General features: G+C 34.2%; 2 protein-coding genes and 1 long non-coding RNA gene across 4 annotated transcripts; 2 read left to right on the top strand and 1 right to left on the bottom strand.

The window, feature by feature from the left end:
* The first annotated feature begins 4,540 nt into the window (after nt 1-4,540).
* LOC110105745 (THUMP domain-containing protein 1 homolog) lies at nt 4,541-13,499 on the top strand. The gene is made up of 7 exons (XM_020835356.2): nt 4,541-4,697; nt 4,788-4,904; nt 6,798-7,193; nt 9,160-9,299; nt 9,391-9,511; nt 10,449-10,589; nt 13,281-13,499. The coding sequence occupies exons 1-7, from the start codon at nt 4,626-4,628 to the stop codon at nt 13,362-13,364; spliced, it is 1,071 nt and encodes a 356-aa protein (XP_020691015.1). The 5' UTR covers nt 4,541-4,625; the 3' UTR covers nt 13,365-13,499.
* A 2,335-nt stretch (nt 13,500-15,834) lies between these two features.
* LOC110105744 (folylpolyglutamate synthase) lies at nt 15,835-50,931 on the bottom strand. Of its 2 annotated transcripts, XM_020835352.2 has the most exons (16): nt 50,723-50,930; nt 42,382-42,583; nt 41,155-41,220; nt 36,250-36,359; nt 34,321-34,381; nt 33,396-33,479; nt 32,989-33,045; nt 32,144-32,204; nt 27,418-27,464; nt 27,219-27,296; nt 26,623-26,778; nt 21,959-22,276; nt 21,745-21,823; nt 20,441-20,596; nt 16,872-17,068; nt 15,835-16,261 (listed from the first exon to the last, which is right to left on the bottom strand). In XM_020835352.2, exons 1-16 carry the CDS (start codon nt 50,887-50,889, stop codon nt 16,202-16,204), a joined length of 1,899 nt encoding a protein of 632 aa, XP_020691011.1. In that variant the 5' UTR covers nt 50,890-50,930; the 3' UTR covers nt 15,835-16,201. The 2 variants fall into 2 exon arrangements, with proteins under 2 accessions (XP_020691011.1, XP_020691014.1); XM_020835355.2 differs by lacking the exon at nt 15,835-16,261 and having other exon boundaries at nt 16,929-17,068; nt 21,734-21,823; nt 50,723-50,931.
* Nucleotides 32,188-33,045, top strand: LOC114580838. Its single transcript, XR_003702432.1, has 2 exons — nt 32,188-32,438; nt 32,713-33,045. It is a non-coding gene; the product is annotated as an uncharacterized LOC114580838 (long non-coding RNA).
* Nucleotides 50,932-51,756: the final 825 nt, after the last annotated feature.

Here is a 51,756-nt window from a genome sequence, read left to right as displayed (position 1 = left end):
TGTCATTGATCAAAATCTGGCCACCGCCATGTGTTCTACGATATCTCCTACCGTACTACCCTATGTCATCACTCTTGAATCTACGTCGGACATATGGACAACGTTACACACGCGGTTCCAATCGTCTAACCGATCCAAGGTTATACAGCTCAAGAATGAGCTCCACAATATTGCTATGCAATCTATGTCAATGACTCAGTATCTCACTGAAGTCAAAAAGATCGTGGACCAAATATCGTCCGCCGGTTCGTCTGTGGATTCCAAAGATGTAATGATCTACATTCTAAACGGATTGCCTCCTGAGTATCAGTCGTTTACTACAACCATTCGCACGATGCAGACCTCTCTTTCCCTCGACCAACTGTACGCGCTTCTTATGAGTGAGGAAATCCACCTCAAAGCAGCGACGCTAAAGCTTCCTAAGATATCAGATGCTCAAACAGCCCTCTACACATACAGAGGACGTGGAAGACGCGGTCGAGGCAGATCAACGACTGACAATGCTACTACCAACAAGTCTTCCCAAGCATCCAACATCACGTGTCAAATATGCAAAAAGAAAGGTCATCAAGCCGATGCGTGTTGGCATCGCCTCAATCCTAACTATGTACCGAATCAAACTTCTTCCAAAAATCAGTCTGCTCTGCTCGCCAATTACGACAACAACAACTCAACAGACTGGTATATCGATTCCGGGGCTTCCTCACATATGACTAATAACTTTAAAAATCTTGCAACCGCAAGTAACTACCTCGGCCAAGATTCTGTGACCATAGGGGATGGAAGGTCTATACCAATTGCTCACTCTGGAACGGGCATCCTTCCTACCCCGTCTAGTACGCTTCTTTTATCTCGACTTCTTCTTCTTCATGTTCCATCTTTATCATATAATTTACTTTTTATATCTAAACTTGTTAAAGATAATCCAATCTCAATTACATTTGACGCCAATGGTTTTGTCTTTAAGGATCGGATGACAGGTCTACCTATCCTCCAGGGACCGTGTAAAGAGGGTCTGTACACCGTCCCAGATCAGCTCAGCTCTCATACTAAAGCTCTCTCGGTGGATGTTCCGCCTCAACCGGACTGGCACCTTCGGCTTGGGCATCCTCATCAACAAGTCCCGCGGCTAATCTCTCATTCAAACCCCTCTCTTAACATTTCTTTTGCTAAGTCTTTTTGCAATTTTTGCGCTTCGTGTAAAGGTCATAAGCTGACATTTGAAAATTCTTTGAGCAAAACTTCTGCACCGTTAGATTTGATTCACTCGGATGTTTGGGGACCATCACCGGTCTCCTCTCACCAAGGTTTCAAATACTATGTAATATTCGTAGATGACTATTCTCGTTTTATATGGTTTTTCCCGCTCATGCTTAAATCCGAAGTTACTAGTACTTTTATTCAATTTGTTTCTTTAATTGAACGCCAAACAAATCGAAAATTGAAAGTCATTCGGACAGATTGTGGCGGTGAATTCCTCAACAATCAATTTAAGGATTTTACCCGCAAGGCTGGCATCATTCACCAAACTACATGCCCTTATACGCCCGAGCAGAACGGAATTGCGGAAAGAAAACATCGCCACATTATAACTACTACACGAACGCTTCTTCACACAGCAGGGCTACCGCTGTCGTACTGGCTTGATGCAGCAACTACCGCTACTTATCTCATCAATCGCCTTCCGTCTGCAACCACAGGCAATACATCTCCTTTTCAACGAATGTTTAACACTCCTCCGTCCTACAACGACATGCGTACGTTTGGATGTGAATGCTATCCTTTGTTACCACCCACTCAACGTACTAAACTCACAACAACATCCCCACAATGTGTATTTCTTGGATATGCAGATACAACGAAAGGTTACCGGTGTTTAAACACCCAAACTCATCAAATTATTATCTCTCGGAATGTCAAATTTCACGAATCTAATTTTCCGTTTAAGCACAGGTCCGAGCCAGCATCTCAACCCTCAGACTTCACACCACCGTCTCTACTTATACCTCATTCAATTTCCAATTCTACAAAACCCAGCAATAATTCGGTTCAGCTCCCAGCTCTCCAGCTGATGTCGTCTCAGCCTCAGATTTCTGGTTCACCAATACCCGAACCATCTGGAAATGATCACAATGTGGCACCAGTGAGGGCCCCTGCAACAGAACATACGCACCACATGATCACTCGCACTCGCACAGGTTCACTCAAGCCAGTAACTAAACTTAACTTATTACATGCTGAAATGAATAATACAGATCCCACGACGTTTACTGAAGCAAACAAACACTTCAAGTGGAGACGCGCAATGGCTGAAGAATTCTTCGCTCTACAAAAACAGGGTACGTGGGACTTGGTAGCGCCTCCGCCAAATAGCTCCATTCTGGGTTCAAAATGGACATACCAAACAAAACGTAACGCAGATGGTTCGGTTGCCCGTCACAAAGCAAGGCTTGTAGCCCAAGGAAATCAACAAGAATTTGGTCTCGACTACCAGGAAACATTTAGTCCGGTAGCCAAGCTACCAACCATTCGTATCCTGTTCACTATCGCACTTTTCTACAAATGGCCAATACAACAACTCGACGTGGCCAATGCCTTCTTACACGGTGACATCAACGAAATAGTTTATATGAAACAACCCAGAGGATTCGAAGATTCTTCCAATCCCGATCACGTCTGTTGTTTGAGGAAAGCAATCTATGGATTACGTCAGGCTCTTCGCCAGTGGTATACAACTTTTACGCCCTATTTTCTACAACTCGGCTTCAAACACAGCCAGGCCGATCCATCCCTGCTTAGTCTTCATCGCAAACATATTCACATTTACCTGCTAGTATATGTCGACGACATACTACTAACCGGCAACGATCCCACAGCCATAAAGACCCTGATAGCACAGCTTCAATCGAAATTTACAATGAAAAACTTGGGAAATGCGCATCACTTCCTCGGCATAAAGATCGACTCATCTCCAGATTACTTTCTATCTCAAACTATTTATGCCCAATCCATTCTAAAACTTGCCGAGCTGCAAAAATGCAACTCGGTAGCTAATCCCTTGTCAACAAAATTACCAGGTGTCTCTCCCACCGATCAATCGTGCTTCTCAGCCAGCTCCTACAGGCGTATCATTGGCTCCCTTCAATATCTTACCTTAACACGACCGGACATAGCTTATGCAGTTAACATGCTATCCCAACATATGCACAGTCCAGAAGTTCAACACACGGCTATGCTCAAGAAGCTGCTTCGCTATATACAAGGCACGTTGGCATTCGGTCTTCCCATCACCCGTTCAAACCTCACGCTCCGAACCTTCTCAGACGCAGACTGGGCGTCGGACCCGATCACGCGTAAATCCACAACTGGATTTTGTACTTTTCTTGGTGAAACACTGGTCTCCTGGACAGTTAAGAAGCAAGCAACTGTCTCCCGTTCATCAACAGAATCGGAGTACCGGGCGTTAGCTTCAGCAACAGCGGATACAATCTGGATCAAGAAACTACTTGCAGATTTTCTCATTGATCATTCTAATCCAGTTGATCTATTTTGTGACAATACCTCTACCATTGCATTAGCGAATAATCCTGTATTTCACGCTCGAACAAAGCATATCGAAATTGATCAACGCTTTGTTCGGGATCACATTCAAAACAAGATCATTCGTCTTCTGCCTATCAGTAGTGAAGATCAGCTTGCGGATATTCTCACAAAACCACTCTCTACACCCAGGTTCAAAATTCTTCGATCCAAACTGACAATTGGACCCAATTGTCAGTTTGAGGGGGAATGTTAGAATACTTAAGTCATGTATTACTTATTCTCTTCTTGTCCTCCAATAACTAGTGTACACGTGTAAAGCTTAACCATAGCTATTATATATAGTCATAGGCTCTGTAATGAAAAGCAAGATACAAGAAAATAAAGTTTCTCTTTACTGTTCTTCTTCATCATTCGTTCTCTGCTTTCTCCTCAAGAATTAGAGTATGAGTTTCTACAGCCTCATCATCTAAGGAAAGCTTTTTCTTGTCGTTATTTGTCATATTGTATTTGTATTACCTAGTAGCTGTATTCATTATATAATTATGTATATTTTTACAAAAATCTTAGGCTTCATTTGGGACGGCTTTTTCGTTCCTTCTTAAATTAACTTTTTAGCACAAAAATTAAGCATAAAAAAAGCCATCACAAACAAAACCTTACTATTTCTTTTTTTTTTTCTATTATATAAATATATTTTTTAAAGTATTCTCGTTATAGTTGTGTGGGATTAATGGACAATTTTGAACTTAAGACCTATGTGTAGAATTTAATAAAATCATTAAAAGAATAATATAAATATAAAGTAATTCATTTTATGATTAAGAAATGTATCTTATGATTAATTTTGTAATTAAAAGTAATTCTATAGAGGATTATATTTATTTAATTGAAAAGCAGGGTTTAAAACTCGTGCTTAATGTTCATCCTCATGCATATATTTTTAAATTAAATACCTTTGGAAAAAAAAAATTTTGGGGGGTAAACTTTAGCAAAAATAAACCGCAATGCCAACATACTTCACGTCAGTTTCTCTTATTTAGAAGTGATTTTCAGCAAGCCAGTAAGCGGTGGGATCGATAGCAATGGCGGCAGAAAACCAGCCCGGCTCCAACAACAACAACAAAGGCAAAAAGAGAAAATTTTTGCCTCACGGTGTAATGCTCTCTTTGTTTGTTTTCTTCGCAACTGCTATTCTTCATTCGAAGTAGAATTTTCTCAGTCAAATCTTACTTTGAATTCTACAGAAACCCGTTAAGAAGGGGTTGTATCCGCTTCGCCCAGGAGTGCAGGGTTTCTTCATCACTTGTGATGGCGGAAGGGAGCGGCAAGCCACAAACGAAGCCCTAAATCTCCTTGAATCGGTATAAAAGCTGAGATCTTTGAAGAGCTTTCTAATTTTCAAATTTCGAAAGTGACTCGCCTAGTTTTGTTATCTTTTACGTATTTTGCCTTTCTCTGCGAAAAGCTGAGATCTTTGAAGGGCTTTCTTTGTCGGGTTTTTATCCTTTGTTCCTTAATGTTTGATTTTGGTGCAAGAGTTGAACTCCGGCTAAGTTTTATAATTGGCGTTCTTGCTTTCGGTTCAAGGTGCAGCATTTGAGCAATTTTTATATTTTTCTCATTTGTTGATTCATAATCCGATCTTCATGTTTTTAATTTTTTTTTTTTTTTTTTTTTTAAGTTTTGTCTTTTTTTTTCCTTGAGATATCCATTGTTACTTGATTTTCTCTAGTACGATCAAGGGTCTGTTAGATAATCGGGAAGTGGTCAATACCTAGGAGGGGATGGGAAATGACTTGGCGTAAGGAGCTTAAGAACAGAAGGAAAAGGGAAGAGGAAAGAACCGGTAAAGAAAAAAAAAACTATACTAACATTTCATAAACCCATGATATGTTGTGATACAAATGAGGAGAGTCCCAAACTTATATATAAGTGATCTCCACAACTTTTATTATGCTCATTATATCTCCATAATATTTCCAAATCCCACTAGATGTGCATGAGTTAAAGATACTAAACTCTTCTAAACTTTACTAACATTTCATGAACACTAGATGTGTTGTTATACAAATAAGGAGAGTCTGACCCCTATTTATAGGAGATCTATAGTCCTTTTATTATGCTTAACATATCTCTAGAATATTCTCAAATGCCAGTATACATGCATGAGTTTTAAATACTAAAAACTACTAAGAGATAAAGTTTTATGCTTAGCTCATAGAATGTCCAAAACGAACACATTCTAAATCACTACAGAAAGTAAATTAGTCTTCAACACCTCCTCTTAATCACTTTCCTTTACAACTCTTATTAATTTTACTTTTGGCAATGCTTTTGTAAAATGTCAGTTAGTCCTTCTGTCTTTGACACATGCCTTAGGAAAATGTTGGCTTTTTCAATGGTTTCTCATATCATTACAATATGCTTGGTTCACTCATGATTGATTATATTGTTGCTTATTGCTATGATTGATTTATTGCCATATCATAATGCTATTCTGATACTCGTTGCCATTCAATATCCTTAAAAATGCTTCACAAACATATTGCCTCTGAAGTTGACTTTGCAACAACTATATGTTATTGTTCTATTGTAGATAATGTCGCAACACTTCCTATTAAGCCATAAGCAAATTCTCGTCAAAGCAAGAATGCATATCTTGATGCGCCCTACATTTCCTCAAGGCAACCAACCCAATTACTATAAGTTTCGCACCGTGTTGGAACTATGCGAATGGGTAGTTAATTTCAAGGTTCTTGAATTTATACCTTGCGCAAGGCGGCCGCAATGAGATGATGAGGTGGCTTGGTGCAAAAATATAAATTCTATAGAGAGTTGGCTCTCATTTCCTGGTTCTTGATAATCTACCATAATGAATAATCAGAACCCCTTACAACATTAGCATGGTTTGCGTTTTTATCTTCCAAAATTCATAATTATCTTCATTAAAATTTGAAAATTAGAATGTATGTAGGTTTATGTGGCATAAGTTGCCATATTTTGCATGGTGAAGGCACAAGTCGACCATATTTGATGTGAGACTTCATAAATGAATTTAGTCAATTTCCATATGGAATTAAAATAAAAATTGGAATGTTTGGAGTTTTATATTTAACTATATTTTTCAGGATAGCTGTTCTTTGTCATCCTTTAGCTTATTATTACTTTTTTAATTTTATAAACCTGCATAAATATATCTGATGCTTTTTATTTTTATTCTCTTACTTTCAAAAGTGGTTTAATATGTCATGCAGTTTTATGAGGAGCTTGTTCATGGGTCAGATTCTGGTTCCAAGTGCAAGGCAATTCCCACTAAACCAGTAAACAAGATAATTAAGTTTAAGGATTCTGATTCTTCTAGTGATGAAGATGAACCCCCCCTCGCAAAGAAGGAAGAAGTCCTGGAGCATGAAGAAGAGACTGAGAAACCCATAGAAAATAAAAAGGACAAAGTGGAGGATGAATCTCCTCATAGGGAGGATAGTCAAGCGGAGAAGCATGAACAAGAAAATGATTCAGCACCTGTGAAGAGGCAATGCCTGGGAAAAGATCCACCAGCACGTGAACCTGTAGGCTTGGTTGTTACAGAGAATAAGCCCATTGATGAGCTTATTGAAGATGAGCTTAGTGAGTTGGGTGATAGGAACAAGGTAAGCTTCATGAAATGAGTTGTGAAGGGACCATCTTTGTGCTGCATATTTGAATAATGAGAATTTATAATGGCAAATAAAAAAAATTTCCATATGAATTAACCATAATTTTTTTTTATCATGCTTTTTTTGTTTCTTGTACAATCTCATGGTAATTAATATTGTTCTTGAATCATGATCTCAGTTTCATTTTTCCTAAATTTTTCTTGCACGCTGGCTCATTTACTAGATGCATTGTCAATTTGAGATAGCTTCATGCATTCTGAGTGTGTCATTATTAAATTCTAAAGATATTAATTTATTCATTTGTTTTTGTTTGCTTATGGTTTATTAACACAACCTGATATTTTCATACTGACTACTATTTAAGACGCTAAATTTACAAATTTTGATGTCATATATTTAATATCATATTTTTTTACTTCACTTCTCTTGAGCACAACAGCTCAAGTGTCAAATGTTTTACTAACTAGCCACTGTTATTTTGTGATTAGAAAATAGCTTTTAAGCTGAGTTTTTTTTTAACGGAAGTAGCATGACAAAAATTTTGATTCAGTTTTATATTTGGAAAAGATGTATTGGTGATTGTTACTGATTTTTCTCAATAGTTAACTGTTGACCTTAGTGATGTGAAGACGATGATTTTATTGTTTGAATTGTAAATGCTATTGTTAATAAAACACTTTGGAAATTAGAAAAAAATGGAAGATTCACTGAACATCTTTGATCTGGAGTGGTAAAATATGGTTACTTTTTCATGGTTGTAGTTTGTAGAAGAAGGTCATGACATTTTACTATTGCATGAATAAAATATTCTAAAGCTTGCATGTTGCTATTTTAATGTGTTGCCTATCGCTTAGTTGGTTAAATTAGGTTTGATCGTTCCTGTGAAAATTGCTTGTGGGTGACAAAATGGAGGTTTTTAAAGCGGTTGGCTAGTATTTGCTTGGAAAAGTTAGCCTTCACTATATTTGTCACATATGCCAGCGAGAAGCTAGCCAGTTAAATTCCTGAGCCTTACATTGTTGCAGTAGGGCCCAGTAATTTTAGAGTTTGTTTTGGATTCTTGGTTTGATCTAATTGTTTGTGTTTGATGTTTTCTCCTAGGAAACTATCTTTTATTTACATGGGTTTACATTATCCCCGTGTAAACCTTTGCAGTAATTAGCCATAATAGAGGTCAGCTGGCCAATCACTAGGTAAATTGATAGGAAATACTTGAGTTCGCAAATAACCCTAATGGAAAATACTTGAGTTCGCAAGCAACTCTAACAATAATTGATAAAAACGTCAAGAAAAACTCAAGAACTTCGGAGAAAACAATCCAAAATAGTAGATTGTGAGTTGTGTTATAGGAATCAAATCAAAGCAAGTACAAAGCAAAGATACAATTGATCTTCAATTCGAAGGAGGATCTTTCTCTCCCAATCCCTAGACGATGAGTCTAGGGCCCAAGATACAAAAGAGAACTCTAAGAGAAACAATAATCAAGCATAACCCTAACCCTAATCTCCCCCCTCATACTTAAGGCATACAATTACAACAAGAAGCCAAATGATCTACTAGCCCTTGCCGCCCCCTCCTTTGGCTCCTAAATTTTAATTTGAATTCTAGTGGATCCCACCCAAACCCTCTCTCTCCTTATTGCCGCCGCCCCTTCTCTGATACACGTGAACCGGCCCCTTAGAAGGGGCCGGCTGGACTGGTCTGCTAAGGACCGGGCTAACATAAATATGAATCTATCTATAGGCATTCGTTTAAGTAGGACCTTTTTATTTTTGTTGCTTTACCATATATTGTTTTCTTAGTTCTCGCATTTATTGTCATAATCCATTTCTTGTAAGATTCTCAATAAATCTGCAAGAATTTTAAATGCTTTTTCTAAATTGTGCAATCTCTTTTTCTTTACTGTTGAAATTCAATGTTGATTAACTGACCTTTAACATATTTCCTGCTGTTGAAAAAGAGACATTTTGTCAGCCTTGATTCTGGTTGTAATGGCTGCATCTTCGTTCAAATGCATAGAAGGCCTGGAGATCCCAGTCCTGTTGCCGTAGCTAAGCAAATGATAAGTTCAGCTGCTTCAACAAAAAAACATATGTCGAGGTACATAATTCCTTGATTTCGCTTTGTGTTTATCTATGCCAGATTCTTATCTGATTCAGAATACTAAATTAAATGTGAAATTTTTATGCAGATTTATTTTGAGAGTTCTGCCAGCCGAAGTAACATGTTATGCGTCAGAAGAGGAAATTTCAAAGTCAATAAAACCATTAATTGAGCAATATTTTCCACTTGATACTTCTTCTCCCCTGAAGGTAAAGCTTCTTTGTTGTATTCTACTTCTGGGCTTCAATTCTTTTTGATATAGAATGATTTTTCTGGCATTTTTTATTTGTATATAGATGCATCCAGATGATGGCTATGATGATTGTTTCTAAGATTTTTGTAATTATTTTAACCTACTGACCAGTGATTTAAAAGCTACACAGCAAATGTTGTCTTCTTGACACGCCTTCAATTTTATTGGCTTCAAAATAACAAGGACATTTTACATGTTCCCGCATTTGCTGATCGTTTATTGTTCAGGGAACGCATGCAGAGTACAAGAATCTACTTAACCCATCAAAAACATCTAGTTTTTTATTTAAATTCTTTTGAAGTCTATGAAACAGATTAAATCCATAAATGATCTCTAGACTATTCGCATGTGGCCAATTTAGTCCCACCACAGTATCATATTTCTCTAATTCAGTCTATCGACTATAAAAAATTGATCCAAAATGATATTTAATGAAAAAATTGTGTGTAATTGATCTTAATTTAGTCCATTGACTACATAAAATTGATCTAATATTGTATCCGAGAGACCATTTTGGATCAATTTTGTTGGTTGGGGGACAAAACTAGAAAAAGCATTTTCTTTGTTTAGTTTTGGCTTTTATGCAACTTACTGCATAAACCGTAGAGTTCTTTCTTTGTACTTATTTATGCGATAATTTGTGCATGCTTATTTTATCCAATGTTCAGTATCCTGAAAATTTATACTTCACATTGAAATCATTTTCCTTTTTAAATAATACTACTTCAAAACCACTGCAGTTCCTACTTTTGTATAATTTTGCAATTATATGTGCTAATTTTTGTCTAGTAGTCAGTGTCTTGCAGTTTTTAAGTTTCCATCATGCTCTTTAGTGTGTAGAAATTAAGCATTTAGGTTGAAAATACTTGGTCTTATCCATTTGTTATCTGCAGTTTGCAGTATTATATGAAGCACGCTCAAATACGGGTATTGAGAGAATGGCCATCATAAATGCTGTTGCAAAATCTGTTCCTCAGCCTCATAAGGTGGATCTTAAAAACCCAGATAAGACCATTATAGTTCAAATTGCTAAGGTAAATTTTTTACTGTCATTGACTTCACATATTACTGGCCCTATAGTTTTGCTACCATGAAGTATATGTGAGTTGTACCTTCATTAGCTTTTTCTTCTTAAAGATCAGTACAGGTTTTCACTGCTTCTTTTTGAGTTTATTTGCATGGCCATGCTGGCACCCTATCGGTAATTGAACCTTCTGAATGCAATCTAAAATGCAAAATATGCCAGATAGCTCACCCTGAAAATTTAGTATATGTTTGTTGAGATTGTTGTCCCGATTTCTATGTATGTATTTCATTCATACTGATTTTTCTGTTATGATCTGAGATGAAATTTATTATCAATAGAGATAAAAATTTTCAATAGATTACTGTGGGCTCTGAAAATTCGTCCCTGGCCTGCGCTCGCTTTGCTTTTCTTTCTTTTCGGGGGAGTTTTAACAGATTAAGTTCCGTGGTAAATTTTGGGAATGCATATGAGTTTGTAGATAAGACACTACCCAGAGATTTTGCCCTCATTTTGCAAGGACTTCATGATCTGAGTTCTGGCTTCCTATAGGCGCAAGCCCCAATAGTTAATTACTCCTCGCGGTAACGAGAGAGAACTTTCGATTAAGGTTAGTCGTCAATCAGATACGTATAGATACGTGTTATCTGGCATATAGTAGCAACATGGGCATATGTATTTGAAAAGTTTGGATGTTTGAAAATTTGGGTTGAGATATTTCAGAAGTTTGATATTTAAAATAGAAATTTCACCATCTTGCACTTAAAGCGAATATTAGGGGAATGGATGATGGATCCGATCAAGATCTCATGGTTCCGTCGTCCTGGGCCATCATTGTCCCTGGTCTTCTTAGTCAGAGGAGGTAGTCGACCCAACCTGATAGAAGGATTCTTGTCGGCAGCTATGGGCTGCTTCGTCCAAGGATATCTTGTAGATATGGGATGGATATTTGTCTAAGGGGACAAATTTGAATCCAGCTTAGCTAACAGAGGGCTTTGTGCCCTATCGATTATATCATATTAATTCATATCTCAATAATTTGATGTCATTAAATAACGTATTGGCTCTGGCCATAACCGATATTTCATGGTGCCATTTGGCGGCAAATCACTCGGTTCAGAGGGCCCCGAGTCATAACCGTTTATCTTGCGGTGCCATTTGGCGGCAAAACTGCCGGTCAGAGGACACATACCACGTCCTTACTGGCAGAAGACTATTTGAAAATAAATAATAGTGATATTTTCGACTAGGCATTAGCTCTATGTGAGCTGAAGTAAATTTCAATTTGTCCATCCCGACAAACTATTGCGGAGGGTGGATGAATTTTGTTTTAAGTGATTTATGGTTGGATTTTAGTTTTAAATATCTTGGAGGTTTGAGATTTTGAGAATTTCTGTGGAATTTTGGAGTTCTAATGAGCATTTGGGTGGCATTTAGAAAATATTTGTGAACCCCTGTGGTTGAGATCTTCTTTCAACACGGCCATCATTGGGATGACTTTGAGGTCACTTGAAAAATATTTGAATTTTGTGGATATTTGAGGGCATTTTGAGTATTTGAAATTAACCCGTCCGGTTGAGATCTCTTGTTAACGCGGCCATCATCGGGGTGACTTTGAGGTCACTTGAAAAAAAATTGAATTGGGTGGATATTTGAGGGCATTTTGAAGTATTTGAAATTAACCCCTCCGATTGAAATCTTCTTTCAACGCGGCCATCATCGGGGTGATTTTGAAGTCACTTGAAAAATATTTGAATTTTGTGAATATTTGAGTGCATCTTGAAGTATTTGAAATTAACCCCTCCGGTTGAATTCTTCTGTCAACGCGGCTATCATATATTGTTCTAAGATCTCATCTACTTAAGAACTTAAGAAATCTAACTGATCAAAATTTTATTATTTTCAAATAAAACTCACCAATATAACTAATTTTAAATAATTTTGATACACATCATTGTAATTCAAATAGATGCTATATTGATGTTGATCTTTCATATAAATCTACTATGATTTGGAATTTTTGATTTACTAAAAAATTATTGCAAATACTGGTCATTACTTCCTAGCACATCTAAATTATCTTCAACACATTATTGATGCACACATTGTCTTCTTGATATCCATTAAATTCATTCTCGTGGTACTCGATCATATTTTTTAAAAGTTAAAAAAAATGCAGAGTCATCTTATTTTTTAGTTAGTAAACTTATTTAAAAAATTGCTTCATTTGTTAAATGCCAAAATGATTGTACTTCATGATTCGTTTCTCATGTACGGGGATAAAGGCTTGTTGTTGTTATATTCGTTTTCCAAATGTCATTCTTTTTATGTATATATTGTGAAGAAAATACAAATGAATTGACTGTATTTATTTTGCCTTTTTATATGATGCTGCAATCTTTTATATGACCAACCAAATTACCTTTGAATCAGTGGTGTAATCCATGAGGGGTTGAGAGCGACTCTTCCCCTTCAATATTTAAGAAAAAACTCTATGTTTATCCTTAAATTCTTCTGCAAAATGTATATCATAGAAGCTGTCCTTCTCCCTCTCTTGTTTAAGATCTAAATTTTGTCACAACTTGGAACAAATCTGTAGACATTTATTGGAGAATAAAGCATGCCAGACTTTGAGATTTTGGGCTGTTTCATTTTTTTAATTTTTTCATACTATAAATATCACCTTTTCCTTTCATTGCAGACTATCTGCTTGATTGGAGTCGTTGAGAAGTATAAAGAGTTCGCCAAGTACAACTTGAGGCAGCTAACATCACCAGAACAGTAAGTCTTTTTTGTCGTTATGAGGCTTTTACAGACCAATGAAGAACTCTCATCCTTCTGATCTTACTGTATTAAACTGTTTGGTATTTTAAGAGATTCTAGCATGATCGAAGGAGTTCCAGATGAGGTATTTCATAGATAACTTGATTGTTTTATAAAATTTAAAGTAGTAATCATAAAAAAGATACTATCATTGTTTAATAATCTAATCAAATACTGAAAAAATGTGAAATTTCATAGTGATATTTATGTAGTGAGAGGTCTTCCCTTTTGCCCAAAGTCTGATCTTGCCACAGCCAAGGTTGTGCATATCACTCCCTTATGAACAACCAGGCTATTAATGGCGACGTCATGAGTTCTAATTGATTTCAAGCTCTTGATTTTGGTGGCTGCCTATACCTTGAGGATCCTACCCTAGAGCCTGAGTAAATAATATTGTTACAAACACCAAGGCATGAGATAGTGTCATCATGCTCAATCCAAAGTTGCTTGTGATTTTGTCGATTTTGGGTGAAGCTTTTTCGGTGAATGAGTTTGATGACTAACAATAGGGAAAGTGATTATAAGGTGGAAAGCTCTTTTAGGGTGATGGGAGATTTTCTAGACGTGAATGTGATGATTTTTGTGAGTGGTAAAGATACGGTTGCTCGAGGCAATTTAGGCTTTGATAGAGCCGTTACGATGTCCGAAGCAGAAGAATAGGAGTTTGGGTTTTTGCCAAGCAATGGTGTCGTTGAGATGGAAGCGCTGAGGATGAACTCACTGGCGAGGGCGAGGGGGGAGATGGGGGTGGTGTGGCTGTAGAGGATTGCAAGGGGCTTGTAGTACAAGTCAAAGGTGTTGGTGAGAGAAGTGGAGAAGATGACCATTGATGATTGGGGAAAAGAGTGAGAAGTTAGGGGAGAAGAGAAGAGGATAGATAGTGGTATGCAAATTTGGAAACAGTTGGCCAGAAAGGGGGAGAGATTTGGTGGAAGAAAAGCTTTTTTGGTTGGATGGATGGGTGTTTTGGGGGCTTAGATTTTGGAGGCCTGTGATTTTGAATTTTTTTAAGGAGCGGGGCTGCCCAACGGCTACTTTGAAAACAAGCCACTTAGCGGTCAAGTATACTGATTAGTTCACAGTTCATACCCTAAATTTTGAATATTTCATGTTTAAACTCGAATTAAACATGAATTCTTCTAATTTTTTTTTTGTTTACCGCATACAATCTAATAAAATATTTGATAAAAAAGGATAAATTAATTTTGATTTAATTTTGAAATATTAATTGATGCAAAAATATTAGATGATTAATCCTCATATTTAGTATTTAATCTTTTTAGAGAAAAATAAATTTAATCATTAATAATTTGATATATTTAATCTAATTTTAATCTTCTTTCATCATTCTAATAATAGCACTTCTAATTTTATAAAATATAATATATGATAAAATTTAAGATGAATACAACATAGGTGAATTAATTTTATACTTTTTTAATTATATTATGATATATAATAGAAATAATATTGAGAGAAAATATTACTATAGTTTTTTTTTTTTTAATTATTGATACAAATTTTAAAATTACATTATAAGTTATGCTCTCCCTCTTTCATTCTTAGAAACACAAAAAATAAAAGATGGGAATTATAAAATGTAGAATGCTCAATTACGTCACAATTAATATAAGTTAAATTCATATATAAACTTATAAATTTAAATTTTTTAAATTTATATTATATGCTTAAATATAAATTTATGCTTATAGAACAAATATTAAATTCACAATAGAAAATTGCACTTATAAATAATTCATATTAGAACATTTATAATTACTAAATAAACTAAAAATTAAAACTTATTTAGTACATAAATAAATAATTGAAATAGATAAAATTTAAGTTGCTTAATAGGGTTTAAAATTGTCATTTTCGGTTAAATTCTATCAATATCTCAAACATATTCCATTGCAGGATCATCTATGATCATTAAAATAAAATTTTGCATCAAAATATTGAACTCAAAATCATTGCATATATTTTGATCTCAAAATCATTGCATTTATTGCGAGATAAATAAAATGTATAGTACATGTTCATAAAAAATGTTGACTTACAAGACATGAACATTCATATAAAATTACAAATGCAGCTATATATTCGAAGGCAACACTTCCAAAGAACTATTATGATCTTCATATCACAATCATAATTTTTATTTTATCTTTGATTTCAATACATTTTTATTGTAGAAAATCACTTTCTACAACAGCTTTCAAAAAAACTATTTTTTCCGTAAAAACATTACAATCAATTTTATAAAAAATTCTAGCCATCTCAAATAAATCTTTAATTTATCAAATTATTATGAAAAATTGCATTTGCCCAATGATTATTGATGTACTTTCTAGTAGTAATCATAAACATTAGAATAGAACCAAATGTGATTTGGATCATTCAAGAAACAAGATAAGTTAGTTCTATAAATATTGCCCAACTTCATAATATTTGATTTATGATATACATTTAGAACAATAAGCATAATAGAATGTATACAAATTGTTAATCAATCATAGAGAAATTTAAATCCTTTCAAATGAATGTTACTACATCCTCACAGAGTAAAAGAAATCATACTGAGTAGTGTGGGCATCATCTGATCCCTCTAAGAAATTGAGTCATACATTACAGAAAAATAAGAAGAATAATCATTTAATTTATTGGAACAAGCAATTAATTACCAATCTGCCATCCATGAACAGGTGCAGAATTACTCATGCTGTGATACTGAGAAATTTGGAAGGTGCCAACTTACATAAATGTTCAGAAGGGATAGCTTTAGGATGATCATTCCAATCATCTCTTCAGAAGCCTCAATACATCACCCACTAGATGCAAGGATCCAGTCACCAGAACCTGGATTTAGAACACAGACAGAAAAATATGAAATTTTAGAATAAATGTTGGTTCTATTTAGGGTCGAGATTTTATCTCGAAAACCGAAGAGAGAGAGAGAGAAGTATAAATGTCCATATATGCTTATTAAATATTTTTTTAAAATCTAACAACAACAAAATCGAGCCTTTGTCCTACTACGTGGAGTCAGGCTACATGAATCCTTTTTCTCTATTGTGTCATGTTAAAAGTCAAATTCTCGTTTAAATATAATAAAGAAATATCATTTCTAATATTTTATAATCAAGTATTTTTAGGTCTACCTCTATCTTTCTTAATATAAGTCAAATCTATCAAAAAGAAAAATAAATATTTTGAGCTGGCTCAAAATCAATTTGATTCAAGCCGAACATGTTCAAAATCAAATATGTTCAATCCACATGTTAACGTTTCAAGGGATGTTGAGTTGAGACAAAGATTAACTCGAAATCAAATCATTCTCATCTTTAGTTCTGCTTTTTTTTTCTTAGTAATGCCCATAGTTGGAGGGAGCCTCCTGCATTGGGTAATCCCAACAACAACAGGAAAGGATGATGCAATTCTAAATCTATTAATGATCATGTCATTTTACCTGAAGCTGAAGAGTAGGGTTTTCTCTCACACAATCCCTCAAAAATTTTAATGTCAACGGCAACGATGGAATGACTGCGCTGTTAGTGACCTTTTGATTTGCTGGATCAGATTTTTGAGAAGGATCTCCAGAAAGCAATCCCAAAGATGACAAGCTTGTCGATTTCTCAGAATTTAAGCAGCTATCAACAGTAGCATCTGAAAACAATTACTTGGGCCAATAAGCATTGCGTACCTTAAAGAAAATACAAAGGAGAAAATATAGTTGCCATTATTGTATAGAGAAAATGCACAGCGTTGACTGTTCTGTCCAACACCAATGCAATATTCTATTATCCCATCCATTTGATTCTAATCAATCTAATATTACTAATAGATTTGGAACACACAAGTGATGGTTTCAACTCTGATTGTCTGTGTAACAAGAATGAAAAAAGATTTAACCCTCGCATAAATTGAGGGAGTCAAACTTTTAGCTTCTCTTGTAGTTTTCTTGGAGAGACCAGCAACTGATAGCCCAAAATTTCTCTGTCTAACCAAATTATATATATAAAGCTAAAATGTATATAAAGCTTTATACCTCATAATCTTGAGTAGAGATAACAATAAATGAGCCGAACCAACAACCCGATGTGAACATGACACAAAATTCAAGTTTGGGTTGGCCCAATTAAATTCTGGGTCAGGTTCAGGCCTCAAATTTTAACCTGATTCAATTTCAGTTAATGTTTGGGTTGACCTGAAAACCTGAAATTGATTTGAAGCTGATCCAATTACTATTTGAGTTCAGGTTAAATGTATTATGTTTGAGTTAAAAGATTCATATTTCGGTTAAAGAGATCATGTTTGGATTAAACAGGATGAGTTGATCCATGTAATAAGGGATTAAATAGGTTTTATTCAGGCAAGTTGAGTTGGGTACAACAAATTGACCAATATAATAGATGGGTTGGATTCAGGTCAAGCATATTTGGGTCAGGTTAATTTTGAGTTAAATTCATATCCGACCCACAAACCCCAATTGACACTTCTAGTGTTTAATGTTTCAACATCATCATTAACTTTATCTCAATTTTTTGCATTGGCTTTATGTGTCCGCACTATTCATTTGCTCCTATCTAGTGTTGAATAAGGTGCTAACAATTTTACTAAATTTTTGTTTACACAACTATGCATGTTTATCTTTTATCTAGCCTAGACCAACCATTTCCAAACTCTTTGACATTAATTTTATTTATTAACCTTATAATGCATCTTCTACACTTTATTTTACATGATGCCCAAACAAGCCAAATATTTTTTTAATACTTAATATTCAATCAATTTTATTACTACAATCTCTCAAACATAATCACTTATCTGTATATCACTTATGATTTTTCTAAACAGCCATCTAACATCCTCATTTTTATCATAATAAATTTAGCTAATTATACCTTTTGTATTACCAACACATTCTCATATAACATAATCAACAGAATTACAATTTTGTATAATTTATTCACAAGTCTCCATGATATTTTCTTATCACAAATTACACCTGAGACAATTCTCCACTTCAATAAATCAGCCTTAACTTTAAAAATTATATCATCCTCTATTTTCTCATCCATCTTACTATTTAAAAAATAACCACAACACTTCATTTACTTGTTACATTTACTAAAATTGAATAACATATGCTCGGTCATTGTTTAGCTAATCGTAGGTCCTTAATCTTCTAAATAAATTTTCATTATTCTTTCTACTTATTTCAACAAAGGTCTCACTTATTAACTATATCATCACAAAACATACAAATTCTAGGATATCTCACTTGGGATACCTTTGTGAGCTTCTCCATATTAACAACCTATATAAAACGTTATATACTGGACAAATATCCTGATGTAACCGTATTGAGTTTGGAGTTCTTTGGTCACTCCACATCTACTACTAATATTAGTCAATATGCTATCATACATACCTTTAAGAATATACTTTTGACACTCATTTTTCTTCAGAGTACATCATATTAATTCTCATTGTACTTTATCCTATGCTTTCCTAAGATAAAAAACAAAATCTATTTACATCAAATCCCCTTTTTGTTCTCTATATTTTTCCATTGCTTACCAAACAAATAGCCTCCATAATGAAATGTTCTTCACATCAACCCAAAATGATTCTCTATTGACATTTATAAGTCTACATTTTTGCCACTCTCACCTATAATTTTATTATACAACTCAAATTTGATTATTTAACAATTACCAAAATTCTAAATATCTCATTTAGTCTTAATTACTTGTACCGTGATGTAGCTTCTCGTAGGAGTGTCAATATTTAGCACAACTCGATAATTTCAAATCCTGACCAGATTGCAAATTTGGGTTGGGTTTGGGTCAACCCAAAAACCTGAAATAAACCCGGAACTAACCAGTTTGTCACAGTTGCGTTCCATCCGCTTGTCCGTTTGTCGCAGTCGTCCTCGCCCTAGCTAGCTCTCACCTGCTCGCCCACATGCGCCCGGCCCGCTCGCAGTTTCACACTCATCCTCATAGTCGCGCTCAACCAGGTCAACGAGTTTGGTCGGGTCAACCCAAGTTAGGGGCGGGCGATTTATCTTAAAAGAGTAACAATTTCTCACTTTCAAATTCCATTATCTTATCCAAAGACTCTATTTCTTTTGATTTTTTTTACACTTGAGATGTATATCAATAAATACTATCCTATATTGTGTGAAAAAACCATCCTTCTGAAATTTATATACAATCTTTACAAGAAGAAATTATTTTACTTCTTATTTTCCTTCTAAACTAAGAATAATCAATTTAAGATTTAGTGACTCCACATTTGTAAGTAAATAAGTGCTCTACTGGCTTATTAAAGTGTTCACTATTTCAACAAGATCATATAATACTGCAAAATCCAATATATAGCTTCTATCATTTCATTTGTATCCCCTATTTAAAAACCAACTTGATCATCTCATAACCCATCCTATTAGGACTTACATAAAAATTTAAATCATTTCCAATAACTATGAATTCTTAACAAGTACACATTGTAGTAGTTCATCCATTTTTTTCACAAAATTTATGTTTTCAATTGTCTTCTAATCTAACTTGAGAAACACAAGCATTAACCATATTCATAATTTTCTCGCTCATAATTATCTTAATAGCAACCTCCTAATCAGTAACACTATTAATCTCAACAATTTTATCTTTCAAGTTTCTATCCATAACTAGCTCAACTACATTCCTACTGTTAACCTTTCCAACATATTTTCCTTTCTATTTAAGTTTCTTATATACAAGCAATATTTATTCTTCTTATTATTACAGTGTTTATCAATTCTCTGATCTTCACATTCATTATAATCGGGTTAATTTAAGGAAAATCACATAAGACTAACGTCCTAACCCAATGTAGCTTATTTTTCATCACAATCTAGTTAACTTTCGATGTACCACTAAGGTGATATCCAACCCACATGATTACATCCACGTATGACCTTTTCCATATTGAGCAAATTTCAAAGCTAAGGTAACACCAATGAAGATCTTAGAACTACAAAATATATACCTCTTTTTCCATAGATTAATTTCTCCCAGATTCTTTGAAGGTTGTATTGCCAAGACACATCCTGAGAAATATCAGATGAAATTGTTGATGCCCCAGAATCAACCTTGTGATATGTTGACATGCTAGGGACAAAAAGAGCTTTTGAAAAATGGACACCTGAGACAAATAAAGTCAAGAGTGGTCACAATGATATTAAAAAAAAAAGCAATGAAAGCATACTTTCGCATTAAGATGTTACATTTCCTAATAAAAGAGAATGCTGAAGCCCTCTATCTATCATACCAAAAACAACAACAAAGTCTTAAATAAATGAACCAACCGTAAAAGCCACTTCCATCATTTTGAACGATACAAAAATCTAAACAAAATAAGAATAGAATGAGTTGTCTAGGAATCTCAAAAACATTACTCGTAAGCATATTGTTTAGACATTTAATATGCTTTGCAGTAACACTAGAAAAACAAAAGTAATCAATCCAAACGGAAAAAAAAAAAAGCTAAAAAGAAACACCAACATTTTAATGGCAATTTTCTTCGGATAAAAAAGTATCAAGTCTCAATTCTTACTATACCGAAGAGAGAAGATGCTTGTTCTATCCGTTAGTGCTTAAAATCACTTGGGATCCCTAGCTTAACAAATATAGTTCTCTAAAAAAAATGTTCACATGGCAGTCCTTCAAACCCATAAATCCCCAGCTAGCCACCTAAACTGATGCCAATTGAATTGTACCTTTGCTGAAATTCCACGTGTCCAGTATCTTCATGAAATGAATTGAAGTTGTGAGCAGGAGACAGTACTATGTTGGCAACAAAAATTAAGACTTCGTTTGGGACGGCTTCCTTGCTGCTTCTAAAAGCAGCTTTCTAGTTCAATAATTAACATTTTTATACTAAAAAACTACTTTAAGAATAAGCAAAAAAGCCATCCCAAACCAAGCCTAAATTGTCCAAAATGGAACTTCAAAACATGTGGAATTCCAAAATGTATGGATATACGAACGTAAGAATTATTTGACATGTCTAACAAAGGCAACCACATATGTTTGTTAATTGTTTAGGTGGTTTTCATTGGCAAACTTATTTTTTACCGTAGCTTAAACTATTCTGGTAATATAAATTAAAAACAAAATCTCATAATTATCTAGTAAAAAAATACATGTCTGGGTTAGATCTGTGCACCTCTTTCTTCAAGTTGTCAAACAGAACATTCCTAAATTTGCAGTTAAAGAAGAAACGATACGTAGTCAAAATACTAAAAATCTCGCTACAGATGCAAGGAGAAAAAAATCTTACCATGTGCATACCTTTTGAAGCGCAAGTATTAATCAGCTGAGGAAATAGCAGATGGGGATCTCTTACTTCCATGCAGTTGAACAAAAGAATCTGCGGGAGTAATTAATAAGTACCAGGAACACTCAGTCTAAGCTAACTGAAGTGGACAAGATGAAAAGTCCCTCATAGCATAGGAATCTATTAAAGGTTTGCTGCAATGCAACATAAAAAAGATGCACATATTACCTTCTTTGAAACTTTGTCTGCTACATTGTAACAGTTCTCATTTGTCAAGTTCTTTTGGAAGTTTTTTCTCTCAATATGACCGTTTTCATGAGAAGAATGTCGAACATCACTTGCAACATTAGAAAACCATTTTGCACAAGCTTCCATGCTTTCTGGACTATGGGCACCATCCAAGTAAAAAATCAAATCACCAGAACTACTTTTAATTTCAGGCTCCTCAGAATCTAGTTCATCATGGAATATTTGAGCTCTTCCAGAAAGACGGGCAGCAGAAAGGCCTCTTAGAAATGGTTCTGGCAAACCCCCATCCCAGTTTTCCTAAGATGAAACTTCAATGGTTAGGAAAATAAAGATTAATAGATCTAGCAACAAAATCTGATAATAATTAGCACCAATTTTGTATAATAGGATAGGTCATTTTTCTTTATATAGAACGGCCATAGAAATCATTTTCATTCACTTTCAAACCCTTCTCTAAATCCTCTAGAGCCTCTAAACTAGGAATGACAAGCCCCAATAAATGCTCATATGTTTCTATGGGATCATCATCTAGGAGTGGGCATGACTACCTCTTTCTAAGGATAACGAGGATGCTTTCTTTCAATATATTGTTTTCAAAATTACTCCTTCTAGACTCCTCATCCAAGATGAAATCTATTTTTCTATCATGCCACTCTTTGCTTCAACCATCTCATTCCCTCAAGATAAACATCTAGCCCACAGAGCTCAAGGTAATCATCCGAATGACAACTCCACTAACACGAGGGTTTTTTACTCAGTTATGTTTATAAAATATTATATCATTCGTATGCATAGGCATCTTGGGATTCAGGAAATAATGGATTTTGATGTGGGATCCTGATGCAAGATGATTCATGGTTGGGATTTACTAATGCAACTAATATGATTTGTAAATTTATTTCATCCAAAGGAACTTGATCATTCACAAACATGCTTTCTTTAAATGCATAATATTAAAAACAAAAAATTGAACTCAAACTTCGTAATTATCAAATTAAAAAAAAAAAGTACGAAAAAGTTTCAAAGATCACAAAATCAGAGAGAAAATAAATTTAATTTACGAGTTAGATTTTCAATAAATAAATTTTTTTATCAGAGGCATTAAATAAGTCAATATATTTTATTTATAAAAAAACTGAACAAAGAATGAAAATATTAAAGTATAAAAATATATCCCACGCCTTCACAATATGACTTCCACTGGAATTAGGTAGATATACATGCATCGCACTTGAATGAATCACATATTCACTAGCACTCACAAGATAAAATTGAAAAGAAAATTCATTTAAGACAAGTTTGTAATTACATGTCTCAAGACATTCATTTATAAACTATTAATCCCATAGGCTAGTAGTTATCATTAGCATAGTATCAGTATAATCCAAGTTTAAATTAAATCCTAAAAGATAATAATTCATTTAGCTTTAAATTTAAATAAAAAAATTCATATCCCAAGTAGCCAACAATAAAAATCCGTATACACAACATTTAGTATAAGAACTGGTTTATTTAGGCTGGTTCCAATTAATAAACAGGTAGAGGCGGACGAATCCGCGAACAGAAGTGGATGCACGACCCAGGCGAAGCCGCCCGTGTGGGTACGTGACCCAGAAAAAGGCATTTTGCGATTTTGAACGAAGGATCGCGTCCATGGAGTAAATTAACTACGCGTGAGTTATATGTGCGTGTCCCTAGATCCTTTGGAAGAAAACAAACGGACATGACAGAGACCGAACGAGAGAGAGAAGGAGAAAAAGGTAGGCTTTCACATTTTAAGCATTTTTGTACATTTTCTTCTATAATTTAATCTTATGAAATGATTTATCACCTTAAAAGAAGGTAGAAGAAGGAATTGAGAGAGAGATAAAGAAATTGGGAAAGAAAAAAGAAGAAGAATTTGGGCTTTGGAATTCTTTTGTAAGGAAAAGTTAGTGACTTAGTTTGAGGTCATATGCTTTCATTTCTCATTTCTTTCGTTGAATAAATAATAAGAAATATATATTTTTATTTTATGTTGGAAGAATTCAAGTGATATAATTTTAGTTCGATGGTGGAGGAAGGAAGAGAAGATTCGGATAAATAAATTGTATAGGAAATGAGAAATATGGATTTTAATTGAAAATGCTAATTAGGAAATTAATTATATAAATAATGAATTGAATGGTTAGTGATAAATGATATATTAATAGAGAATGAATATCTTAAAATTTAATTCTAATTAGAATTAATTAAGTAATTAGAGAGAGAAAAGTGAATTTTATATTGTATAAAGAAATACAATAATAATGAAACAATATTTAATTATTAGATTTATAACAAATTTATGAGAGTAAAATTAATATTAAAATTAGAGAATATTTTGAATTGGAGATAAATGCAAAAAAAGGTATAATGTATTGTGCACCAATGTAGGTGTTAAGCTGACGTCATCAAAGTGATGATTAAAGTGAATTATCAAGGCATCTGATTAAGGTGAGTACTCATGCCTTTTAATTACAATTATTATATTTGTTTCTCTTACACATGAAACATCAAGTATTATTATTATCTAATTGCTCATTGTTAATGTTACATGATTTTTTTCTTTATTAAAAACAATTGATCATGTTAAACTAAAAGACTTGAAATGAAATAATATGGAGAAGATAAATGGTATGATTTATGTAGTATGCTTGTATGTGCATGTTAACTGATGGAGCACACTCCCCATTATAACACTAGCTGGGGACGCAATATACCCATGCACATTAATAAAAAATGTTACGAAAAAGGAAAATGAAATGAAAATGGAAAAGGAGTATCTTCATTGGTATTAAATTAGAAGGTGACTCATGTGACACTTGTATTATTTATGAGAAATTAAAAATGAGAAAGATATGAATACAAATATGATATATATATATATATATATATATATATATATCATGCATAACATTGAAAGTCTTGATGAAATGATATGATTAAATATATCTCATTTCTCATAAATAATACAACCGTTACAGGAATCATCATTTAAATTTAGTACCAATCAAGGTACTTCTTTTCTATTTTTTTCTTTTCCATAATCTTTTTCATTTACATGCACAGGTATATTGCATCCCCAGCCAGTACCATAAGGGGGTGTGCTCCATCAGTCAACATACACATGCAAGCATACTACATAAATCATTTCATTTAGCTTCTCCATATCATTTCATATTGAATTATATAATAACATCATGATATAGTATATATGGCATCACTATAATATAGAATTTAAGTCTTCCCTATTCAACATGATCAATTGAATTTATAAATTCCTATATGGTCTAAAAGATACAATCTGGCAATCTTTAGTACCTTTAGCAATCGATGATTATTCAATGTTAATGGAGATTGACTTCTAAATCATTCAGAAGAGAAGGACCAGCATAAAAAGAAGAGTGTTGAAGAAGATATCTAAAAAAATAAGATTGAAGGATCAAATGGGAAGAAGCCAATGCTTAGTCCTAGTGGAGTTAATAGTGTTGTTGTTAGTAAAGTCATGAAAGCTTGTGCTAAGTGTGGCAGATTACATAAGGGTGAATGTCTGATGGATTCCAACACTTGCTATTGGTATTGTCATCCTGGACACATAGAAAAATATTGCCCTACATTGGTTCAGAGAACTTCAGGAGAAATGAGATCAAGTGAAGCACCTTCCAAAGGAAGCTTTGGCAAACAAATAATGATAGAACCGTCAGTTTCAGCTTCTGCACAAAATCAATCAAGGCAGAATGTTCAACCCCGAGTTTATGCTTTGACTCAACAAGAGCCTAATGAATCTTTAAATGTTAATAAAGATGAATGAAAAGTCAAGTCTTTAATATAATAACTTGTTATGTTATATCAGATATTTTGGAGTTTATCGGGCTATATTTTTATGTTATATCAAATGTTTAGTTTTATTCAATTATGTATCCCATGTTGAAGTTTAAGTTGAATAAAATTGAAGATGTTATTTGCTTGTGCAACTAGATGAAAATGTTATTTGCTTATGTAACTAGAAGTTATACGTAAATTTTGATGACGAAATTTTTATAAGAAGGGGAGATTGTAAGAACAGATTTATTTATATAAGTGCTGACTTGAGAGCTAAAGGCTATGCCTGTATGCAAGTAGCCCTATAGTAGAGCACCAACGCTTTATTTTTTAGAATATAATATGAAAGAGCATTTCCAAGCAAGATCCGTTCCGAAAGTTGCAAGTCCTTACTAAGAGGATGTTAGTGAGACACAGTAGTAATCAATGATTTAATAATTCAATATACAATATTACCTTTCATCTATTAATTTTTCTTCCTAATTCATCCAAATTAATCCTATCTACTGTATTTATTGGTGCATCTTGAGCCTTCTGTAGCACATTTCCTGAGTCAGTTTTCTGAGCATGCACATTTTCTGGACATTTTACCACCATAAACAAATTTCACCAACAAAATAGCAAGCTAAACATGAAAAACCTATCCCTAAACTTTAAAAATGTAATTTTCAAGTTTAACTTTATTATGCAACCATAAAATCACCAGTTGGACGGATAAGAGGTCTTAAATGAACTCCCTTCTTAAATAAAGTCAATAATATATTTAGAAAGCATGAAGCAGGGCTTTAAGGTGTACTGACATTTAGAAAGGAACTAAGATGCCCTGTTCTTTTTAACCAACACCTACAAAGAGCAACTGCAAGACCAGCATTGGTGAACTGGTGATCTCCAGCCAATCCAAGATGTAGTCCATTTAATGTTTTTGAGCTTAGAGGTGGTGCCACGTCTAATGGAATCTGCAGTTGATAACAAGTATTAGTGATGGAACGGATAAATTTTATGATTTCTTTCAATTGAAGGGAAGTGAAGGAAATAAAATTAGCTACAAATAATCTATGAGACTATGACTGAATTATAACCATTGATTTAAAAATTTTAACCATTTTCTTTTTTCATTTGATTTTACTCAAATTTCTAGCATCCAAACATAGCTTTGGAGATTATAAGAAACCTATGGAAATTTAAGTTTAGATAACATTCTTGTTTATTATGGACAAGAGAAATAAAAACTTTGGTGGATTTAACTTTAAAAAAACGCTTATAATCAATGCATCACTGGAACTGAGTTTAAAGTCGTTAATTCATAAAACAATTTTGATATTTCAGAATCTCATATTACAAAATTAAATAACAAACCAATAAAGAAAAAAACAACAGTAGAGATAGACGAAGTTACCATTAATTTGGAGGCTCTGTCATGAAGAACTGACATTGCCTCGGATTTTTGGGGCACTGTGAATGCAGGAACGTGGGGCTTCAACATACACCAAATACGGGACTCCATTTAAGAATATTTTTTAAAAAGCACATGGAAAAGTAAAATAACTCAATGATAAATATTATTTTTCGAAGCATGCACAATGTTTATGTCATACCTTAAAAATCCCAGCCTTTTCGAAAGCAATTTTTTCAATAGTATCTCCTGTATGAACAAAAAAGCATACGTCAAAGAAATGCTTCTATCAGGTCTGTCTCCCGAAGGAGATGATACTACTTCAAAAGAGAAAAGGATATACCACAGAAGCTATCTAGAGTATGGAATTAAACTACAGGGAAAATAAAAATCTCTTACAGATTAGATTTTAGATTTAAATAAGAAGAGGATCAAAATGATCCCTTTATTCTTTATATGAATGATCAAAATGATACACAACTATATTAGAAGACAATGGGATATTATATCACAAAGGAAGGTATCTAGCAGTAGCAACATAACAAATTTACTTTGCCTTATAATACACAAAACCTTACAAATAGCACATCAAATTGATGGGCTATGATACACCGACACTTCTCCTCAAAGAGGCGTGCAATATCCGACACGATACGCGTCCGACACACCTCTGATACATGTCGGACACGTCAAAAACGTGCCCGATTAAAAAAATATTAAAAACAAATCGGATATGCATGTTCGATACTCATGTCTTAAATAGTTTATGATTTTTTTAATTATAATTTCTTGTATCTAAATTTTTTATTTATATAAAATAAAAAATTAAATTTCTTACACCAAATCAATCAACCGCACTTAGTACCCCATTCATCAAATATTCTCATTTTCATTTCTCTTTGACGGGCCACAACTTTAGTTTTACAACAATGTCCCATATCATCTCAACATCGACGTATGACATCGTTACAACATCGATATTTCAAAACCATCTCAACATCAAAGTCTGACATTATCTTGACATTAATAGTCGAAACTAACAATTTCTACACCCACAACTTGACAGCTCATCTTTGTCCGACATTTTCTTAACATCGACGACCAGCGCCCTCTCAACATCGACGACTAACGCCTGATATTGCATAAAATCGATGCTCGACTCTTGACAGGATTGTCATCTCCCCTCTCGATGCCTAATACATGGTATCAACGCTTAACATCCAAATGTTAATTATTTTAAGCACAAATTATAGTAAAATGGCTTATTATTTCTAAATTATTTTAATATTATATTTATTCACTTTTTATACAAGAAACAAACATAGGACACATCAATTATTGAAAATTTAAGATATAAACACGGGTTGAGAAAAGTAGAGGGTTGCGTTAGGTAGTCGACAATCAGTGTAAAACTTGTCGAATAATCATAATATGAATTATTTAATATATTGTGTTAATGCTAGGGCATTCCTTGAAAGCAATGTGCTGTATGACCTGAATACAACGACAAATGTATAAGGGCAACTGCATCGACATTCAGGTACAGTGTTAAATAGGCAAGGATTCCCACATCATGGACAAATGTGGGCTAAAAAGCTGTCCATGAAACTAAAATTAGAACAGGAACTTGGAATATAGGTTCATTTACAAGAAAATTATTGAAATAAATATCATGATTCATTGAAAGATAAATATTCTATGCATTCAGGAAACTAAATGGGTTGGAAAGAATGCAAAGGAGATTGATAGTTTATGATTAAAACAATGGTATTCTAGTAGCAGTCATACTAGAAATGGTGTATGTGTAATTGTAGATAAGAGTTTGAAGGATAAGGAAAGTATTACAATCAAACCTAATTTAAATTCATATGAATTTAAATTTGGAATCTTTTCCTAAATTAGTTATCTTATTTTAAGAAAGTATTCCAATCGCTAGGAAATTTGGAATCCTTTCCTAAATTAAGATTCTCCACTTGGCAGGCATTAAATCACCTAATTAAGAGGCCCATTAATGCTCTCCTAATTAAGCCTCCAATCCCACCAATTACTCTCATCTCTATGGCTAAATTAATTTCAGCATTTTGAATTTGATTCCCTCCTATTTCAAATTTAAAATTCTGAAATTGAATTTCCCTACCCACTCCTCCTAGCCGCTGGCTTTAGCCCCGCCCTTTTCCCTCCTAAATTTATTATTTCCTAAATTAAGTCGTTTTAATTTTGGTAAGTTTTTGAACTCAAATTTAAACGAATTTGAAATTTCAAATTCTTTCCTAAATTATTTAGTTTAATTTTGGAAAGTCTTCTCTCAATCAAGAAATGATTAAATCTGAAATTGATTGGGAGTCAATTCAAAATTCCTGCATTCATCGAACCTAGACACCTCTTCCTATATTCATCGAACCTAGACACCTCTTCCTACATTCATCGAACCTAGACATCTCTTCCTACATTCATCGAACCTAGACACCTCTTCCTATATTCATCGAACCTAGACACTTCTCTCCCCTCCTTTGGCCGGCTCCCATCTCTTTCTCTCCCTCCTAAATTAATTAATTCCCCAATTGGACATTCACTTAGGAAAATTAATTAACCAACCCCCACCACCGTTCTACATCAGGCTTTCTATACGTTCGATGGATTCACCATCCACCAATAATCCTTGGCAAATTGCATGTGTGGGGTCGCTATGGAGTACGAAGGAGAGGCTTTGTTAGGCATAGCGAAAGCTAAAAATATATCCTAAAATCCAAATTGAACAACAAAGTCAAATGAAAATACCCTTGCACAATAATTATGATCAAAATGGTTGCACTTAACTTGCAACAATTTTGTAAATAAAGTGTTCTAAAATGTAATTTTATCAAACTAAAATATAATAAAAAATTAAAAAAAAAACTTTAATTCTTATTTATTTGTATTTTATACCTAACCAACAACCCTTTATTAATAGGCATATGCTTTATCCAAGGTAGGATATCAAAATTTAGGAGAAGATATGCCTACTCACATAAGCTTCAAAGGGAAGGGAGAATGTGCTGATCTCCCTATAGTTGAGTTTACTGTTCATGGCCAAATGAGGTGTAAGAAGATGAAATTTGAATCCATGTGTAGATTGCAGAACCCTTCCCTAGATGAGGAATAAGGGAACCCTTAGATTGGATTCCCCCATGGTTGCATTTATTTACACCTCAAATTTTCCTTAGAACAAAAGTAGGGAAATAAAAGGGGAAAAGAAGATCGAAAACTTGGAAAAACAATGCAATCTAATATGTCGCACAAGTAGCGACTGATATTTTATCCATTTTTTGCTTTCACAAAGCGCATCTTTATATAAGTAGGAGATGAGGCTTATAAACAAGTAATTTGATTGTTCAAACTAAAAGTAGTTAGGTTATGGATGACTAATCAAATTGACTAACCTTAACAAACAAGGGAATAAGGAGAAGAGAGGCCATGGTGATTGTCCTCCTCTTTCTTAGATTGAATGAGTTGGTTTGATGACACGTCTTCCTTGATGATGTAGCATCTTTACTAATTATAACTCTTGTAGCCTGCATGAGGCTTACTTTTTGGATCTTCTCCATACAAGATTGAGTACAATTCCATGTGTGTTCATCTATGATGCACCGACACTTTTACTAAAAGAAACGTAAAGTATCTATCATGTATCCGACATGACATGCGTCCGACAAGCCTCCGACACGTGTCGAACAAGCCGAAAACATGTATGATTAAAAAAATATTAAATACAAATTGGACACGCATGTCTTAAATATTTTATGATTTTTTTAAAATAATCTTGTATTTAAAATTTTTTAAATATAATCTTGTATTTAAATTTTTATTTATTTAAATTATAAAAATTAAATTTCTTATTTCTTCCTCATAACACCAAATCAATCACTCGTACTCAATTCCCCATTCATCGAATATTTTCATTTCATTTCTCCTCGATAGCTCACGACTTTGGTTTCACACAATGCACAACGTCATCTAAACATCGACGTTTGATGTCGTTAAAACATAGACATTTCAAAACCATCTCAACATCAAAGTCTAACACTATCTTGACATTGATGCTTAGCGTTAGCAATTTATAAACCCATAACTTGATAGCTCATCCTTATTTGATGTCGTCTTAATACCAATGAACAATGCCCGCTCAACATCAATGACAGACGCCCTCTCAATATTGATGCAAGAATGCAAAATACTTTTCCATAACATCGATGCTTGACTTTTGACAGCATTTTCATCTCCTCTCTCGATATCTGATATACAACATCAACGCCCGACCCTCGACATCCTAACATTAATCATTTTAAACAAAAATTCTAGTTAAATGACTTATTATTTTCAAATTATTTTTAATATTATACTTATTCAATTTCTATACACTATTTTAAAATATAAAAATTATATACCATGCCCAACCCGTGTCTGTGTACTATATTTTTAATAATTGGCATGTCTCGTGTCCGAGTCCGTGTCGTATTTGTGTTAACGTGTATGTATTTGTGCATCATAGGTGTCCATGGAACTTTAATTAGCTTAACCCATTAACTGGATTAGCCTATATTAGCTTAATCTAATGATAGGGCCAAATGGGCATCCACGATCATTACTCTCTAACCATTGAATCCAAATTAAAAGAACCTCAAAGAATATTAGGCTTTCAACATTGAATCTAAATTAATCATCATCCTCTTCATCAAAAGAAAATAAAGCTTTTTACAAATGAACTCCACAGGAAAATAACAAAATTGCAAAATTATCAATGGAAAAAAAACTGGCATTTCTAAAAATTAATAAGAACTTATCATGTAATGAGATCAACATCTTCAAACATGGAAAAATGCAAAGATTAAAAATCCCAAATAAAGAAAATTGTTCATAAATACTCGATAAACTTTGCATGGATGGATTACCTAAGATCTCCATATGATCCATCCCCAGTGAGGTGATGCCAGTAACAACAGGCTCTTTAACCTGTTTTTTTGGTTTTTTTTTCAATCATCCATTTGCAACATAATTTGAAGAAGGTATTAATGAGCTGGATTTTTTTTTAAAAAACTTACTTGTAAATGTGAAAATATTGATCAACAAATTGGATTTGCACTAATGAATACTGAAAATTTGCAGAAAAGTCCAGGCTAACAAATGTGCTAAAGAAATTTAAATAAGCTATAGCTGCATAGAGCCAAAAAATCGAGAAATTATTACGTGCGGACTCCGGATACGTCCGGACTCCAATAAAAAAATGCGACAGGTGTCCTTTTACATAGTGCACAATTGTACACATTATGCACAAATTACAAAATTATGTACATAATATATACAAATTTTTATACATAATATACACATTATGTACACAATTGTACACAGTGTGTACAAATTTGTACACATTGTGTACAAGGACACATGTCACGTTTTTATTGGAGTCCGGGCGTAACTCTATGTCCGGACTCTGCACGTAATAATTTCTCCAAAAAATCAGGTTTTAATTCGCTAAAAAATATTAAATCATTGTCTGGTAAGATCTGCTCTCAAGAATCTAGTATACAAAAGGCATCTAAAGCTGAGCACACTTGGCTACAGTTCGCTCTTATATTGCTTGATTTCATTGAACGATTTGAGCCAATTTGAACCATTCTCATTTACCACAGGCCTTTGCAGCTTCATTCAGAAGTTATAAAAAAAAGTAAAGAATTCCAAAATTAATATAATAGAGAAACGCAATTTAAACCCAAGAAATTCACGTCCTAACAATTACCACATTAGTCGAGTCAAACCTCCCACCTAGCCCAACTTCAAGAATAGCAACATCAACCTGTAATGAACCAGTTCTTTATAGGTTAACTGCCCATAATGACAAAGTAATTAGTACCAAATTCGAAGTTAAAAAAGCTTCATTTGCTTTATTGAGAGTAGTTTCCAGTACAAAGCAAAAACTTACAATAAAAATTTGGCAGAAATAAACAGTACTTCATATGGTATAGTAATGCATCAAGCTAATTCTATCTGGGAGTTGGACAGGAAAATATTAAGAGCTAGGGTAATTGACAGAAAATGGATAAGATACTGATCTAAGGTTCAAAGGAGCAACAGATACAAGAAAACTACAAAAATTAACTCCATATAATTTAGGAACATTAATATAGAAAGGCTTAGATATACCACCTTTTCAGATAAGAATATCTTAAATGCCAGGAGAGTAAGGAACTGAAACAGTGTAGGCATTGGTAGATCCTTTACACATTTTGCCTGCAGGAAGAAAAATAGAATTTGAAAGATATTGGTTTGAGTTCCAGAATCTACTATTCAGAAATTCTTAAAGGTCCTGAAAGTTTGAGAACACTTGTATATGAGTACAATGCTTAAAAGGGAAGTAAGAAGACTTTTTACAATACTACATGACTGAAAACAGTGAGCCTAGATCAGCTTGATAAATGCTGACAGATCCTTAGAAGAGTATAAATGAAACACTGTAATAATGAAAATAAAAATAGTGCTTTGACATTTGTAATGTATCATCAGCGTAAGTTTCAAAAGAATTAGAGTAGGAAAAGAACGGGAGCACATAAATTGTTCACATAAACAAACAAATGGAGGTAGAACGTTTCTCTAATTGGTGCCACATTTGGATGAGAAAAAAAAAATGCCAAGCATGGTTTCCACTTTAATATTACAAGAGAAACCCCTAAAGAGCAGACTCAAAGTGAAGTAAATAAAGTAATTCTGATATTATGATGAAAGAATGCTAAGGAATACAATTCCAAAAGAAAGATGAGGAAACGTTTAACACTTTGCATAACAAATTAATAAACTATAAGAACTGAGACTAGTTATGGCGTGGAATGAGTATGGGAAAGCAACTACCTTAAACATTTGGTAAGTCAAAAACTATTTTCAAGTAGATAAGTCATGCAAAGCGCACAACAATTTTGTCTAACGATTATTATACTGTTTGTAATGCTGTCCAGTACGAAGCACATTTTAGTGAAATATAGTAAAGATAAAAGATTAGACTATCAATCATATATCAGAACAAGTTGGATTGAACAACAAATAAATCAGCAGCTAAAATGAGAATCTCAACAGTCACCTTTAATTGGTGCCAGCATTCCCAGAAATGCAGTAGAAATTTTTCTCTTGATATATCAGACCTGATAGTTACAAGAGTAATCACATTAAAAAAGGGTAAAATTTTATCAGGCAGAGCACATATTTCAGCCTGATAGATATTGAACAATAAAAGCTATTATGCATGGCACGTCACCATCAACACTTTCTCTAACAAAGAATTCCATAACAAGGTTCTATGATTTAATAATAGATTCTAATATCAAGACGATTTGCAGCCAAATGGTATGACAAAAGATTTATTATTCAAAAAGCATTTATCTTCATTAGTTAAATAAAATGAAATGTGAAAAAGATGCTATTTTCTGAAAATACGACGTAGTTAACAACCTGATCCTAACTATATTGGTGATCTGCATACATGTATTCTATAGTTCAATACAAGGCCACTAATCCGCATCAACAAGTTAAGAAAAGTTTGTAAGCCTTTTGATCCCTATGACGGGCGCAATTATTACATATCATAATTGAAAGAGTTAACAGAATCATTGTAGCTTCCCCTTAGAAATCAAGTTGAAGACTCCCAACTCCCATATAATGACCTAAGTTATTAGAAGAAGAATCCAACAGGATTAACATTTGCATTAGTCTCAAATGCTAAAAACACAAAGCTCTTTAGGTTCATCCTCCTAGAATGTTTCAAAGACCATATAAGAATAATTCTAAAGCTCACAAAGCCTCCGCAAGTCAAGTTTTAAAAGTGAAAGAAGGATCAGTTTACTGGCATAGGGCCAAGTGGATAATGGTAGTCGAACTTTCAGAGCTACTAGTCTCCTCATCAAAAGGCCAAAAGATGTCCACGTGAAGTAGACCCGCACTCACTATGTCTGATTTCCAAAGAGGTTTTCCAAATCTTCTCAAATTCAACAAGTATTAGCAATGCAAACTAAAGAAGCTCCAAGAGATTGGAGGAAAGAAATCAAACCACTTAGGACTCAACTTTAATTTGAAGATTCTCTTCTAAATAGATCAGTTATTAAAAAAATGCTTGCTCGAACTCCATGATAAATGTGCTTCAGGATGCAAAATGAGCATATCCGTGAAAAGGTTGGAGTAGCTCTAGTGGCAGATAAGATTAGAGAGAGTAACCTTAGATGGTTTGGTCACATAAAACGTCAGTCTTTCGATGACCGGTTAGGAGAGTAGATGTATTAGATTTGGCCTATGTTAAAAAAGATAGAGGTAGACCTAAAAAGACTTTATTAGAAAATATAAAAAATAATATTTTTATAAGATTTGAAAGAAAAATTAACTCTAAACATGACACAATGAAGAAAAAAGGATTCATGTAGCCAACCCCATCTAGTGGGATAATGACTTGATGTTATTGTTGTTATTGTATATGCCATAGATTTATTTTTATTTGTTTATTAACTAATTTAAGGATTTTTCCAAACATATTCTTGGTGCTGCTTCCCTAGCATGTGAAAGATCTAACCTAAACAAAAAAAACAGTGTCATTACAAGTTGTTGAACTATAAAAGTGGAGGTTGGTCACTGTTAAGATGGTTTGAAGTTATATCTATGGGACTTCAGGATTGCGAGAAGAATGATCCATCAAGTTTAGTATTTTAACGCCTTCTCGGGAGTAGTTTATTTCCTGTACACATAATTAAAGGAAAACAACAGCCAACTCTTGCATGCATATCAACTAAGTTATGAAACAAGAAGAATCTCACTTCATATAACACAAGTTATACAGATGAAAAAGAATAATTTCTAATAACTATGCTCTATCTCACATTTTCTAAAGGTAGTATTAAGCAAAAGCTAAACCAATGGTGATATAGGAAAATTTGAGTGGTTTGAAGCTAAATGGTAAGATTGGACAAGTAAATAATGCACCGCTGAAGATATAGCAGCAATAAATTTACAGATTTTGAGTACCAACCCATTAATTCGGTATCTTTCTCTTACATCCATCAGGTGTGGAGAAGTGAAAAGACCAGTCTGAAGACCACATTCCCGTAAAATAGCCTCAGAAAAAGTGCACGTTGAACCCTGAAATACTATTTCTGTGAGAAACGGTGCAAATGAGAATGGTTAAAATAAAAACTTCTATTGTTATGCTAAAATTGCTCCACCAATTAACAAGATTATCATGTCAGCCTAAGAGATGATTCAAATTTCAAAGAAGTGTAAAAGAGAGGCTTCTCAGGAATAGTCCCCTAAAAAAAGGAGAACGATAAGTATGGTTTCCAGACTGAAGTCTTAGTGCAGTACGGTTTAAAAACAAAGAAGACAGGCCTTACTCGGTCATTTGAAATATAAAAAATGGCCCAAATACATATATTTCATTTATCATGCTATAAGTAAAAAACAGAGTCCACTTTATCAACATGAAAAGAATATAAGTGTGTATCTATTTGGTTCCCCTTCTAGGGGGTTTTAATGCAAAACGTGTGTAGTGCTCCTAATGTTCAATAATTTTATCAACTTGGTGAAATGATTTTAGGATACAGGACCATTCCATTGCTAGGATCCACCTGAGAGTGAAATGAAAAATAGTCCCATTTTGCAGGTGAAGCATGAATTGAGTTACAAATATGGTATAGTGGCCCATATTCATTGGCTTAAAATTAATAGCTGATAGATATCAACCTACTACTATATCTAGCTCAACACGGCCCCCAAGTATTCCACTCTCCAAACAAATTTATTATTCTGTGCGGAGTCCGGAGGGCGTCCGAAGACCAATAAAAATGTGCCACGTCACCCCAAAATGTACTGCGCTCGGTACCACTCGGTACCGCTCGGTACCAAGCGCTTAACCGGATGGGAGAACCGTTTGGTGTCCACACAGAATAATAGCTCCTCCAAACAAGTAGTACTGTAGCTAAGAATTTAGCTAGGATCAAGTGGTTCATGCGATTGGTGGCTACCATAAATCACACTGGATTCAAAATGGCTGAGTAAAATTAAAGAACATGAGTCTATCATGCAAGTTCCACATAGTTAAGTGTACATTTGGAGCATGATGCTTGAAGTTTTTTTTTTAGGAGGCTAATAACTGATGTGAAGGACTCTCAAAATGGTCATCCCGTGAAATCTCAACTCCATCCACTTCGTTTGCACGTCCACCTCCCATTGTCGCATATTACAAGTGCAGCTTCGTTCTGGCAGCATTTATGCTCACCCTAGAGTTTTCTACTGGATATATAGGTAGTTTTTTATGTTGACAACTCCTCATGGCATTCACATCTCGTCTGCTCTCAATTCGCTCGAACCTTAGGATGGCCCTCATAATGTCGTCTTTTATTTTTTGCCGATGAGACTTTTGCTCTCCCATGTTCGTCATCATGCTCTTTCTATTTTTTTGGTTACTGATAGAGGTTCTTATGTAATCCATGTCTCACCTCCACCAATCCCTCCTCCTCCACTAGTGTTAGATGCCACGTCCTTCCCAAGCGGACCATGACTCTCAAAGGCTTCTCCTCTTGTGTAATTTCATGTAGTTGTGCCTCCCCCACTGCCCTGCCCACACCTATAATCATTGCGCTCCTTAGCGAATTATTCATGGTACGAATGTTGCGGGTGATCAACCCACCCCACCTAACAACCCTCATTTTTTTCTTTAAACAAATTTACAACTTTCAAAACAACCTTTTTCTTTTCAATACCAGCCTGCTCTTTTCTTTTTTGATGAGGAGATACCAAAGCTTGTTAGACCATTTGTGCTCTCACTTATTGGTGAATTCTATATGAGACATCCAAACATGGATTTAATTCATAAGTTCTTCCTATTTACAACTGAAGAGTGATTACTTTGTTGAGCTCATCGAATATTGACACATCATCATAAGAGATTCTTTACAGAAAGTTACATTAGACTCTTCTTACGACATTCATACTATATCATTGGCCCCTCGATACATATGCTAAAATGGTCTCCCCATTTTTATTGCTCTATGAAAGCTTCTATCACCTTTGTTTAAATCTCTTTTCCACTACTTTGTTTAAATCTCTTTTCCCCTCGATATATATGCTAAAATGGTCTCCCCTCGATACTTTGGCTTATTATGAACTGAGAAATACTAATTTTTAGGGGCATGACCTTCCACATAATGCTCATAATGATTCTCATAACTATTTAGTAGAAGTTCTTGCCTCTTCAGCATAGATCTAATCCCAAATCTTGGAGCCAGATATCAATTCATTTCTAAAGAGAGTGGATGATGTTCCTGCTCTTACAAGCCCTGTGATGTTGACGACATCATCTGCTGATATTATCACAAGAGTATTCCTCGAGTTCTTGAAACAACTCAACTTTATCTTACTTGAGATCAGAACGACAACTTATCTCAACAGATTTCTGATTATGATTATTGGAGCATTCATAGTGTCAACTCTCATGTGGATAAGAGATTTCATATGTTTTATACCATAAGGAACAAGAGTTAGAAGAAAATCTATCCATACACACCTTAATTCACTTGACTTCAAGCCAGACATTCTAAATGAATACTTTGAATCTTTTTTGGTGATGTTGTACTTATTTTTCTCTGACAATTTCTTATAATTTCCCTCACTGTACTCTTATCTTTATCTGGTAAATATATTCTGTATTTTCTATGGATTGTACTTCTTTTTCCCAAGCTATATATATATTCTACATTGCACTAAAAGAGAAAAACACTACACCTTATCAATTAACTTGAGCTTTTGGATTGAAGTATGTCAATCTACTAATGCATTGGGGTCATCTCGGGATCCCCGTATTTCACTCTCATAACACCTATTACATGGTATGTAAGCACTAAAAAAATGATATAGCTCGATATTTTCTCTTCCATAAAGGTACAAAGCAAAATGAAAAGCAGTCCATCCAAACTCAACATAGACAGAAGAAGTGCTCCATTGTATTGATCTTAACACGTTAGCAGATTGAATTAGAAATTTACATTGCTTCAGCATGCCTATCAAATGCTAATTCTTGTATAGACACATAAATTTTTTATTAATTAACATCATAGTAATTAAACGGATTACCTGCATATCCACATGCTGAGAGGAAGGAAATTTTTTTTGTCTTTTTTCTTAAGAGAATTTCTTATTCCAAAATAGAGAAAAAAATACAAAGTCTTCGAAGACCGCAATATTAACAAAAGAGCGCTTGACATAACAAGGCACATTTCTTAATGTACAAAAATAATGTTGATGCCCCCATCAAGTTGGAACATATATGTCAATTAACTACTACTTGTTACACTATTATACATTAAAAAATATTATTGGATCTTAAAATTGTACAATCAAATTGTGAAGCATGAGCTACAAACATGGTAGACCAACCTACAAACATAAAAGTCTACCAAATAAGAAGATGAATTAAAACAAAATATTTCACATTGACACTACAATAAGCAAAGGATAGCAATATATCTTTGGCCAAATAAAGTATAAACTAAATAGTCTATTCATATGTAATAAGCACTAACTAATTTCTTTTATTATATTTTAAATTTGTATTAGGTAGCCAGTTCTATATTATAAACTTGGTCTACTCATGCATTATAAATACCCCTCCTATTATAAGAAAAAGTTATGGAATGAATACAATTTTGATTTCTCTCCTCTCTTCTACACATTGGAGTCTACACCTACTCTAAAGGTGCTTTTGCTTTTTGGAAGATCACAAAATTTAACAAATGGTGCTCTCGTTGTTCTAAATTCATTCCTCAGCCACATTTCTTCTCTAGGCCACGGTTTTGTCCTCATGCCCAGCAACCTCTTCCACATTCTTCAGCTTCAGCGGACATCAATTCTTCTCACCAGCCCACCACTTCTTGTTCTTCTTCCTACAATTGCTATTTCCATTACATTCTCATGCCGCCTGTCAGCTGCTACCCACATTAAATGTAAAACCCGAAACTCTTTCTTTATATCATTCTTTCATTTCGAAGTTATATTAATTGTCTTGTAATGTTTTCTTTTATCTTCTTTATGTCCGATCTTTGTTCCCGCCTCGCACTTGCGAGCTAACCGGGCCGGGTCGTGACATTAAACACCACCAGCCCTCTGTGATCTGTAGTGTTCAAGATTTGCCTTTTGCTGCAATCAATTTCAGATTGGGAATTGTAGAATCCACCATTAGTTGAGACCACACGTGTTGAAGAGATGGATAAAGGCCAAAGAAAAATTTAGCAGCCAAAAAATTCTCCTTCTGTTGTTTCAAAGCCTTTGCAAACACAAATATGACTGAGGAGACAACAAAACATTCGAGATTATTGAACATCCAAATGAGAATGTTCAAATGTTTGCCATTCAAAAGAAGATGCACCAAAGTAAAGAATTTGTTGTGAGAACCAAAAGCAAAACAAAAGGCCCTTGACCACAAGAAATAATAGGCACCATTAAACTTTATAAATGTACTGATGGTATCATATAAGATAAAGCCAAAGAAAAAAGAAGCTTGGGAAGGCGACCAGGGTTTTTTGGCTCGTATACCATGTTGATAGAAAATATATTTATGTGCCTTTATCCATAGGAGTATTTCATATTTATAATAAGAGAAAGAATGCAATGTCTAAAAGGACCAGCAAATTAACAGGAAACACTAGTTGGAATAAGATACATTCTTAATATAAAATATAATGCTAAACCTGAGAAGGCCACATCTTAAGGAAGCCAAGAAAAAACCCTAGCATTCAACAATTAAATTCGTAGTTTAAGATAATTGTTGGTACCAATCAGAAATGCATGCACAAAAAATTGCTTTAAAAAAATAAATAAATAAATAAATAAAAGAAAGAAAACATCTGCGTTGTTCTCAGTATTTGCGGCAAGAAATATCTACCTTTCCCTTTGTTCCAGCAATGTGGATAATCTTAAGACCAGCCAAACGTTGCTCCAAACCTAAAGCCTGTAAAAACAAAGCAGGTTACTTCACTTATGCATTAATACTACGATAATACAACAACAACATCAAGTCTTTGCCCCACTACGTGGGGTAAAAAAAGATTTCATAAAAAAGCCAAAAATATTACAGTTCTAATGTGGTCAAAGCAACCACTAGTGTAGTAAAATATTGACTGATTTTCAATATGAGACCCTAGTTTATTAAAAGTCAATGTTCTTTTCTCAGTTATCATATTAAAAATATGAACTTTCATACTAGCACCCTCAAAATATTGCTCACAATCTAACCCCCACTCCCCAACACCCTCAAAAAACCCACACACCCAGCCACAAGCCCATATTATTGTGGTTACATGAAGAGCTGGAAAAGAAAAATCAATACCACGATTGAATAACATGTTGACCACATGAGCCTTATTATATATCATGTGTTATGATTGGTTTACTAGTGATTTGATAATAATAAACCTCATTTTTGCATCTAATGATTTGTTAAGTGCTCTATTGGTTATTGAGATGCTAGATAAACCATGGTCATGATGACTCTATAGTCTACTCGCAAAAGTTGTTCAGAGTCATTGTAGTTTGAAGATGAGCTCAAAATGGAGAATCAAGATGCTTTAATTATATAAATGAATATTTCTACAATAATAGCTTAATCTATGTGTTTTCGTGTTTCTATGTTTGATTAAGTGCATGATTTACTCAGAAAAACTCAATGATGCTGAATACAAATTAAAATGAATTATATTTTATTGATAATCCAAAATTAATTTTCAATAATCTTTTTTTTTTTTTTCTTCACTTGATTTGGCATGTCTTCCTACTTATTTGATTTGTGTTAATTATTACTTATGTGTTAAATCTATTATTCGTTGTACATGCAATGCCTAAATATGTTAAAATGCAATGTTGAAATTTTCTTAAAAATTATACCCCCGCAAATCTTGAAACTGATCAAAGTTATTTTTATAAAATACTACACTTCAAAATGATCATTTTGATATATAAATACATACATACATACATAAATATATTCACATACATAATTATATTAAATTATATAATTACATTACTTATCAAATAAATTATCCTTGCTTACTTATAGGGTGACGGCATGAAAACTAAACATAACATGCCTCCATTTATATGAAATCAAAATTACCTGAAGATACCTAAACATCTGATCAAATTTTTCAGTCCTCTTTGATCCATTTCCACGTTTACGTTGAGTGATTAGAGAGGAAAGGGCTTCCATAGCTGCTTCATATGCAGAGGAAAGAACTAAATCTTGTTGCTGACTGTGAAGAAGTCCATTAGTTCCCATTTCCAGATATTGCAAAACTATATTGGTTCTTTCTTGGATCCTGTAGTGCAGGAAAAACAGATTCACAAATTACTGTCAGATTGCCCAAGTATGAAAGTCAATGCCAAGATTGATTAATGAAAAATAATTTAATACAATATATTCAATTAAGAGTAGAGAAGTCCGATAGGTCGGTTCATCCAGAACCGACCCAGCGGTCCCAGCCGGCCCCACCTGGGCCGAAATAGTCTACAAGAGGCGGTTCAAACCGCCTCCCTTGGTTTGCCGCCTAGCCTAGGGGCACACACCTATTTGATTTAATTAAAAATATTGTTTTAGGAAAGGGGCCCATGCCTATATAATTTAATTAAAAATATTATTTTTTGAAAAGGGAGGGGCGGTTATGGCTAGGGATGAAGGTTATAAATAGGTATGAGGGGGAAGGGTTAGGTCATGCTTTGATTATTGTCCTCTTGTAGTCTCTTTGACGTCTTGGGCTCTAGCTCTTGTCTAGAGATTTGGGAGAGACGATCCTCCTATCGAATAGAGGATCAATTGTATCTTTTCTTCTAGCTTATTTTGCTTTGAGTATTTAATAAAGTTCTATTGTTTTATTGGTTGTTTCATCTCCGATCTTGGGTATTCTCGCTGTTTTACCAATTTCGCATTAGGGTTACTTGCGAACTCAAGTAAATCCGATAGGATTACTTGTGACCTCAAGTACTTCCTATCAAAGTCTAAGGGTTAAAAAGGATAGTAAGCAAACCAACACTAACATGAATAGCACCAGCAAGTATCCTTGTACAAATAGTTTTGATGAAAATTAAAACGAGTTACAAAGTTGGACAAAACAAGTACAGTTTGTGTAACAGATAGATGCATAAGCAAACCAGTACATCCTATGAACAAATTTTGAGCACAATTAGCATACATTTATGTTCATCGCGTAGCTAATTTAACAATCCTGAATACCTTTTGTGAAGTAGACGTTTAAAAAAAAAAATCAACGGTAATGTCCTTGTTTTTAAAAACAAAGAAAACTAATTTTTCAACAAATAGCTCGGAGAGCTTGATATGGTTTTGTCTTTAGTTTGCCAAATAACTTAATCGGACCTATAAGCTAATTATTCTGACCAAATAAATCATGGATTAGCTCAATATAAACGGATCAAATCAAAGCAATGGTTAGGTTCTACCATTATGATGTGTGGATCATTAGTCCAAATCATGGAAATATCCTTTCTGGGAAACAGATATAAAGTAGCACACATTAACCCTTCCTCAATCCCATCACAGTGGAAACTTCATCCACCAAGTAAACACCCTTTTTTATTATCTCAATTCTAAAATATTTTAGTTTATTTGTTATACCGAGGAAATGTTAAGCTCCAAGTTTATAAAGGCTGAAAGAAACATAAGTTACTTGCTTTGACATCAAAATTATTAACTGTGTTGATTTTTAGTAGATTTGTCGTATAAATTAGAAAGGACTTTCTTCTTTCTTATTCACTGTAGTACCCATCTATATTTATAATAGATAAATGAATACATTGATCTATGCTACAACAAATAATCATACACCACATTAACTATGGAGTAATTCCTTGCATGATGTTCTTCTATGCTAACAACACCCATCAAGCTAGAACATATATTTTCGTTGGTTTGTCGTCCACCTCCCATTCCGCTCTAGCATCGACTAACAAGTTGAACTGCACTCTAATTTTCTAGGTGTTACAACTCTCCCCTCATAAAAATATCATCCATGAAATTTCAAGACTCGCATCATAATATATCATGATACAACTTCTTCATTTTAAATTCCTTCCCCTATATAGCTTCGTTTTTAGTTTTGTATCTCCACTGAACTTTAACTATTGGAATCTGTTTGTTTATTAATCTCCTTACATCATAAGACATAATCTTTTCTAGTTATTTTGTGTAGCTCAAATTTGGATGTACCTCAATTTCATTAGCAGATACACAATTCCTAGAATTAGATACTCATTTTATCAGAAGGGACACATGAAATATGTTATGAATCTCAGACATAAAAACTGGCAACTATAACTTATAGGCAGACTTTTCAATTCTTTCAATAACTTCATAAGGTCCAATATAACTTGGACTCAACTTTTCTTTTTTATCAAATCTGTTGAAGCCTTTCATCGCCTAATTTTCATATATACAAAGTCTCCTACCTAGAATTTTATAGCTCGATGCTTTGCATCAAAATACTGTTTATGCTTGTCCTATACAGCTTCTAATATGTCCCTGATTAAAATAATCTTTTCAATAGTGTTATCAACCAAAGCTTACCCAATAAAATTCATTTCACCCACCTCTGCCCAGGACATAGCTTTGCTTAACTGAAAGTCTCCTACCATAAATAGCTTCTTAAGGGGCCATAGCTATGCTTAACTAAAAGTCATTAATGTAGGAAATTCGATAGAGGAATGTGGTCTCTCTAACTGCCACCAAAATCCAGAACACACAATCTTAAAAAATCTTCTAGTACCTAAATAACTCTTAGATTGCCCGTCAATCCACAGATGAAAAGTCATACTAAAATGTAATTTCGTGCCTAGACCTTGCTGAATACCCTTCTATAATTGGGAAATAAACATGTCATCCCGGTCAAAAACAATCACCTTTAATATCCCATACAATCGGAATATCTCACGTACTTATATATGTGACAATCGGCCCATAAAATCAGACTATCGGATCAGAATAAAATGAGCAGACTTCGTCATACGATCCACTACAACCTCAATGGCATTATGTCTTTGTCTCGACTTGTAAAAACTCATAGCAAAATCCATCATTACCTCTTCTCACTTCTACTCTAGAATAGATAACGTCTGCAAAAATTCTCTCGTCATTAATTTCTAATTTCATTAATTGAGAGACTTCACATTTAAAAACAAAGGCTGGTACATCATTTTTTAATCCGGGTCATCAAAATATACATTTCATATCATTATACATTTTGTTGCTTCTTAGGTGAATATTGTAACCTGAATAATTAGCCTTGTGTAGAATAACTAATCTTAAATCTCCAGAATTCAAAACCCATGATCTATTTTTACAAAAGATAACACCAAAATCAGATACTCGCAATTTAAATTTCTTACCATATTTGATTTTATCAAAAAACTTTAAATATTCTTTATCTAACTTCTAGGCTTTCTGAATCATTTCTTATAAAGACGGCTAAATAACCATCTCAGCCAGAATACCATAATCGTGATCAACATAAGCAATCACCTCCAAATGAAGCTTCTTCATATCCCATATTAGAGATTCATCAGAAGTAAACAAAATATATGATAATCCAGAAGATTTCATACTCAGAGCATCTGTTACCATGCTAGCCTTACTAAACCGATATTGAAAAGTTACATTGTAATCTTTAATAAATTATAGTCATCTCCTTTGCCTCATATTTCAATCTTTTTGAGTAAATATATACTTTAAACTCTGATGATCAGTAAAGATCTCAAACTTGATACAGTATGGATAGTGTCTCAAGATCTTCAAAGCAAAGACAATAGCAGCAAGTTCTAAATCATATGTCAGATAGTTCCTTTCATATTGCTTCAACTGCTTGAAGCATAAGCTAAAACTTTCTCATGCTGCATTAAGATGCATCTCAGTCCTTTTAGCGAAGCATCACCGAATACTTGAAATCCTTCTGTACGAAATGAAAGTGTCAGAATCGGAGCATAACTCAAATAGTTCTTCAGTCTCTAAAAGTTAGCCTCACATTCAGATGTCCATATAAAAACTACTGACTTCTAAGTTAGACTTATCAGATGTGTAGAAATTTAAAAGAATCATATCTCAATCTTCCTATAACAATCAAATATGCCTAAAAAACTATGTTTCAGATACAGTAGTAGGCCTCGACAAACCAATAACAGCCTGAATCTTTTAGGGATCCACAAAAGCACTTGCAATACTCACCATATGTCCCAGAAAAGAAGTGTTCTTCTGGCAGAACTCACATTTGAAAAATTTAACAGATAGTTGATGCTGCATCAAAGTTTACAATACAACCCTCAAATGTAAAACATGATCTTACTCAAAAGAAAAATAAACTAAAAATATTATATATAAATATAATCACAAATTGATCCAAATACTCTCTGAATACCCTGTTCATCAGAACTATGAAAATTGTTGGCGCATTAGTCACCCCAAAAGGCATGACTAAGAACTCATAGTGTCCGTACCAAGAGCTGAAAGTAATCTTCATCATACATGCTTCTCTCACATTTACTTGATAATAGCCATATCATAAATCGACTTAGGAAAAACAAAAATAATCTAGCGAATTGATCAAATGAATCATCAATCCTTAGCCAATGATACTTGTTCTTGATAATGGCTTTGCTCAGTTTCATGCAATCAATACACATGCATCATATCATCCTTTTTACAAATATAACAAAGGCTCTGATGAGGGCATCAGTAGAAGATTCCAGCACGTCTATCACAGGAGATATCGCAGATCGACGACCACGATCAGGAGCATCTATTTATGAGTTATTATATATTAATGTATTAGTGTTATTTTCATTATTTATTTTATTTGACCTTTATACCCCTATGAGAGAGTTTAGTGAGTTGTAGCTCAGAGGGCATATGTCTTTGATTTTTCTTCGTTGTTGAGGCCTATATATAGCAGCCCTAGTCTTTGTATTGGTTTTAATGATTGCTTGATAAAATTTTTGATTTTCTTCTCTCGAGCTTGTGAATTCTTGAGTGGTGAAGTCCTAAGGAGTGGGCAAAGCAATACCCACCAGTCGCGGAGGTGCTCCGAACTCATGGTCCGACTTTCCCTCACTTCAAACTGACAGCCATCCCCTCCCCAAGGTGCCAAGCCGCCGGCTAGTCCCTTCCCCACCGCTGACCTGCTCTCCCACCGGCCCCCCTCCATTCTTCCCTTAAACTGACCAACCCCCCTCCCCCACCCAAGCTGTCGATCATCCCACCCCATCAATCCAGCCGCTGGCCTCCACCCTCCAACCGTCGATTTCCCTCCCTAGTTCTCCCTTAGCCGCCGGCCTACCTTGCCCCAACGTTTGAATTTCAAAATTTAAACTATTTAAATTACCTTCCTAAAATAACCCATTAGCATTTAGGAAAGTATCCTTATTTGAATTCAATTAAATAATTGAATTTTAAATACTTTCCTATTATTAAAACCCAATTAAGAAGCTTCCCTAATTAAATCAATTTTGAAATTAAAATTCAGATTTGATTCCAATCCATAATTAATTCCTTTGGGGCCCACATGCATTGAACCTAGACATATATTTTCCTATCCATATGGCTGGCCCCCTGCCTTCCTTTTTCCCTCCCTAGTCTACTGCTTAATTCAAATTAAATACTCCATAAACTCTCCTAAACCGTCAGCCCCCCTTGAGCTATTTTGGAAATAGTTTGGGAGATTAAATCACCCCTTTCCTCTCTTAGAAAAATTCTGAAATAAATTTCAGATTTTCTAAAACCTCTTCTCCACCTCCTTAGCCTTAAACCCTAGTCGCCCCTTCCCTTTTCCCCTTTACCCGAGAAACCCCACCACCGGCTCCTCCCCTCCCTTCACTCTTTACTTCTACCAGCTCCTCCAAGGCTCATAACAAAGACGACTCCCATGTTCATGGATGGCCGATCCAGAAGTCGATCACGGATTTGCATACAACTCTCAAGGACAAATCGACATCCTTCAATCGCCCTTCTTTGGTCCTAACTGAGAATTCGAAGATTCCATTGAAACCTATGTAGATCGCTACTCTTTCATCTCGTCGAGACGATCAACGAACAACGACCATCCAGACAGTGGCAACTTGTCGGACGTTCACCTGCGCCTCCTTTTCCGGCTACTCTCACGTGGATCAAGACTGTCGGCGTCTTAACTTTCTTCGTGGCATCGTTTGGCTTGCTAAAGATCTTCCTCTGCTAAAGCACTCATAGAGAGTGAGTGAGGAAGGAAACTCTAGGTGAAAGCTCTTGATATTAACCTTTGGATTATTATTACAAGTACATCTATTTTTATTGTATTTTCTGATATTGTTTTAAATTGATCTATTCTCCTAAAACTGTAACCGCATGCCATAGCAAAACCTTAATGAATAATTCTTAAATTATTTCTTGTGGTTTATTAATCTTAAAGAAGCAAGCTTTACAATAATTTTATAATTTTCTTACAATTCCTGGTGGTTTCTCATTAGGCTTCTCACGAAGAGGCACTAGGATGTACAAATCTCTTGTCCACTAACTCTTGAAACTGTACTTTCAACTTTTAAAGCTCCTTAGGTACCATTTTATACAAAGCCTTAGATATTGAACATGTACTCGAAAATACATCAAAATAAAACTCTATACACTATCCAAAGGCAGACTTGCTAACTCCTCAAGAAAGACATCCAAAAACTCTCATACCCTTGAGAAATTAGGATGAGATCCGGAACCTACACTGTTGTCTTTGACCAATGCAAGAAATGTTATACATCATTTCAACCACGATTTATCTACTTGCATAGTAGAAATAAAGTAAGGAATAACTCCCATAACTCCCTAAAATAAATCGCTCCCACTACCCAGAAATAATTTGATTCACTGCTGAGTAGCTATTAGATCAATCTCAATCAGTCTGACTGTCTCCACAAGCTTAAAAGAGTTAAAAATATGAAATAGAACTAATGGCTTCCTCAGACTGTCTCGCAATTCTCTCAAAAAACCTGTAACAATTCTCCTCATAAGTGCTAGCCAGCTATGAAGCATGCCTAGCTAAAGCATTATACTTTGTCTTGTACTGCATAATGATCCTACTCAAAAAATTCCTCGCAGCTAATAAATAAATTCAATCACCCTTGAAATTTCTCCTTCTGCTGGTCCATCCACCAGCGCTTTGCCTATACATCTACCAGAAAAAACACTAAAGGAACCTTCCTCTCAAGAGGACAATTAATACTATCAAATATTTTCTTTAATCTCCTCAATCAGCCCTTTGTTGGTCTGAGCTCAACATCACCCTCAAACCTTGGAGGCTTCAACCTCTGAAATATCTATAAATGATGGTCTACATCATCATATCAAATAATAAAAACTTTGCTCTAGGCCTCAGCCATTAGTTGGGCTACCATACTAGCAAACTGTGAAATAGTATCATAATTGATTGTAAGAGCAATATTATGTACAGGTGCTGTCGGACTAGTACTTTGCCCGTCAGTCTTATATGAGTCAGAAGGATTCATAATCACATAGAATACTTAGCTGGATATACATGCACATGAAAACAAATAAGAATGAACGTCCAAATAGAACCAAAATCACCTCAGTTGACTCACAGATAAATCCTATAGCTCTATCAGAGAAACCTCCAAAAACTCTGATTTGGATAGCTTTTCCTTATCTTTGAGTCCTTCATTTACCAATCAACCTTATATTCTCTAGGTTTTATATTTGGCAAACATTTACAAGTGGATGCTACTACTATTAGACACATGCTCGTATGTGGGACTTAACAACTACTCATCCTTAAGGCAAGGCGGACCATTAACTAAGTTTGTTTTATTTTTATTTGATATATCACACACCTTTTAACAAGTATTGAAATGAGTCGATAAAACTTGAGATCAACAGAGTATCGATAAGACTAAACTTAGGTACTTGGCCTATTTTCCTTATTAGGGTTGACATTATGATTTTAAACGCAAGTCTAAAGAAGTTTGAAAATCATTTGGGTTACTGAGATGTCAGTTAGAAACATCAGTGTCAGTTTAAGATCATTTGAGAGCCCTATGCTCATTGCCATGCGTTTTGATATAGTTGTATTATAATCAATGTGAACAAATAATTGGTGTTTTTGTTGTTTACGGATGATAGTGAATTCCATAATGGTGCTTTGACCTGATTTCCAACATCCATCACAACAACAAAAATCCTAATTTTGTATAAAAAACGACCAAAAAAGCATACTTTGACAAAGACAAAGACAATGATAACATGAATCAAACATATACAAATCCCATCAACTTGCTCCAATTCCTTGCTCTCTCCACCAAGCATGCTACTTCTATGAATCCCATTGCCAAATCGAGCTTACGAAGCAAAACGCAAGAACAATAATCCTATTTCAGTTTATCTAAATGCTACCAGAACTAGAAAAAAGAATAAACTAGGGTTTCACCTTCGCCGGTGAAATTCTCCGCGTAGCGCCGCCGCCTGCTGCTTTGCTTCCGGGTCTGGGACTGTCCTGCGCACAGCGTAACGGGACGGATGAAATCGAGGGCGATGTGAACGGAGGAGATGGTTTTGGCGGGTGTGCGGAGATAGGTGCGGATGTGGGATTTCCATGAGCCATTGAATGTGACCTGGATACCCGGCCACACACAAAAAAAAAAAAAAAAACTTTTAAAAATAGAAGCGTCGAGGAAGCTGCCACATGTTTTCGCTAATGTTGGCTGGAAAATAATCAAATATCACATGCCACATTTCTTCAAATATAAATATTTTTTAATTTATCTTCAAATCTTTAGGAGACAAAATCTATAAATTTATCCCACCGGATTTGTTAGGTTGGTGGGCGAGCATAATTGAGAACTTCCAAATCATGTCTGAATCCCCTTTCATGTGGCACGATCCCTTAAGTTGGGAGAAAATAACTGTGGGTCCTGCATCTGTGAGACGGGTAGCTGGTAGGCTTGCAAAGAAATTAATTACGTCACCAAACGCCTCCTAAAAAGATGATAGCCAAAAGATACCCGTTCTAAAAATATATATAGAAATTCTATACTTTTATAGAGATTGATTCTTTTTTCTGAACAAATGAATTCTTTCTTCTACAAGATATTTATATAAAATCATGACAGAAATTACTCTAAAAGTTTTGAACATTCATTGATTATGCAAAAGGATCTCATGCTTCAGAATTTTATAAATTTCAAAAACTTGATTGACAAAAAGTTATAAATTTCTAAAAATCTTGATCATATATATATATATATATATATATAAGACAATGTTTTTATTTTATTTCATATAATATCTCTTAGGGATGAACTAAAGAAATATAAAAAACAAATTCATTTTTGTAATTTCAATGAATAAAAAATTGAACAAAAGAAGAGGTCTTGAGAAGAAACTATTACGTGCAAAATCCGAATGCATCCAAACTCCAATTAGATTACGTCATATCACATATACACATTAGTTTATACAACT

Source organism: Dendrobium catenatum, unplaced genomic scaffold (assembly GCF_001605985.2).
Source record: "Dendrobium catenatum unplaced genomic scaffold, ASM160598v2 fragScaff_scaffold_133, whole genome shotgun sequence".
Taxonomy (NCBI): Eukaryota; Viridiplantae; Streptophyta; class Magnoliopsida; order Asparagales; family Orchidaceae; genus Dendrobium; species Dendrobium catenatum.
Note: the sequence above shows the minus strand (reverse complement) of the source record. Positions and strands in the feature narration are given on the sequence as shown.

Excerpts from the sequence above, each read along its gene's own strand:
- LOC110105745 (XM_020835356.2), top strand. The coding sequence starts at position 4,626 with ATGGCGGCAGAAAACCAGCCCGGCTCCAACAACAACAACAAAGGCAAA. Across the intron at positions 4,698-4,787 it reads GAAAATTTTTGCCTCACGGT|AAACCCGTTAAGAAGGGGTT; the intron begins GTAATGCTCTCT and ends TGAATTCTACAG. Across the intron at positions 9,300-9,390 it reads ACAAAAAAACATATGTCGAG|ATTTATTTTGAGAGTTCTGC; the intron begins GTACATAATTCC and ends ATTTTTATGCAG.
- LOC110105744 (XM_020835352.2), bottom strand. The coding sequence starts at position 50,889 with ATGGAAATCCCACATCCGCACCTATCTCCGCACACCCGCCAAAACCAT. Across the intron at positions 26,779-27,218 it reads ACAGAGCCTCCAAATTAATG|ATTCCATTAGACGTGGCACC; the intron begins GTAACTTCGTCT and ends TATCAACTGCAG. Across the intron at positions 21,824-21,958 it reads CAGACAAAGTTTCAAAGAAG|ATTCTTTTGTTCAACTGCAT; the intron begins GTAATATGTGCA and ends TTACTCCCGCAG.